At 38.0% G+C, this 72,089-nt stretch overlaps 2 protein-coding genes across 2 annotated transcripts; one reads left to right on the top strand and one right to left on the bottom strand.

The window, feature by feature from the left end:
• Nucleotides 1-8,133: 8,133 nt before the first annotated feature.
• Nucleotides 8,134-8,739, bottom strand: LOC149375532 (uncharacterized). The gene has a single exon (XM_089598721.1). It carries the CDS (start codon nt 8,737-8,739, stop codon nt 8,134-8,136), a length of 606 nt encoding a protein of 201 aa, XP_089454847.1.
• A 16,782-nt stretch (nt 8,740-25,521) lies between these two features.
• On the top strand, nt 25,522-28,626 carry LOC149375533 (uncharacterized). The gene is made up of 2 exons (XM_089598722.1): nt 25,522-27,820; nt 27,887-28,626. The coding sequence occupies exons 1-2, from the start codon at nt 25,522-25,524 to the stop codon at nt 28,624-28,626; spliced, it is 3,039 nt and encodes a 1,012-aa protein (XP_089454848.1).
• Nucleotides 28,627-72,089: the final 43,463 nt, after the last annotated feature.

The raw sequence follows: 72,089 nt of genomic DNA on the forward strand, positions 1-72,089 counted from the left end.
ATTATTATAAAAGGTAAGTTAAATAATTAATTATAAGCAACTGAACACAATATAAAATCACTGTATTCCACTAATAAACTGATAAAGGGATTTATCAACTATTAATACTTCATTTAAAGTCAATCGTATTTCTCAATATTTAATAAATATTTCTTTAAAATGAAAGTACATTAATAATAGTTATTAAGTATTGATTAAAAGCTAACTAATATTTATATCACAATCATTTATAGTTAATGAATAAATATTTTATTAAGTGACTTTGTTTCACTTGCAATGTCATATGAAGTTAATATTGCTTATAAACAAAAATCATCTAGATAAATTATTTATATTTATATTGTTTAACAATTAAATACGTTCATTTTTTTGTGAATTAAATAACTTTCATGTATTACAGCTATAGAGTTATAAACCAGTAGATAGTGGGTGCTTGGGTTCCCAAGTAAGAAGTCATACTTCTATAAAATAAAATGGCAAATAAAATAATTATAAATATAAGTATACCTCGTATGAAACGATATTATGTACAAAGGTGGTGCAATTATTGTTGGAATGAGTATACCTACATTATTTAAGTAAGGTTTTAATAGATATTTTAACATCTAATAAGAGAACAATTATAAACCATACCTTATGATACAATACAATACAATATATAAACAATATGTCAGCTGGCCAGTACAAGAATGTGCTTTTTCATCGAATTTTCTGATAGTTTCTAAACAATTTTCTAAGAAAATAAGTACAGTTCAACTTGTAACTTTATAGAAAAATCACTTTAAATTGGATTTATAAGATCTATGCAAAGCTCCCTTTTTTGTTTGCATGAAAGATCACTATTAGATGAACCTGTTCTTTTTCAAATAGATCTTTTATTTTTTAATTGTTTTTTTTTTTTAAACTCAAAGAAGGGGTGAAGTGTGCGTAAGTGTATGTAAGCACATCGATATGTGAAAAATAATTCCCAGTGTTGCAGCATATGTTTGAGCTCCTCTCACCTCTCTGAATTTTGTTCTTAATTACAAAGGAAAAAGTGTGAAAAAAGAAAATGTAATAAAAATTCATTGTTGTATTTATACAGTACAAAAATATTTTTTTTTCATTTATGAAAATTCTGAGAAAATGTGATAAAATCGTATGATCAATAATTTACTTATTTCAAAAGTAACCCATTAATAATAAATAAATAAGTGTTCCAAATATTTGAAAAAACCATGTACGTAAGAAATATATTTTATTAAATAACTTATTTATTTAATGTAAAATTAAACCAAATGAATAAACCCACAACAAATAATAATTTACATTAAATAAGTTACGAACTGTAAGATAAAATGAAGTAATCAGATACCCACTGACAGGCCCGCTGATAGAAAAGTGGATAAGGGGTTTGCTCAGTGTGTAAGAGGACGTTCAAATTTTTTTGGAAACTGTTTTTTTGTTTTTTTTTTTTAAATGTTGGATGTTGGATGGTGTACTGATATTATGACCGGACTTTTCCGGAGTATGGTCTTACTGTTTTTTTTAAGTGCCATTCGTGGGGTTCTTAGAATTCAGCTTGTGAGCTTAATTTGTATTTTTTTTTATTAAATAATAATCTTTATTCAAATAATATGGATAATTCATGTATTTCTTTACTAAAGCAATTTAATAATAATTTGTTCTTTTGAATACAATTTCATCGGATCACTTTAACCACTTTAACAAGATTCAGAGTTAATTTTATTACTGATTAATAACTTACATCTATCACTGATAGTTGTTACTGCTGCTTCAGAGTTCTCTAATGCTTCATGCTGTAACCGTCAGTGTTTCCTTAAACTACACGAATGAGTTCGTGGCCAGTAGGATGTTACAATTTCTGCTTTCTCTGCTATCACTGGAATCACTTTCGGCGGGTCTCCTTTGCTGTACCTCGCTCTTTAGCGTAGTCCAATACTATTGATGTTCTCGATACGCACTCGAGTTGCCTCATCCAACACGTTATGCTTTACGTGTATAAGGTACTCACGAGTCACGAGAGTCAAGAGTTGACTTAAACTTTAGAGGACAGGTGACAGACGTAAAGAGAGCGATTTTTCTTCTTGACGGTGCATTTTTATAGCATCAGAGCGAGTAAAAGAGGCCTTTGGTTGAATTAGGTCAACCAATGAGCGATGTTCTTGCAGACTGCGTTGACAGTTGCACGATGTTGTTACGTGTTATGATTTTACATATAAAGAAATAACAATACAACAGTACCAATTGCATTTTCTGACAAGTGCGATTGAGTTTTTGGGTCAGTGATAAAAGCTCGTATCAGTAATATTAGATAGCCAAATACAAGTTCAATTGTGACAGTAAGTTTAAAAATTTCGAAATTAATTCTTCTGAGGATTTTACAATCAATTTTAATTATACACACACACGCACACGTAAACGACGTACGAGCTCCTCTTTTCATATGAGCTTGTTTCATATTAAAAATACGTCTTATCTGAATTTTCACGGACGGATAGTTTTTAGTTACAATATAATTTGTATCAACTAGAGATGTAACACCAGGACCGGAAGTACGTCAAGAGGGGCAGGGTAAAGGGGGAGAATCGAGCAAAATCTACTTCTGTTACACTTTTTCGCAAGGTCACCAATCTAAAATCGTTGATTTACACTATAGGGCAGAACGCACTTATAAAAGTATAACTTTAAAAGTGTCAAAAAAAATTGCTATTTTAAATTTATAATAAACTAGCTAGTACCCACGATTTACCTGCTTTTTAAAAGGGATTTTGTTTAAGATTAGTCTAACAATATGATTATTTTCCAGTCATGCAAATAGTATTGCATAAAGTATGAAATAAAATATCTTAAACGGTTTTATACCAGTTTATTTTAACACTTAATTTTAACAAAGCTTTTTTACTTTATTAAATTAGATAAGATAATAAGAAAAATGATACTGCAAAACATATCTACAGACAATATTTTCTGACTTTTTGTCATGAGCGTGGATGTAAAGGGTGTTGGCTGTTGACACCTACGAGCAGCCCACGTATAATTGCCCGCGAGAGAAGCAGGGGCTACCTAGGTGTATGCTGGCTACTTTAAGAGTTTAATCCTGGCTTCTCTTGATGGTAATGGCAAATGCCAGCTTCAAAGGGAACTGTAATCTTTTGAATCAGACAAATTTATCGGAATCATGGGTATCCTGGGTATCAAGACCATCTCATCCTTGGCCTCATTAGAGGATGGTGGCCTGTACAATGTAGCACCTCAGCTTTTTAACGCATAACCTGGTACCATGACACAGTCTAGGCACGTTCTAGTAGTAATTCGTCAATTGTCAATACTGTATCTAATGACATGTAACTACTTATTCCACCCAGAACTGCGTCTGTTATGTTGTTGTTGATTTATCCCACCAATTTATTCATCTCCCATCAATTTTTGGGCGCCAAAATGGTCATCTTGCACAACCAATTCTGGCCAGGTTTTGTTGTAAGTTCGAAAATATTTTATTAATGAGGACATCTACCGAGCTTACAATATTTCCTAGTCCATTTGTACCAGTTGTTAGGCCATTGACGTCCACCGGAGTTTGCGAAGACTTCAGACTCCTGGTCATTAAAAATCTGAACTCTTATGTTGATCTTCAGCTGTAACCGCTCCACCTTACTTTACAACGGTAACGCCTTGAGGCAGGCGTTAATCTCGTATGAAGCAGTACCACGCTATATAACTGTCAGCATCTGCCGAAAATCACCTGCGAGCAAAACAACTACTCGAATTATTAACGTCCCATTGGATATCTTGCAAGCTGCGATCCAGTGCTTCTACCACTCGCTTGTGTGACATAGTGCATTCGTTCCACACGATCCGTTTGCACCATTGTAGTAAAGTATCTTGACTATTGCTTTTGCTCATGTTGCGAGTGGGCGTTTCTTCACTTGCAAGGTTCAGCGGGAGTATAAATACTGAATGTGCGATTCTGCCACCACTCAGCAAGGTGACTGCCAGAACAACCTGTCTGGCTTTGCTCTCCTGTGCAAGCTGTAAGCTTAGGAGGTAAGTTTTTCTGGTACCTCCAGGTGCATACAAAAAAAAACAGGCCATCTCCTCCACTGGCTTTGCGGCCAGTAATAAATTAAAAATTTGCCATTGCACCTGTAATAACACGGGCTTTGTTTGGGCAACATGGGCCCCTAAAGCAAAAGTATCCATTAAAATCCATTAGCATTTTGCCAACCATCGCAATAACTTTGTCTTTGATGAGTTTTAGCGCTTCGGTAAAAACTAACTCATCGTAAGCTGAATTAGTCCCTTGGTATAGCGAGAAATATCTTCTAATAAAGCAACCTCATACTTATCCCATAATTGTCTAGGGTTGGAGAGTTTGCAGGTGCTTTTCATAATCGAGAAGAGTTCTCGCAGCTTAGTCGGTGACGGGCATAATATGGCGTCCTCAATCGTTACCTCCCATTGGCTGTCATCTTCTAACAATCCCATCACCTCAATCGCTTTTCTGAAAGTGGCCTTTTCTTATCCATCTACAGTTCTTAGAGCTTGAAAACTGTTAGGACCTCGTTATCTAATTAGCAACAACCGTACATAAAAACACTCTAAAATTATTATGTGTACGGTGTTAAGTCTGCTCAAAGCATCTGAGAACTTCACTTCAGGCTATCCATCGACAGGTGTTCCCTGCACTCAATCCTTCCACTCCTTACACGATGCTTTCTACGTGCAATACCGTGGCACTTCTGCGTAGAGTAAGGTCTGAGCAAACTCGTCGTCCTGGCATAGGCGGAAATATGCGATAAGAGCTGCAAAACCCTACATTCATGTGGGCGTCAGACATCTTGAACAAAAGTGGTGAATTAGGAACAACCCAGCTGTTGTCCACAGTTATGTTTTGTCCGGCACCTCTGACGTGACTTTAAACCGTACGTCTATCATCCACGGGCGCTCTAAGCCTGTATAATGGGTAATCATATTTATTGGTGTGCGTATCTTTAATGAGCGATTAAGGATATTTTTTACTGCATTTCTCATTCTTTGTGCAACAGGCCGCACTGTGTAGATCATGCTTCTAGTGACGGTGTCGTATAACTTTTTGTCTTCAATTGTGTCGGAAAACTTAGCAGAAACAACTGCATCTGTTTGTTTGGGAAGTAATTTTTCTTTAAGCCATAGCAATAAATGGATATATGGAGGATCGCGTTTCTGCCATTCAATAGAGTACAGAAAGCACTGCATCTTACCGTACATGTTGCCCTTAACAAGAAGGGCCACCAATTTTTTGTATGCTGCACAGTAGCAAATTCAAATTAAATTCATGGACTATTATATAAAATGCGTGAAAGTTCATGCAAAACCTTTTTTTTAATTCAGATGGTTTGAGGAATATTGAAGTAATAACCCTTTTCTTCCTTTCAGTATATTACTAAATACTGCACAGCATCGTAGTACTGATGGGTATCAGCGATTCTAGTGAGCAAGGCATCGTCCTTGCGCAGGACGATGTCTCTGGAAGCGGTGGTGTCAGCGACTACGACCGCGGCCGCCACCTTGACCGCCATCGGCAAGTTTTGATTTACAATGGCCCGCTCAACACTTTGGATTACTCCACAACGATGGTCTGTCTTCATCTCATCATCCCCCACAAAATATATTTGTAAAAATTTTGGCTGTCCATTAGGTGGAGGCAACAGTGAATCTATTTTGTGGTGTATTTGACCTTACACCGTAAACGTTGAAGAAAATCCAGAAATGATTAGGATTTTGTCCGCACCGAAGAAAACATGCATTATATTTTTTTAACAGTTAAGAAACCATCTAGACTTATCCAATGCACCTGTAAACAATGTTTTTAATGGCTTCACAGGCTCTTCTAAAATGGGAATGGTGACTTTACCCCGCGAGCAACACATTTCCGCCCTTTCCTCATTCCATTCTTAAGCCCCATAATGATCACAAACATTATCCATCTAGCAAATTTTAATGAACATGTCGTCACTATGGTCTAACGTCGCATCATACTGACACGCACAGTTATCAAACATCCTCCACGAGTTTCTTGTAAACGTTTGCCAGCGCACAGCTTGACGCTGAGTGACTACAAGACCGCAAGCATTTGCCTCATCTGCTGTTTCAGACATACGCTAAAAAGCAGTACGCTCAGCATTTTCTTGGCACCAAAAAAAAAGCTTCTTAGAGTGTCTCAGGAGCATGTTGAGAGGCTATGTATACAGCATTTTGCTGGCAGCGTTCATCAGCTCGATCTAATGTTTCCCCAGCTCTAAATTCAGCCTGGCAGGCTGATTCCTTACTTTTACGTTAATAAGCAATGTGACGTGGTAGCAAAATCTATCACGTCACTGTGTACCTGTGTTTGGAGCAAGTCATTGGTGGCTACCGAGTCCTATAATGATGTACATGTATTTCAATCTATAATGCTTTATAACACATTATATTGTATGTGTTCTCGGTCCCATGGACTACGAGCCAAGGGGAGAGAGAAGGACCGAAAACAAGGAGAGATGTTGAATGTGTGAGAGGTATGGCTCAGTGAGTGTGTGTATAAGACGGAGGAGGGAGAGGAATAAGCTCACGACGCGATGGGGGCAAACCAAGGGCCAGATGGCCGCGACGGAGACTGAGTTTTTAAAATCTCTAACAATTTACCGGTTTTTAGGAGTGTTAGAGATTTTTAGGATGTCAAGGAAGGAACGCGCGCACCTACGCCAGCAGACCGCTTTGTATAGGCAGTATTGGGTAGAGTAGCATCGAGGACAGACCGTATCGGGATACATAGGAACAGTGACGGGCGAGAGGTGAGAAGAATGTTAGCAGGGATTATAGAGGAGAATTATTAGTGGAGTAAAATTAGGAATTAAAGGAGAGAAACCAGAAACAAAAAAGCGGACCTTGGAGAAGAGCTGTGGAAAAGACGAAGGAGGGTAGCCGCAGAGTGCCCTGTCGACAGCCAACCGTACAGCCAGATCACCGCGACGATCAGGACGAGCTTCAGGTAGCAACAGGTGGTTGCGAGAATAGTGAGAAGGTAGGTGTACTTTACGCTAGGTGGTACACCAAGACCGGCTGCCAACAGCCAGGCCCAAAGACGAGTTCGGTGGAGAGAACGACCAGGAGGTGTTTGAACTAAGACGTTGGCCCCGATATCAGTGTGCCAATATATATATATATATTGGCATGCAAATTGTAATCAGTACCTTCACGAAATTAGGCACACCATAAATATGGTGACCCAATCTAAAATGAAGGTTTTCCGGTCTATTTCAATTACGGCTGGCACCCCAGACTGGTGAAAAGTTTCCGGAGAGAGGTTCAGACCACCAAGACTATGAAGAAGATAGGACCTGAGGCTCAGGTGGACAGGATGAAAAGTTTGGATACGTTGCTGACCTAGTAGCTAAGCATATAAATACGGCGAGGGAAACCCAGGTGGAGCGATTTAATAGGAATAAGAAAGACGTAAGTTTTCCGATAGGAACCCTAGTACTGCGAAGGACCCACCCTTTATTCGATGCGTCAAAAAAGTTCTTGGCGAAACATGCACCTAAATTTGGAGGACCCTATGAAATAATTGAGGTTAAGTCGCCGACGGTCGATGTGTTAGGAGAAGGGGATGGGAAAAGTCGCCGTCTCAACAAAGCTCACGTATGGGAACTTAAACGACACGTGCTGAAGAGAGGACAAAAGTAAATTAGGTAGGACAGGAAGAGGATGACTAAGTTTTTATTTATTTTGTTTGTTCAGGTATACAGAGTCTAGTTGAGAGTTAGAAACATCGAAATGGAAGGTACTCAGCTTTTGTCTTCGAACCGGTTGGAGAATGCCCAAGAGATAGGGCCGGAGAGAGAATTTGAATTTGAATTTGAATTTATTTTGGACTAAGGACTCCAACGGTCCTACATAGTCCTGCACAGTCGGCAGTTTACACAATCATAACAATATTAATTGTAAATCAATATTCACACAAAGTCTGTACAGTCAAATTATAAAATACATACAAAAATAAGATTAATTAGAATAACGAAAGATAAAATGAATAAAAATAAAAACACAAGAACACAAAGAAAATAAAAAAAAATAATAAAGTACAAATTTCATGAAATTTCACAAGCACAGTTAACTTGTCCGCTCACTACACTGGACCCGAAGGAGATGGTCCAAGAGTCGCTTCCTGAATCCAGGCCGTCCACAAAAAGAACGAATATCCACCAGAAGACTATTCCAAAGCGTGGCAGCTTTAATACGGAAAGAGCATTTAAAGAACTCCGTCCTAGCCCAGGGTATCTCCAGGTCCAGTGCACAACGTCTCCTAGAGCCCCCAATGGTGCTTTTCCGATAGTGAAACTTATCAAACAGATACTGTGGCTCCTCATGTTGTAGTACGGAGCACAGTAAGCAGATACCAACGTAATCCAAACGAAGACTGTACTTAAGAATGGCAAGTTCGATGTACATCGGACTTATGTGCTCAAACTTTTTAATGCCCGTGGCATATCTGACTGCTGCATTTTTACTTCTCTGGGCCTTCATTTGCAGTTCTGCAGACATACCGAAAAACAGGCTCCCACAGTACTCATAATACGGGAAGATAAGTGACTTAATAAGCATTAAGCGCGTGCCTCGAGGTATCGAGTCACCACACTTTCGAAGTCGGGAAAGGGTAGCATAGCTCCTCCGCGTTGTTTCAATCAGCTGCGGCGCCCACGTGAGTGTGCTATCCATGATGACACCAAGTATCTTTACTGCGCTGCAGTACACGAGAAGGGCCGGAGAGAGAAAGAGAGAGAGAGAGAGAGAGAGAGAGAGATAGTATCTGGAATCCGATCCAGAGGGAGAGGGAGTTGAAATCAAATTAGCGGGAAGAAAGAAGAGAGGTAGATTAGAGAAGGTAAAGGAAGAAAAAGACGGGCCAGGAAAAGGAGGGAGAAGGCAGCAAGAAAAAGGAACAAATATATTGGACGAGGAGGCCTATGGACTGGTGGAGTTATTCGACGAAGGGCTGAAAGAGGAGTTGGACTGATTGTTGTGGAAGGTTGGAGGGGTATCCCTCCTAAAGAAAGTTTGGAACAAGCCCCTTCATAATTCGGACGAAGAGGACGATACCGACTCCGATTCTCTCCTCCGTTTTAAATTGTGGCCCTTGGGATTTTCCGTGGGACCCCCTCGGCCCCCCGTCATGGAGAGGCAATTTGAGAGCCTGGTGAGCCAGATGGGATTGTGGAAAACCCAGACCACCTCCACTACCACGGTATCGAAGCCCTCATGTGGTTGGTTGTCTCCACCGGGACTAATGGCAATTACTGGTAGCCCCCAGAGACCTCCAGAAGAACCAGGACGTTGTTCCCGCAGAGTTTTCCCAAGAGCCCCAACCACTCTGCCAAGACCGGTACCGAGGAGAAGGGAACCACTTGGACGTATGTTTCCATCGAACCTCATGGACGATTTCTCACTGAAAGGGTGGAGAGTTGGGACATGTTCTCCTCTGTTCCCCCGAGACCAGAAGCATCTCGAGGATTAAAAGCCATTCTGGAAGAACCCCCGGGGAAAAAGGGACCTACAATCAAGGTGGTCCAAATCTTCCACCCTCCAAATCGAGAGAGGGGTTGGTCGCCTACAAGACCATCAAGGCAGTAAGTACCATATTTGGCAGCCTACTACCTATTCCGATCGACCCATCCTTAGATCCTCCCCCCTTCTGATGCTTCAACTGTTGGCAGCTGTGCCAAATTTTCATAAAGTGTCTCAGACCATCCGTGACGCATTGTCGGGACTGTGGGCGCCGGGAGGTAGGGATAGAGGATTGACCCCGGTGTGGCTCTGAGAAGAAGCGCCGACGGGGAGAACGGAAGAGGGGAGTAGCGGAATTGTCGGTACACCCTGGCGAGGTCATCAACTTAGTGACCCGCCTAGATCTAACCAAGGAAGGGAAGCCATGACCCCCTTTCACCATACAGAGTACCCTTGCCGATTCCAAGACCGCTGTCAAGAACATCAGACCAAGGAGACGGCAAGGGGAGCAAGGAAGACTGAGAATCCAGCGAGTGGTTATGGATCGACCACTGGTACCCCAGACCTCCGAGGTCAGCTGGAGGATTTACGGGCCAAGAAAAGGAAGATGGTGATGTATTACAAGAGGATCGAGGAGGAGTGAGAAAAGAGGAAGGCCCATATCCAAAAAGAAGAGCGAAAGAAACAAGATAGACGGCAAGTAGAAATATCGAGGAAACAAAGAGAGGAAGAACTTAGAAAAAAGAAGAAAGAAAAGAAATAGCAAGAGAGAAAGTGAGAGGAAGAACAAAAGAGAAAAAAGGAAGAGCGAGAGAAGAGATGGGTGGAACAACAAAGGAAGAGAAAAGAAGAGGAGCGAGAAAGAGAAAAGAAATAAAGGGAAATACAAGAGAGGAGACGGATAAAGCCGCGGAGAACGGAAGGAGGACGGGGAAAAGAAAGGAAGGGAACGACAAGAGAGAAGACGGATAAAGCCACGAAGAACGGAAAGAGGAGGGGGAGAATAAAGGAAACGAAAAGGGGAGAAGAAGGGAAAGGGGAAGGGGAGAATCAAGGAATAGAATAGACTGAACTGTGGGATAAAATAATGGTGGACTGAGACCGAAAGAAGAAAAAAGAGATGGAAGCTCAAGAGAACAATAGGAAGAGAGAGAGAGAGAGAGAGAGAAAGAAGAGGAGGAGAGGAAGAAGCACGAAAAGTGGAAGAACGTGGATAGATACCAGAAGGAATTAAGGAGAGGATTGAAGAAAAGTGGCTGGAGAACATCAGGAGGAGAAAGGAAGAGGAGCGAGAGCTTCGTCAAAGAAGGAAGAAAAAGGCGAACGAAGACAGGAGAAAAAGGAAGAGACAAAAACGAAGAAGTCTCGTAGACAGCATAAATCAGAGAAATGTCGTTTATCGGGATCAAAAGGGAGCCCACATATGAGGTATCGGAGCCACCGATCCCGCTCAAGAAGGCATAGCCTTCACTCCCGTAGTGGTCGATTGGAAGCGGCCCTCCGGCTGGTGGAACGCATCGACGACTTGCCATCCATCACCAGGTAACAGGTGTTGGACGGCACCTTCCAGAAGTTGTCCTTACCACCCTAGAGTTGGAAGCCACCAGATCAGTAAAGATGGAGCCAAATAAGGCAGACAGTAGGATAGGATGCAAGGAAGCCGTGGGCAAGAGTCGTGGAAGGAGGGAGTTAAGAAGAGAAAAAGAGAAGATCAAGAGAGAAAGAGAAAAGCAAAAGGAAAAAAAAAGATTATCGAAGTCAGAACGGGTAGGGGCCGAAGAAGAGAGAGAGGGATCTTTATTTTTCAGAAACTCAAACAAGGAAGATGCGAGGAAAAAAGGGTAACAACAAAAGTAAACCCTGAGCCAGATTAATAATTATTAATTTCAAAAAACCAAAAGGACCCACGAGATAAGGGACAACGACTATTAGGGGAGAGACCCGAGGTCAGTGCTGTTTCATTAATAACGTAAGGTAGTCGCCAATAATAGACGACTTTAGACATTCTGGGGCATTTCTTGCCTAGGAGGGGGGCTTGTGACGTGGTAGCAAAATCTATCACGTAGTGTGTACCTGTGCTTGGAGCGAGTCATCAGTGGCTACCAAGTCCTATAATGACGTACATATATTTCGATCTCTAATGCTTTATAACACATTATATTGTATGTGTTCTCGGTCCCGTAGACTACGAGCCAAGGGGAGGAGAAGGACCGAAAACAAGGAGAGATGTTGAATGTGTGAGAGGTATGGCTCAGTGAGTGTGTGTATAAGACGGAGGAGGGAGAGGAATAAGCTCACGGCGCGATGGGGGCAAACCAAGGGCCAGATGAGTTTTTAAAATCTCAAACAATTTACCGGTTTTTAGGAGTGTTAGAGATTTTCAGGATGTCAAGGAAGGAACGCGCGCACCTACGCCAGCAGACCGCTTTGTATAGGCAGTATTGGGTAGAGTAGCATCGAGGACAGACCGTATCGGGATACATAGGAACAGTGACGGGCGAGAGGTGAGAAGAATGTTAGCAGGGATTATAGAGGAGAATTATTAGTGGAGTAAAATTAGGAATTAAAGGAGAGAAACCAGAAACAAAAAAGCGGACCTTGGAGAAGAGCTGTGGAAAAGACGAAGGAGGGTAGCTGCAGAGTGCCCTGTCGACAGCCAACCATACAGCCAGATCACCGCGACGATCAGGACGAGCTTTAGGTAGCAACAGGTGGTTGCGAGAATAGTGAGAAGGTAGGTGTACTGTACACTAGGTGGTACACCAAGACCGGCTGCCAACAGCCAGGCCCAAAGACGAGTTCGGCGGAGAGAACGACCAGGAGGTATTCGAACTAAGACGTTGGCCCCGATATCAGTGTGCCCATATATATGTAGAGAGAGAGAATCTACAGAATTTTGAGAGTTGGTGGAGGTGAATAAATAGCGTGGGCGCGCTGTAATGGTTATACAAGTGATTGTGTTCATCCGTAATTAGTGCCCCCATTTTCCCCTTTTTTATTTCTGTTCTGTTCTGGAATGTTTGGCATTTTTGAGCCAGACACCGGTGGTGGACCTTCTGAAAGGGAGGAATCCAGTGGTAGGAATTTAGTTTGTGACGTACGTGAAAGAGTTTTTCACAGGATCTGAGCGGAAGTTGATCGGCAAGAAAAATCCTCGCTACAGCAATATCAGTTGATTCTTGCTTTCTAACAATTTGCATAGCTTGAGCTCTTTAAGATCTCCTAAAAAAATTCCTTTTTTGTTTGTAAAACATAATATCAATAACAATACCTAACCTAAACCTTAACATAACAACCATTAATAAACAATGCAAATTGTGGTGCATACAAAATATAAACGAAAAACTTACACTATTAATATAAAATATAAGAAAAAATATCAATTTCCTTTAAACCATAGTAATTCGTGTACGTCTGTCTGCAGCGTCTGGCATCATACGTGTCTGCCCGTCCGGGTCCAGGTAAATATAGTCTGTAATGTGACAGGTGGCGGTGTTGCCTGCCCAGTAAAGCGCTACACTGCCATACAGGCTCTATTCGAAAATGATACGTTGGTTAAGTTTTTGGTGGGTACTTACACCCACCCCGGCTTAACCGACCACGTGTTAACACGTGTAAACAAAGATTAATCAGCTGATCATGTTTTGGCGTAATTTGAGCGCTTTCAAGTTCTCTTTAACCACCTAAAAACGTACACTCGCCAAACACGTAGATGCACGTTGCGACTACTATAATCTCAATTCGCCTTTTGCCAGGCGTATCGTAAACGAGCTGCACGCTGTGTTTAATGAGCACAATGAATTATCAAAGTGATTCAAATCACACATGCACAAGCTAGGTAGTGACAATCACGCTATTGTGATAGAACACAAGCTGGCGAGCATATATGTAGATTCAACGCACCTGTTATTGATGACGTTGCTGGAACCATGGTTGGCAACCGTACAGTTACGCGACGAATTGTGACTCAAAGAAGAAATAATGATCTTCAGTTCATCAGCGATACCCACCGTTTATATGATGCTCTCCAATATCCACTAGTTTTCTAGAAGGGACAAGACGGATATTGCGCATCCCGTGACAGGTAATTCATTCATTATTAAGAACATAATTAATATATTATTAAAGAATAATTATTCAATTAATTATTATTACAGGAGCTATAAAGAATAAGAACGTTAGCTCAAAGGACTTTTATTCGTATTGTTTGATAATTACATGTGGACGAGATAATATCATTTTACGATGTCGTGAGCTTTGCCAACAATTTATGGTTGACATGTATGTGAAGATATAGAGTGAACGACTACGATATTAGCGATACGATCAACATAAGCTGCGCGTGGAATAATATACATTCACTTGCGAGATGCTATTGCAAACAACGCTGACACTGCTGAAATTGGTAACTCTGTTATCTTACATCATCATACATAAGTAGTCCCTGCACGTACAAGGATAAGTGCAGGATGCTATGACTTTTGTGCGTAAATATAGACGACCGTGTCTTTTCATTACTTTAACATGTAATCCAAAAAGGCAGGAAATTACATCGTTGGTATTACCAGGACAAAATTTAATACATCGTCATGACATTATAGCACGTGTGTTTAAACAAAAATAAAGTCATTAATCAGCTTTACTACAAAATTACATGTATTTCGCTCCATACGTTGTTGGATATATTCGGTTAAGTAGCAAAAGCGTGGATTACCTCATGCTCATATTTTAATTTGGTTCGTCGACAAAATACGTGCTGAAGACATCGACAGTTTAATTTGTGCAGAGATTATAGAACTGTCTACTGATCAATTACTAATTGATATTGTTACTATAAACATAGTTCATGGTCTGTTCAAAAATCTGAATCGTTTATTACCTTGCATGGTAGATAGAAAATGTACAAAGCGTCTTCCTAAAGATTTCACTAACGGTACAGTCACACACGTTGAGGAATATCCAATATATCAACGATGAAGTACCGAAAATGGCGGACAATCGTTTATTAATACTATCAGTAATGCAAATATTGGTATTGACAATCGTTGGGGGGTATCATATTCACCTATGCTGAGTAAAACATTCAATGCTCGTAATAATGTTGAGTCATGCCGTTTGGTTAAGAGTATCAAATATATTTGCAAGTATGTAAATAAAGGAAGTGATGTAGCTGTATTTAGAATTGAAAATACTAATGTAAATACTCCTCCGTTGAATAAAAATGATGAAAATTACGAATTACCAAATTGGCCGGTATATACGTTCCAATGAAGCTATCTGGCGTACTTCCAGTTTTTCAATTCATGAACGGGATCCAGCAGTTATCCATTTAACTATTCATCTTGAAAACTGCCAGCACGTACATTTTACGACCCGATCGGAAATTCTTACTAGGCTGCCTAGTTGGCAAGGTAGGGCCTAGGTAAGCATGAAAGGGGGCGTGAGGCTCGCACTAGCTAGTGGCTAGCTAGGTTATTTATGTACAGATATATTATCCTCTTCCTACTGCTTACACACACATAAGTATGAAAGTATGTATAATATGTATATATGTAGAGCGCGCGGTGGCTCAGTCGGCTAGGTCGTGGATTGGCACGCGGGGAGACCGTGGTTCGATTCCCGGCCAGTGCGACTTTACGGGCAAGTACCTCTGTGATTTTTTACATGTGCTTTTTCACCACGCAATGCTCCTCGAGGAGGGTTTAGGCGACCTCCTCGCAGCAAAAATTGCCTAATTTCCCCCTACCCCCCTTCCAGTAATGGGAGGCCTCCCACCCCTCTTCCCCTCCTTTTCCAAAGTGCTAAGTGCCCATAGTAGTGCCCTTATTAAAGGAGCCGGACGTAGAGCACTCTAATATAAAAAAAAAAAAAAAAAAAATGTATATATGTACACATGTGTATAGATATGCATATGCGTACGTTGATGCGTTCTGCTGTACTGCATTTTTTGAGTTCAGTACTCATATTCTCATGTATTCTAAAATCGGTATTTTTATTAATACATGTAATATAACCTTCCTGCATTATGTTTAGCTGAAAATAGCTGAACTAATTAGTTGAAGGATTGTTGAGAAATTATTGCAAGCACTCTTTATAACTTACAAAAAAAAGGATCCATTAGTACAAAATTTCAGATTTTTTTATTTCCATACATAACAGCAAGTTGCTGTCAGCAACACTCCAAAAGAGAAACATGTTACATCTGAAGAAGATGTTTCAAGTAGTCTTGAAGTTTTAGCTATATGTATTTTATAACACTAAGTCATTTTTGCTCTGATAAAATAATTTCCTAATATAAAAAATGACCTAACGAGGGTACCTACATAGGGCCTACCTAGCGCCCCGTTACACGGCGCCATCTAACACTGTACATTGGTCTCGCTAGTACCTCGCTAGATTAACTAGGCTGCCTATAAGGTAGGGCCTACCTATCGCCAACTTACGATTTACGATCGGGGAACGATGCAGTGCATGATCGTGCCATAAATCTACCAAAAACCACGCTCACCAATATTTTTGAACTGTGCAATTGTGCGGATGCTTCTGGTGCCTTTGCACAAACACTGTTCTATTATGAAGTCCCTCAATATTGTAGGTGGGCTCAATCGAAAAAAATGGATGACCTGCAAGCAAAGGACACTAGTTGATACGTGCCCCAGTTTATTAAAATTAAATAATTTGGGTCATGTATACTGTTATGTAACAAGCTTTAGGGATTCTCGTGTAGATGGGGAGGAAGTAATTCCGATTTATTGAAGTTATACTTCTATAGGCGCGTTCTGACCTACGGATCAAATCAACCGTTTCAAATTGGTGACCTTGAGAAAAAGTGTAACGGAAGTGGATTTTGCTTGATTCTCCCCCTTCACCCCGCCCCTCTTGACGTACTTCCAATCTCTCTACACTACCCAACATCTAACATCATTTTTGCACCACACTAAACAACATCATCTCACCGTACCACACCACATATTTTGAATTTTACTATTTTTCTTCTTTCAACCAATTTCTATAAAAAAAAAAACCAGTTTTCACAGAGATTCGAACTCCATCGACGGCCCAGACGAAGAAAAGCTTAGCTCATATTTCTCAATGTTATTCTAAAAGGCAAAATCTGAGCTAAGCTTTTCTTCGTCTGGGCCGTCGTACTGTCCTTTTGCATACTGAGCAAACCCTTTACCCTTTCTGCTATGAGCAAGCCCAACATAGGAAAACCGATTACTTCACTTTCTCTTACAGATCGTAACTTATTTTCAATGTAAATTCTCATTTAATGTGGATTCATTCATTTGGTTTCATTTTACATTACATAAACAAGTTATTTAATGAAATATATTTTTTTGGTACATGACTTTTTTAAAAAGAAGCACTCATTTATTTATCATTAATTTTTAACTTTCAAAATAAATAAATTATTGTTGATACAATTTTTTCACATTCATGAAAAGAACTTTAATTAATGAAAAAAAAAAATTTCCGTACTGTATAAATACAATAATTTATTTTTACCGCGTTTTCTTCTTTCACGATTTTTCTTAGGTAATTGAGAACAAAATTCAGAGAGGTGAGAGGAGCGCAAACATATGCTGCAACGCTGGGAATTATTTTTCTCATAAGAATGAACTTACATACACGCTTTTACGCATACTTGGCCCCTTTTTTTTGTGTTAATGAAAAAAAAAAAAAAAAAAAATTATAGATCTATTTTAAAATGAAACAGGTTTATCTAATAGTAATCTTTCTTACAAACAAAAAATGAGAGCTTTATATAGATCTTGTAAATCTAATTTGAAGTGATTTTTCCATAAGATTACATTTTAAATTGATAATATTTTAAATTAAACATGTGAAAAAAGGTATGGTTGAAAGATTTGCTATTTCATTTGGGTGTTTCTTATTTTCTTAGGAAGTTGTTTTGAAATCATTGGAAGATTCGATAAAAAACACAGTCTTGTACTCACCAGCTGCCATATTGTTTATATTGTATTGTACCATAAGGTATGGTTTATAATTGTTCTCTTATTAGATGTTAAAATATCTATTAAAACCTCACTTAAATAATGTAGGTATACTCATTCCAACAATAGTTGCACCACCTTTGTACATAACATTGTTTAATGCGAGGTATACTTATATTTATGATTATAGTATTTGCCATATTATTTTATAGAAGTATCACTTCTTACTTGGGTACTCAAGTACCCACTATCTACTGGTTAAATAAATGGATTAAAGAGTCCGGAATATTGTAGTGGAATGCTTCGCCAAAAAGGCAGAATAGTGGTTCTGTTGGCATGTACGACTTTTCAATAGGCTGTATATATAGTGTGTGAGACAGCGCCACAGGCAAGGTGATACTTGCGGGCCCTGTAGTTAGTACAGTGTAAGCCACCGTGCCTTCCACACCTCTCGTCGTTTCTAGATTCATTGTCTTTGTCTGATAAGTCGGTTGTAAGTCTGTAAAGTCTGTGAATTGTATCTGTTGTGTTCTACGTCGGTCGGCAGTTTTTATTAAATAAACTTTTTGTTTATCTTGTAATACTAGTTTTTATTATTTCGCGCACCCCCTTTACTCACACCTCTTCAGGTTACGGGCCCCAGACTCGCTTCCACCGCGCGTGATCTTTGTTTTGTGTGGGCGAGAGTGATAAAAGGGAGGATGGCGGAAAGGGCTGAAACAGCAAGAGATGGACGGGAGAGTCCGATCGAGGAAGCGGCCGAGAGAGTGACCCCTGGTGACCAGACCGAGTCCGTTGTCGACCAGGCGTTGTCGACGCCGGTCGAGGAAAGGGGAGCAAATTTGGACGCCGGAACCGAGATCAGCGGTAGGTCAGCACTTTGTCTTTTTCTTGAGTGATGCCTAGGTTGGACGCTACGACGTCAGGTAAAAAGGGGATTTCTTGTGCATTCTGAGAAATGCGCGGGATTCCAAGAAACACGTGGCGTCGGTAGCGCGACACGCACATGCAAGAGCGGGGCGGATTGAGAGGGGCACAACATATTGCGGCTGAGGAGAGAGTTGGGTCTCTCTCTCTCCCTCTCGTGATGACGCGAGGCTTTTTGACTGAAAACATATTACGAGGCCGTTTGTGTTTTGTTTTCGTGCTTTCTCGCGTCTCTTGTTCTTGTCGCCTCGACTGTTGTGTGCGCGTTACAATATAAATGTCTGAACTAGGAAAGTTTGAACGTGTGTCAGCAGAAAATTATATATGTCCTTTCCCGGTGTTTTTAATTATTTGAACTCTAGGCAATAAATATTCAAGGCGGTTTTCAGATTTAGTCAGAATAGGCTGATATTTTAAAAGTTTACATTTTCTTTTAGACGAGCAAACTATCGATGCTCTGTCGAGAATATGTCGGGGAATTTCATCCCAAGTCAAGTCAGAGGGGCGACAACAAGCTGCTATCTTGTTGGTGGATAAAAGGGGAATAATGGCATGTGTCGGGCAAAGGGATATTCCCGCCAAAGGTGTGTAAACGAAATTATTTTCCGTGTGACTCGCACAGTCACGTTAGACTTGTGTTCGGTCGCGCGCAGCTGTGTGAGTGCCCAGCGTGCAATCGTGCTTTGTGTTCGAGCACGAGAACACGCTTCGGGCCACGTTGACTAGATTCGGCTTGCGTTCGGTCGATTTCTAGTTGACTCCCTGAAAACAATGTCCGTCTTTTGTTTTAGATTACCTGATCGGTGACGATTACAAATACATCGTTGAATTCCTTTGTAAAAAGGGAGGCAAAGTGACGTTGCCAGAAAATCTATTCAGGGAAGACGGGGAATGCGAGGAACCTGCTCTTGATAAACCCGGGTTATTTGAAAAGTCGGTCGATGTGTTTAAAATGTCAGATGAGAAAAAGTCCGAAATGTCAGAAGTCCGAAACTTTGATGAGATAAATGTAGACAGTGAAAATCTTTGGCAGAAATTAGGCGGAAATGAGTCTGTACACGAAGCACCCCCCTCTTCCCCGTCGCGCACACCGGAAAATACCCAACTTAAAATAAAGAAAGTGCAAACCATTGAAAACAAATATAAATGGATAAACGTCAGCAAAACGAAGTTGCATATGGCAGATAAACAGAAAAATAAAAATTTTTCAGAAAACACCATGCTGGCAAGTTTCGACTCAATGTTGGCCGCGATTAGTCAGATGATCGAAAGGCAGGAGAAAGCAAACGAAGAGGCAAGGAAGGCAGAGGAAGAACGGGCAAGGAAGGCAGAGGAAGAAAGGCAGGAGGCTGAGAGAACAAGGGAGGAGATATTTATGGTCATGCGCAATTTTGACCAGAGGTTGTCCCGGTTGGGCGAGCGGGTGAACGGGGTCGAGTCATCCGAGGCCCAATCGTCAACCAGGGCACCCCTGCAGTCATCAACTCCTCGCAACGACAGAAGACGGGTGAGTCTGCAAGACAAATTAAAAATGTTCTTGAATGACACAAAAAATGAAAATTTGTCAAAAGGCAGAGCGGAACTTCTCGCGACAACCATCAGTCAAATACATAAATTCGGCCGTGATACTCAACACATATACAATTACCATCTGTCTAAAGATATGAAGTTCGAAGTTTTTCTCGATAAATTTAAGTCTGAACTCCGGTCTAAAGGATTATTATATGTCATTGATTCTTCGATTAAAAATACGGAATTTACTAACGAAGACATGATCAAAGAAGACAAATTAAAAGTCAGAGATATTTTATTAAGTAGAGTAACAGAAAAATATCATTTAAGAACTTTTTATCTGCAAGATCCGGTTGTAATATTAGAAAGTCTGAAAGAACTTAAAAAGGGGGAGACGCCCCTTACAACGGCCGCGATTCGTAAAAAATTGCATGAAATTAAATTCTACAAAGGGAAAGAATCGGTTGCTAAATTCATAGAAAAATTTGAGGAACTGGTCAGAAATTATGAGACTATAAGTACGTCTGGTCCCTTTTCTGAAGAAGAAAAGCGAGATGCCTTTTATACTGCCGTAATCGGAGCGGTACCTAGCGTGCAGGTGACAGACTTCACGCTTAAAATGCAAAGCAGAGATGGAAAGGGTATGACAAATGAAAACCTCATGTCATACATGTTAAAGGTCGAGTCAGAAGGCCTAGCAGAAGCCACTGGAGGTCGCCCCACGAGGGCAGCTTTGACTGCCTCTTGGCCCCAGGACCGTCTCCGTTGCTTCAACTGTGATGACTGGGACCACATGGCTGACAAGTGTCCGAAGGCAGGTACCGGACTCAAGAAGTGTTACACGTGTGGCACGTTCGTGTATGACATCCCAGCTCACAAGAGAAGCAGCCCGAGATGTGGTGAACAAAATAAGTCTGATTCATGGGATTTTAAAAGGCAGGGCTGTAGAAGTCGAGGGAATCGAGGTGGCCGCGGCGGTGGCCGTAGCAGTGGCCGAGGCCGCTCCAATTCCCGAAACTTTGGGCAGAAAAGGGACTCTAGCAACGTCAAGGACGAAAAAGATCCCAAAAGGCAGAAAGTTTCTGACCAGGGCCGGGAGACGAAGGGAAAACGAGATGCTTCAGGGTCAAATAAAGGTGAGTCTCTGACGTTGATCGAGCCCCCCAATACTCTGTTTTCAAACTCTGCAGGTTGGGTAAATAATTCAGAATCGGATGGAGAAAATAAAATTAAATTTATCGCTGATTCGGGAGCTACTGATCATTTTGCGAAGTCAGAAAAATTATTTACAAATATTGACAGAAACAAAATTGGTAAAATAAAATGTGCAAACTCAGACTCATCCGCAGACTTGAAAACGGAGGGAGTGGGAAATTTGCTGCTTAAAAATTGGAATAACGACGTTGAGTTGCAGGGAGTGGTGTGTGCTCGCGACTTGATCGGGAATTTATTGTCGCTTCGGAAATTTGCTGATATGGGCTTGTCAATCTATTTAGATGACAAGAAGATTAGTATTTTCGATCCTAATTCTGAAAATGTCTGGATATCGGAAATATATGAAAAACCCTATTGGAAGGTTGAATATGTTAAGTCGGACAACAAAAGAATGAAAGTCTTGACGGCTGAGTCAAAAGCACACACTATTCCTGAAAATTCAACTGCAGATATAAAATTAAATAATAAGTCGAAAAATTCAGAGAGCTCGGTCGGTAAGTTAAATAATGACAGTTTTGAAGATGTATTTTTAATAAATGACAGAAAATTTTATGAAGTCGGAACAGTCCTGACCGAAGAAATAAAAGACATTCAAAGTCCGTTTAGCGAAAATTATAAAAAATTCAAAGATAACAACGGGGCCATGCTGTGGCATGTCAGACTGGGCCATGCTTCGTTGGGGTATCTAAGGGAACTGCAGAAAAACTATCCGGAAGTAAAAAGTCTGAAAGAAGCCATATTTGATGATGTGATTAAGACTTGTGATGTGTGTTTAAGAACAAAATCCCAAAAACTGCCTTTCCCTTCGGTACGCGAACGAGCATCCCAACCTCTACAAATAATTCATTCAGATACAATGGGAATCATTAGTCCACCCTCTTACTCAAAAAGATACAGATTTATTTCGGTATTTATTGATGATTATTCCAAATTTGCAATCGCTTACCCGATGAAAAACAAAAGTGATACGGGTGAATGTTTAGATAATTTTGTTAAAGGCTGTAGAAATCTTCTTGGGTTTGAAGCTAAAGTGTGTTATCTGAGGTCTGATCAGGGTACCGAGTACACGGGAGGCTCCGTGCAAAAAATATTAAATGACCTTGGAGCTGAACTCCAACTGAGTTGTCCGGATACCCCTTGTTCGGGTTTTCTTACCGACCAAGCGGGGACCCACACCCTGCCATGCAACGTCGGTCGCTGCGCTCTCTCCCGGCCTCCCACCTCGTGCGTCACCGCGCTCGGCAGGTGGCACTCACTTGTGTACGAGGGCTCAGCGAGGACAGTCGCACGCCTCGCCAGAGAAGGAGAGAGGAAGAAGACGACGATTACACGCCGAAGCGACTATCCTTTGTGCCTTTCTTTTATTTAAAGCGTTGAAAGCATTTTGTAATCCCCTGCGAAACAAATAAAGCAGTAAAAACATTCATTTGGTCCTTCGAGCCGGATCCCGAGGAGAAGAGCAGCCAACGCCGCAGCTAGGGTGGTCACAGTCTGCGATTCGACTTACACAGCGTAATGTAAGTACAGTTTAAAGAAATGTTGTGTAATGGAGGTCGTCGTGGTCGACACAGTTCCCACGATTCGACACAGGTGTTGGCCGCGACGAAGTCGTGCCGCCATTAACGCTTGCCTTGCAGGCACTCGCGTTATCAACAGCGTGCACACGGTGGCTACCGCGGTCGCCACAGAGCCCGCGGTCCAGCAGCTGTGCTCAGCCACGGCAGAGATAAGGCCGTACGGTTGTCGATGCGACGTTTTGTTCGACGCCATTCGAACGTCGGAAAGCGAGGCTTTCGCGGCCGCCATTGTTAGCCGCGATCAAGCGCTTGCGGTGTTCTCATCGGCCGCGGCCGCCATGTTGGCCTCGTGTCGCGCGCGTCCGCCTCGCGCGGCGGAGCTGTTGCGCTTCGCTGGCGCGGGGGGTCGACGCCGAGGGACAGGCTTCGAAGCTTGTGTAGCTTGCGTGCGCGTTGGCACGCGCGTGGTCTACGCACGTCCCTTTTGGCATCCTCGCCCTTTCGTGTTCTCTCTCACACTCTTTCTCTTTCACTCTCCTTCTATCTGTTTTGTCTGCCGTCGATGCACCGCGCGTCGACAGCTGTGTCGAGTCTGACGATGACATGGCCCCGCCGCTCGTGGCCCGGAGGCAAGACATGCTTCGTGCAAACGTCAAGCTAGTGATCGTTTTTTCAGGTCGAACGACGACTGGGCGAGCTTGCTCGGCTCCCAGAGCGCCCTCGCCGGCGTCATCAGCCGGTTCGCACGGGACGTCGAGAAGATCGACCCCCCGAACTGGAGCCTGGGTCTCGTGGAAGTAAGGCTCGAGCTGCTGGACGGCTACTGGAACACTTTCCAGGCCAATCACGTGAGTCTCCTGGAGTCACCGCCGCCCGAGAAGCTGGAGTCTCTTGACCAGATGTACTCGACGGCAGAGTCGGACTATATCGCCTCTCGATCACGCCTTTACAACGCAAGAAACACCCTCACGCCTCTCCCTGGCCCGGGCAGCGCCGACCTGGACCGTCATAACTCGAGACACGGAGCCCGCTTGCCCAAGATCAGCATCCCTTCCTTCTCGGGGAAGCGAGAGGATTGGGAAAGTTTTCGGGACCTCTTCCGCGCGCTCGTCCACGACGATAAACAGCTCACCGACGTGGAGAGGCTGTTTTATTTGAAATCCTTGGTGGACGGAGACGCCAAGGCAGCTCTCGACACCGTTCAGACCATCGGTGCCAATTACCCAACGGCTTGGGCCTTACTCGAAGCACGTTCCGAGCACCGCCGTCTTCTCATTCATGATCATATCACGGCGCTCCGTAACATCAAGTCTCTGAAGGAAGAGTCAGCTCGAGGGCTTCAGGGTCTCCTCGACACCCTGGGAAAACATCGAGATCAGCTGGAAGCTCTGGGTCGTCCTGTGTCTCAGTGGGACGACTGGATTGTCTCCTGCGCGATGACTGGCATGGATCCGACGACCCGGCGCGCGTGGGAGGACGAGATCGAGCGACTGGAGAGCGCTGGCACGGACACCACGGCGGATGTTGCCACTTTTGCTGCCTTGACGACTTTCCTTCGTCGACAGTGCCGCGCGCTCAGCTCCGTCGAGGCCTCTCGCCCTGCTCGACCAGCCAACACGGCCAGCATGCGCTCTTCGGCCCCCCCGTTTCCTGAACGAAACTTTAGAGCCCTTGCCACCAGTAGCTCGCTGCCGCCATGCCCGTCGTGCAGAGAGTCGCACTACCTGGGTCACTGCGCGCAATTTCAAGGCCTTGACGCGCAGGCCCGGCGACGCATGGTCTATCAAGGGCAGTTATGTTTTAACTGCCTGAGACCAGGTCACGCAGTAAAGTTCTGCTCTTCACGGTCCGTCTGCCAGCAGTGCAGGGAGCCCCACCACAGTCTGCTGCACGAGAGCAACCATCGGCGCAAGCCTGAATCGGATCAGCGTCCCTCTTCTCCCAAGAAGCCAAAAGTCGACCCCGCGGGCCCGTCCGCCACCGACTCACAGCATCAGGGGCCTCCATCGTCCTGACTAGCCGTACTTCCGACCGCTCTTGTCCAGCTAACCGGTCCCACCGGCCGACGTGTCGCTGGTCGAGCTCTCCTTGATGCGTGCTCTAAGGTTACACTCATCTCCATCCGGTTGGCCCAGCAGCTCGGCGCAGCGCTAGAAGTCAACGAGGCGAGCATTCATGGGGTTGGGGGAGGGTTGACCATCCCTTCGAGAACCCGAGCGCATCTACGCCTTGAAACTGGAGAGCATGCACCGCCAATCCACCTGACAGCGCTCTGTTTACCGCGGCTCGGGCTCACCTCTCCGTCTGCCCCCTTGCACCCAGCCGTGATGAGACAGTGGCTCGATCTTGAGCCTCTGGCCGATCCAGCGTTTGGCACACCTCGCCGTGTAGACATTCTGCTCGGAGTCGACGTTTACCACCGCCTCATCGAACCAGGTTACGTTCAGCGTGACGAGCTCGTCGGACAGCGCACGGCTCTTGGCTGGACTCTCGTCGGCCGGGCCCCTGGCCTGGGCTCGAACGCCCTCATCACAGGCACAACTCTGCACACGAACACTCAGTCGCCCTGGGATCAAGAGCTGGCTGCGCAGCTCCAGCGATTCTGGGAGATCGAGGAGGTGCCACATGTCAGCCGCCGAGCGCCTGAGGATGTGGAATGCGAGCGAATCTTTGCCGATTATCATCGCGCTGACGACGGGCGTTACATTGTGCGACTTCCGCTGAAACATGACGCTGTGCGCCTCCTTGGTGACATTCTGCAGGGCGCCACCGCGGGTTTGCGCTCGTTGCATCGTCGGCTGCAGCGGACTCCTGAGATGGCTTCTGAGTACGCCCGGTTCATGGCAGAGTACATTGCCCTCGGTCATATGAACCCCCTTACTGATGACCAACTCGCTGCATCGCACCGTCCAGTGCACTATATCCAATATCACGGCATTTGGCAGCACGGCGACCAAGGTCGCAAACTGCGCGTTGTTTTCAACGCGTCGAGCCCGACTTCCAGTGGCTATAGCCTAAACGACGTGCTCCATGCTGGTCCTCGGCTCCAGACGGCTCTTCCCAGTGTGCTCCTGCGTTGGCGTCGTCACCGGATTGCGTCCTGTACTGACGTTCGCATGATGTTCCGCCAGATCCTGATTGATGAACGCGATGTCGACCTGCAGCGCATTCTGTGGAGCTCCGACCCAAAGCAGCCACCTACGCACTACCAACTGCTCACCGTTACCTACGGTGCCTCGTGCTCCCCGTACCTGTCACTACGGGTCGTACAGCAGCTGTGTGAGGATGACGGCCGCCGCTGGCCCGAGGCCGTCCCAGTGGTGATGAACGATCGCTACGTTGATGACATCCTCTCCGGCGCTGATGACATCGGCTCGTCCAAGCGTCTGCGCGACCAGCTGATCGGACTTCTTCAAGCGGGCGGTTTCCCTCTGCGAAAGTGGGTTGCCAGCACGCCCGAGCTTCTTGAAGACCTTCCCGAAGACGTCCGCCTCCGTCCTACTTGGGATCAGCTCAGTGTTGAAGGCCTCGTCAGCGAACTGGGCGTAGGCTGGGACCCGCCCTCGGATTTCTTCCATTTGACGCCGCCCGTTGTCGAATCTCAAACCACAAAGAGATCCATGCTCGCCGCGCTCGCAGGCTTGTTCGATCCGTGCGGCTGGCTTGCCCCGATCGTGTTGAATGCCAAGCTTTTACTGCAAGACCTGTGGCGCGCGCGCTTGGACTGGGACGAGAACGTACCGTCCTCCATGACTCGCCGCTGGACCGCTTTCACCGCCGAGCTGCAGGCCATTTCCGGGTTTTCTCTGCCTCGTTGGATTGGTATGTCTCCGTCGTCGAATGTCCAGCTGCACGTGTTTTCTGACTCCAGTCGCCGTGCTATGGCCGCTGTTGTATATTCGCGGCTGCAGTCCTCAGATGGGCCCGCTCTCTGCCACATGCTTCTCGCTCGTACTAAGCTTGCGCCCATCCGCGCGCTCAAGCCGATGACCGAGCCCGCCGCTCGCATGACCATCCCACGTCTAGAATTGCGAGCGGCCCTCATCGCCGCCAAGCTTCTTCGCTCAGCAGCCAGCGAGTTGGGAGTCGCGATCGAGCACTGCCACGCTTGGTGCGACTCTCAAATTGTGCTCCACTGGATACGCTCTGATCAGCCGGCCAACAACGTGCTCGTCGACAACTACGTCGCTCAGATCCAGGAGGTCCTGCCACCCAGTGCCTGGCGATACGTGCCGTCGCAATCGAATCCGGCCGACCTAGCCACCAGAAGTGCCGACATGAGTGGTCTCCGACAGCAGCCCCTGTGGTGGAGAGGCCCCACGTGGCTGGCCCAGGACGACGAGTCTTGGCCCCAGGAGACACTGCCTCCACCCACGCCCACGCTCTCACTTTGCTGCGCCTTCCGCGCGCCTGAATCGGACCTGCTGCAGCTCTTCTCGAGCTTGCGCGCTGTATTGGGCCTCCTCGTGCGCGTTCGTCGATGGGTGCGACACCGCTTGCGGCGCATGCCCACCCGTTCTGTGCTTTCGCCGTTGACGCCGTCTGAGATTCAGGACGCTTTTCTGGCCTGCGTTCGGTTGAGTCAATCGATGACGTTTGGGGATGAGTTGGCACTCCTGCGGAAGCGTGAACGTCTTCCGAAACGGAGCCCTTTGACCTCTCTTGCCGCCTTCCTCGATGCCGACGGAGTTCTGCGTGTTGGCGGGCGGCTCGATCACTCATCGCTGTCTTACGAAGAGAAGCACCCTCCCATCCTCAGCGGAACATCGCCGCTCGCTCGACTCGTGGTCTCTTGGGCTCACGCACGCGCCCTCCACGGTGGATATCGCGTTACCAGCGCATACGTCTCCAGGCGTGCCTGGATTCTCGGCGGGCCACGCAGAATCAAGGCTCACATTAGAGGGTGCGTCATCTGTGCCCGGTTACAGGCGCGCTCTTCAAGCCAGTTGATGGCTCCGCTGCCCGCGTCTCGCGTCACGCCGTCTCGCGCTTTTGGTCGCACCGGAGTCGATTACGCCGGGCCCTTCTCCGTGCTTACATCGAAGGGACGGGGGATCCGGACCACAAAGGGCTACATCGCTGTCTTCGTGTGCATGACCACCAAAGCCGTGCATCTGGAGCTTGTCGGCGACCTTTCCGCGGCCACCTTCTTGGGTGCTCTCACCCGTTTCACCGGTCGTCGAGGCTGACCATCCGAGCTTTGGAGCGACAACGCCACCTGCTTCCGTCGAGCTGATTTGGAGCTCCGCGAGGCGTTGCAGGGCGCAGAATTTGACTGGGACCTAGTCGCCGGGACTCTTGCCTCCCAGGGGGTTTCCTGGCAGTTCATTCCTCCTGGTGCGCCACATTTTGGAGGACTCTGGGAGGCCGCGGTCAAGTCGACCAAGAGCCATCTACGCCGTGTGCTCGGCTCTCGTCATCTAACGTATGAAGAGTTCTCTACGGTTCTCGTTGGAATTGAGGCCGTGTTGAATAGCCGCCCGTTGACGCCCTTGTCTGGCGATCCCTCTGACCTCGAAGTGCTCACGCCTGGACATTTCCTCATCGGGGCTCCCGTCGACTCCATCATCGAAGCTACCCCCGCTGCAGAGAATTTGGACCCGCTCACGCACTGGGAGCTCGTTAAGGCCGTTCGCGCCCAATTCTGGACGCGCTGGGGCCGTGAGTATCTAAATACTATCCAACAGAGACCGAAATGGAGCGCTGTCCGTCGGAACTTCGCGGTGGGGGACTTGGTGGTTCTTCTTGACCCTACGCTGCTACAGTCCAGCGGACGCTGGCCTCTGGGCCGTATCACCCGCATACACCCTGGATCCGATGGACTAGTCCGGGCTGCTGCCGTCAAGACAGCCACCAGCGAATACGTGCGGCCCATTGTCAAGCTTGCGCGTCTCCCTGTGGCATCTGCGGACTCTAGCCTCCCTGCGACGGACGATCGAGGGACTCCCCCCGCTTCGGCGGGCGGTGACTAGGGTTTCGCTCTTGGATCGAGGCGGGCGGGATGTTCGGGTTTTCTTACCGACCAAGCGGGGACCCACACCCTGCCATGCAACGTCGGTCGCTGCGCTCTCTCCCGGCCTCCCACCTCGTGCGTCACCACGCTCGGCAGGTGGCACTCACTCGTGTACGAGGGCTCAGCGAGGACAGTCGCACGCCTCGCCAGAGAAGGAGAGAGGAAGAAGACGACGATTACACGCCGAAGCGACTATCCTTTGTGCCTTTCTTTTATTTAAAGCGTTGAAAGCATTTTGTAATCCCCTGCGAAACAAATAAAGCAGTAAAAACATTCACCCCTGAACATAATGGCACGTCAGAAAGGCTGAACAAAACAATTCAAATGAAAGTCCGAGCTCTGATATGTGATTGGGGGCTCCCGGAAAACATGTGGGACTTGGCACTAAACGCAGCTGTATTTGCGTACAATCGTACTCCACATCGCTCAAATAACATGGAAATCCCTTTAATGAAGCTGGCTCCAAATAAAAGGACAGACCTTAGTCAGATGAAAAGATTCGGCTGCATCGCGTATTTGAGAGTTCAGAGAAACACTGAAACTAAATTCCATGCAAAAGGGAAACGAGCAGTTATGGTAGGATACACGCCGACAGGGTATCGTCTGCTTTGTCCGGACGAAGGAAAGTTTTATGAAAGTCGGGACGTCAGATTTAAGGAGCGTTTTGTGTATGGAGACGTTTTTGGTAAAAATTCAATTAAAAACTGGGAAAATGTGACTGTAGATATTAAATTAGACGAGTGGTTTTTAAAATTCGAAAAGGAAAGAGAAGAGACAGTGTCATCGGAGGAAGCGCCCCCGGTGGTACAACGGAAAAGAGGAAGGCCGAAAAGGCTGATAGAAACAATGGAGGCCAACTTGGTCCAAGAAAGTCGTGTAAAGGACGTCAGCTTTGCGGGCTTAGCTCTCGGGGAAGAATTAACAAAAGACCTAATTTTTAAGAACGGTGATACTGAAACGTCAGGAAATAATGCCATTTATGCGGAAGATCTAGTTTACCACTCTTTGCTGGCAGAAATAAATAAAGATCCAGCTTCATATAAAGAAGCAATGAAGGCTGTGGATAAAGAAGGCTGGAATCAAGCCATCCAAGAAGAACTTGACTCAATGGCAAAGAATCAAGTCTGGAAGTTGGTAAACAGACCTGCAGGACTGGTAAATGGTAAACGTCCGAATATCATCGATTCTCGATGGGTTCTTAAGAAAAAGGTAAATGCTCAAGGATGTGAGAAACACTAAGCACGGCTGGTAATACGGGGTTTTAAAGATAAAAATGAGTATGATCTTACGGAGACTTACGCCCCGGTGTCAAGACTGACTTTAATAAGGACTGCTTTGGCTGTAATCAATAAATTAAATTCAGATACATGTCAGCTTGACGTTAAAACGGCATTTTTAAATGGTACTCTTGACGACGACATATATATGGAGTTACCAGAAGGTTTGGTCTGTTCCGATCTGGAAAAACAAAGCAAGGTATGCAAGCTTCAGAGAGCCCTCTACGGCCTTAAAGTCAGTCCGAAAAAATGGCATGAAAGATTCTCTGAGGCAGCAACGAAAATAGGTCTGAGATCTCATATCTTGGAACCTTGCCTGTTTACTTGGCATGAGGCAGATAAAATCCTGATATTGGTTCTCTATGTTGATGACATGCTTATAGCAAGTAATGATTCTGGCAAATTGAAGTCTGTGAAGGAAAGACTGCAAAGTGAGTTTGAAATGACTGACCTAGGAGAAGTTAAATCGTTTTTAGGCATTGAAGTCAGAAGAGACAGAGAAAACCAAGTTCTAACTTTAACCCAGACCAATTACATAAATAAGATACTTTAAAAAGTTTTGGTTTGATGATTCTAAGCCAGTGAAAACTCCTATGGTCACAGGACACGTGTTAAATCAACAAAGAAAACAAAGAGAGCAATCAGAAAGGCAGATTGACTTGAATGAGTCCAGATCGACTGAAAGCGTTTTCTACCGGGAGGCTGTTGGGAGCTTATTATATGCTACCAATACTGTACGTCCGGATATAAGCTATGCAGTGAATGTGCTGAGTAGGCATCAAATAAGTCCGACTAACGAAGACTGGAATATGGTTAAAAGAGTGTTTCGGTATCTGGCAGGGACCAAATCTTATGGTCTAAGATACTGTGGAAGGCAGCAAGGGCTGGAAGCATTCTCCGATGCCAGTTTTGGCGACTGCAAAGGGTCTCTAACCACAAGCGGTTACGTAATTAAAATCTTTGGAGACTCAGTGGCATGGAGAACTCACAAACAAACGTATGTGTCTTTGTCAACATGTCAGGCAGAGTATGTGTCACTGAGTGAAGCATGTAGAGAACTGATGGCAGTTGATAATTCGATTAAAATCATACTGAATAATACTTTGTGTCCGGCAGATCTATGGTGCGACAATAAGGCAGCTGAGCAAAATGCTAAAATTACAGGCAGTGGTAAATTAAGACATATGACAGAAATTCATGAGCATTATGTTAAAGAATGTGTAAATTATGGTAGAGTAAACGTCAGATGGCTGAATACTAAAGAACAGATGGCCGATATATTCACAAAACCTCTACCGATCGAGCTCCATGAAAAATTTGCTAGCAGAATCGCGAACAGCTTTTGCGACTCTGACTGGTAACTAATAAGTTGTCTCTGTTTCAGATAGGCGATAAAGGAGCCATGGATTACTTGGGTGCATTCCCAGAGCCGTGGAGCCGAGTCAAGAACACACATTTATTTATCTATTTATCCATTTTAAATTACAATTTTTGTCTAATATACTTAGCTATCTTAAGTCGGGAGGAAGTGTTGGCATGTACGACTTTTCAATAGGCTGTATATATAGTGTGTGAGACAGCGCCACAGGCAAGGTGATACTTGCGGGCCCTGTAGTTAGTACAGTGTAAGCCACCGTGCCTTCCACACCTCTCGTCGTTTCTAGATTCATTGTCTTTGTCTGATAAGTCGGTTGTAAGTCTGTAAGGTCTGTGAATTGTATCTGTTGTGTTCTACGTCGGTCGGCAGTTTTTATTAAATAAACTTTTTGTTTATCTTGTAATACTAGTTTTTATTATTTCGCGCACCCCCTTTACTCACACCTCTTCAGGTTCAAACCTGTCAACTAAGGATTCACGAAACTTTACGATGACCGTTCAGCCACGACCGCCACCAAGAGCGACTGTATTCATTGCACTTTTTAGAGGCTCTATAGTATGGTGTTGTCCATTGTAAAAAATTATCTGCTTTAATATTTTGATTTCAGAACTTTGCAAAGCTTAGGATTTATTAAAATACAAAAATATTATGTATTTAACTAAAAAATAATTAAGTGATTCAGTTTCAATGTTTGTTGACTAAGTAATCATTTTTCTTATTTAATTGATTACACATGTATAGACTGTATATTATACATGTTGTTACAAAGATGCACAGGTATGTTTACTTCCTGAATAATCATTACTCTGAAAAGTCAACGAAAGGTGATATCGTTAAACATGTTTTCTACAAAACTTAAAAAAAAAAAGAAGTATTTTAATATATAAAATACTTATTTAGTAATAATATGATATACTTAATTTTTAGAAGCTGTGTCGGATCAGTGGTTAGTGTACTTAACACTGATACACCTTTTTAGGGGATGTGGTTTCAATTACTGGTAAATGAAGATTTTTTTTTAAATTCTGTTTTCATTAAAAAAATTTTTTTTTTCAACCCCATCTGTTTTAAGTGGGTTTTTTCGTAGATTTCTTTCGGTGTGGTTTCAGGATTTTTTTTTTTACTTGACAGATCTTAAGGCCAGAGTAAATGTAAAAAAGTCATGGCTTTAAGTGGAGATTAGCGTATCCAATGCAAGGTGCTGGGCAGAGAGCACAAACCTTACCGACAGGGAGTAATATCTGAAACATGGAGTCTTCTCCTGGGAAAAGCTACGTAGTGAGTATTTAACAGAAGAATATAAAAAAATATTTTGTTAAATGTTATTACAGTAAAAACTGTTATGCCAAGTTTTGGCAATAAACTTCATTAATTTAAAGATACGTTGATTTAAAGTTATAAAATTATATTATTTGTGATGTGCAATAGTTAAGATAAGCACGAAGAATTGATAGAAAGTTAAAAAATAAAACGAATATTTTTCTAATATTAACTATTTGTTTTGTCAATTTCTCTAAGAGTACGTCAAAACACAAACTTACGACACTATATGTAATGAATAATCCTAGTAAACTGTTGAGACGCCGCAAATTTATTATGAAAGATATTTACAGCATTATCCCTTTTTTTTAATTCCAACATATTTTAGTGGAAAATGTCATTTATTGATTTCCAATGCAATGAACAACTGGTGTGCTTGGCAACATCAAATTGTTAATCAATAAAAGATTATAATTGGGATCATAAGTATTTTATTGAGTGCAGGAAATCGCACATTCTAGCAGTATTAACGATTAAATATCTAGTTTATAAAACTAGAAGGCACAAGGCTTATGTTTTCATAGATATAGATGTATAAGTCACTGCTGTTTATGGTTTCATTTATTACCGTTTCTTGCGCACAGTATAGAAAAATTTTACTTTTTAGTATTCGTACTTTTTTTTAAGAACAGGGATTTAAATAATACTGGAAAGAGAAGGAATAAGTATAATCAGAAAACTATTATCAGATAGAACTACTCACTAAGGGCGCCAATTTAATTGGAGCGGTCCCAGTCTTCCTCATCATCGAAAGAAACTGCATTTTGTGTTGCTATAGGTGCAAATCCTCCCACTCGGTAGTCCACTCCTTCAGAGTCGAAGTCTGCTTCGTCTGCAGAGTCCGACTCACTTTCTTCTATGTAGCGTCCCCTTTCTTAAAATCGAAGAAAAAAAAGTATTATATGTAATAATGACATATAAAAACATACATGTATAAATTTGTACATAATGATGTAAAAACTATGATTCTGAAGAAAACATATTGAAATTTTTGTGAACATAAATAACGTAAGAACTAAATTGTTAACAATTTACAAAATAAAGCTTCTTCTTTCAACTATACGAATTAAGTTCTGCAAGAGTGTAATGAGGCAAGTTTGTAAAGCAGATGAAGATTTGTGCAACTACTTGCACTCTTCGGTTTCAAAGTAATAAGAGAAACATTTTTTTTATCGATTTTGTTTTTTTTAATTTTCCTTTAAGTATTTCGAAGCCATTTCGACAAATAGTACGTTTAAAGACTCTACATTGCTGTGTTTTTGTGCATGGTACATGCTGTGATCATTGGCACGTTGAAAAACTGCCTTAGCTTTATTGAAAAACAATCACAGAGAACTCAGAAATCAACACTAATTAGTTGCCATTAAATTACCTACCCGGTACAATGCTTTTCAAGTGTGACCATTACTTTTAAGTGACATTGATTCATGAATTATCTAATTGTTTTCGTTTTTAAATTATAGTTGACCAGCCAGTCATTGATATTTTTCCTATCTGTAAATACTCAGTTTAAAATATTCAAGAATGATATATATATATATATTATATATATGATAAATATATATCTATGTATATATATTTACACCTATATTATATACGTATTAATCTATTTATTTATCTGTTTACAACTGCTACAAATGTTTTTTTCTTAATTAAATATTAAATAATTACCTTCATATAAAAGAAATTGAGCCGGTTTTGCTCGCTTGTGGGCTCCATTAAAGATTTGAGGCGGCTCACTAAAAGTCACCTCTTTATCCTCTACGTCCATGTCTAAACAAACAAAAAAACATCAACTGGATTAGTCATAAAATATAAAACAAAATTAAATTTACTAGCCTACTGCATCGATGTAAGGTAAATTTGTTATCCTTTAACTGGCAGTCTAATAATATTTCCATTAAAAATGTCAAATTATACTGTAGAAATGAAAGCTCATATGTAAATTGTTTGGTTTTCTTATGTCAGTGATATTGTATATATAAACTTATTTGTTTTTTCAGATTAAAGCGTGTAAGCTAACGTTTTAAATGTAAACAATATAGTTCGATTCTCAATTGATGCTATCTATAGCTGTAAAAATTTTGTAAATTCTATGGGTTCATCAAATTCAAAAGCGTATTGCGTTGACATTATTTCTGTTTTCTATTACGGTAGTAGTGTAGAACGGTTTTTATTGTAGATGCCTATGAAAAATGGAAGGATTTTTAAAACTATTGTGACAATTTTTTCCAATGTTTTAGCAATATTCCTTAAAAACACGATCACTTAAGAAATGTAATTGTTATACAAAAAGGGTGGCGTCACAAGTACCGAACCGCAGGAGGGAGTACTTTTAAATTTAATAAATATGTTTAAATTAACAGAGAAAGCAATAGTTTGTGGGTGTTCAAGTGAGAGGCTGCAAGTATCTGATATACTGGGACAGTGAGAAAATTAAATTTCAACACAAAATCAAATAATTTTTCTGTAAAAATGTTTTCTGATGTTTGTTTCAGAAAATAACTAGTTCTTGCACTGTGGCTAAAAAGATAATAAATTGTGACAAGCACATTTACATAATGCTCAAAGAAAATAAAAAATTTTATAGGACTTTCAGATACATGCACACACATGTAAGTAGTTATGTTTGGTAAATCTTTTTTCCACCAGTGATGTTATATTTTTAGATTATACTTATGGTTTTTTTTAAGAAAAAAAAGGAAAATATATCCTTTACATTTCCAATGATTTGGCAGATAAGTATTTTTTTTTTTTCAAAGTTTTTCTTCTTCAATGTATAAAGAAACTAGCGCCCCCCCCGCCGTGATAATACGTTAAACTGGGTTTGACTTTGCCTCATTCCCGGTTGCGTACTTCTAGTTTCCTCTACACCACACAACGCCACCACACCACACCACATAAATTAAATTAATTTGTTTGCTTTAACCAATTAAAAAAAAAAAAATTTTTAAATAATTAAAACGAAATAAAATCAGTTTCTTCAGAGATTTAAAATCCTGACATCTTTCCACCCTGGCCACGATCCTTACCCACTCCAATATGAGCGGTCCCGATAAAGTATCTTTGATTACTCCATCTCATCATACAGTTTTTTACTTATTTTTTACGTAAATTTTAATTTAATATATATGGATCCATTTTGTTTACAAAATAAAGCTTCTTCTTTCAACTATACGAATTAAGTTCTGCAAGAGTGCAATGAGGCAAGTTTGTAAAGCAGATGAAGGTTTGTGCAACTACTTCTCTATTTGATCGAAAATTGCACTCTTCGGTTTCAAAGTAATAAGAGAAACATTTTTTTTATCGATTTTGTTTTTTTTAATTTTCCTTTAAGTATTTCGAAGCCATTTCGACAAATAGTACGTTTAACGACTCTACATTGCTGTGTTTTTGTGCATGGTACATGCTGTGATCATTGGCACGTTGAAAAACTGCCTTAGCTTTATTGAAAAACAATCAAAGAGAACTCAGAAATCAACACTAATTAGTTGCCATTAAATTACCTACCCGGTACAATGCTTTTCAAGTGTAACCATTACTTTTAAGTGACATTGATTCATGAATTATCTAATTGTTTTCGTTTTTAAATTATAGTTGACCAGCTACTCATTGATATTTTTCCTATCTGTAAATACTCAGTTTAAAATATTTAAGAATGATATATATATATATTATATATATGATAAATATATATCTATGTATATATATTTACACCTATATTATATACGTATTAATCTATTTATTTATCTGTTTACAACTGTTACAAATGTTTTTTTCTTAATTAAATATTAAATAATTACCTTCATATGAAAGAAATTCAGCCGGTTTTGCTCGCTTGTGGGCTCCATTAAAGATTTGAGGCGGCTCACTGAGAGTCACCTCTTTATCCTCTACGTCCATGGCTAAACAAACAAAAAAACATCAACTGGATTAGTCATAAAATATAAAACAAAATTAAATTTACTAGCCTACTGCATCGATGTAAGGTAAATTTGTTATCCTTCAACTTGCAGTCTAATAATATTTCCATTAAAAATGTCAAATTATACTGTAGAAATGAAAGCTCATATGTAAATTGTTTGGTTTTCTTATGTCAGTGATATTGTATATATAAATTTATTTGTTTTTTCAGATTAAAGCGTGTAAGCTAACGTTTTAAATGTAAACAATATAGTTCGATTCTCAATTGATGCTATCTATAGCTGTAAAAATTTTGTAAATTCTATGGGTTCATCAAATTCAAAAGCGTATTGCGTTGACATTATTTCTGTTTTCTATTACGGTAGTAGTGTAGAACGGTTTTTATTGTAGTTGCCTATGAAAAATGGAAGGATTCTTAAAACTATTGTGACAATTTTTTTCAATGTTTTAGCAATATTCCTTAAAAACACGATCACTTAAGAAATGTAATTGTTATACAAAAAGGGTGGCGTCACAAGTACCGAACCGCAGGAGGGAGTACTTTTAAATTTAATAAATATGTATAAATTAACAGAGAAAGCAATAGTTTGTGGGTGTTCAAGTGAGAGGCTGCAAGTATCTGATATATTGGGACAGTGAGAAAATTAAATTTCAACACAAAATCAAATAATTTTTCTGTAAAAATGTTTTCTGATGTTTGTTTCAGAAAATAACTAGTTCTTGCACTGTGGCTAAAAAGATAATGTATTGTGACAAGCACATTTACATAATGCTCAAAGAAAATGAAAAATTTTATAGGACTTTCAGATACATGCACACACATGTAAGTAGTTATGTTTGGTAAATCTTTTTTCCACCAGTGATGTTAAATTTTTAGATTATACTTATGGTTTTTTTTAAGAAAAAAAAGGAAAATATATCCTTTACATTTCCAATGATTTGGCAGATAAGTATTTTTTTTTTTTCAAAGTTTTTCTTCTTCAATGTATAAAGAAACTAGCGCCCCCCCCGCCGTGATAATACGTTAAACTGGGTTTGACTTTGCCTCATTCCCGGTTGCGTACTTCTGGTTTCCTCTACACCACACAACGCCACCACACCACACCACATAAATTAAATTAATTTGTTTGCTTTAACCAATTAAAAAAAAAAAATTTTTGAATAATTAAAACGAAATAAAATCAGTTTCTTCAGAGATTTAAAATCCTGACATCTTTCCACACTGGCCACGATCCTTACCCACTCCAATATGAGCGGTCCCGATAAAGTATCTTTGATTACTCCATCTCATCATACAGTTTTTTACTTACTTTTTACGTAAATTTTAATTTAATACATATGGATCCATTTTGTTTGATTGTAAATAAAGTTAATTTATAATTTATTCAATAAAATAACTTTTTTTATTAAATGTTTCTTAGAAATCTTGGCAATTAGTAAACTCTAGCAGAGCAGCTTTTTAATGAAATATTAAATAGTTATTTTGATGTTACTAACTTGTCACTTTAACTAGAAATAAATAAATATTCATACAATTTTTATAGTTTTCTAAAACTCTGAAAAGTTAAAAAATTTTTTTTTGCACTGTACTAATACAATTATTGACGCTTATTGTGTTTTATTCTTTTAACATTTTTTTATTTGTGATTTAAATGTTTTTTGACTTGTATAGACTCACATACATTATTTTACGAATACTGGCTTTCCTCCTTTTAAATTTATTTAAAAACCAACTTTTCGATTCATTTGAAAATTTAATTAGTTTACCTGAAAGTAATTTTTCGTACCCAAAAAATTGGGAGATGTTTACAGATCAAATAAACGCAGTTTTTCGCGATTTTTTCATAAAATTACATGTTAGATTGCAATTTTTAAAAATTGAACATGTATCAAATAATGGAATTAATTTTTAATATACGTTTGACATTTGAATAATATCCATCAAAGAACCTACGTGTGATTGACGTCCTGAAAGGACATTCACCGGCATGTAATATCCTATTGAAGAAAGCGATACTACAGGATGGTTTTCTTAATTTTCTAGATAAATACAGTTATGCTTGGGGAAATAAATACGCAGTAGAAATAAGTGTGGGAGTATACGTCATAGACGTGAGCGTGACGTTACAGATGTAATCCGTAACCTTAGGTGGGAAGTCTTTTTTAAACCATTGGGAGATTCGATGAGAGTATAGTCTAGTACTGGCCAACCTATATACTACTTTTATCAAATTATGGTATAATATACAACTTATAATTGTTAACCTATTAAATATTATTTAAAACATACCGAATCAACGTAGGTATACTCATTTCCACGAAAATGGCACCACCTTCGTACACAATATTTTTTTATAGAAGGTAGCAATATACTCAAAAAAACATTGTTTGCTGTATAATTTTATAAATGTATAACTTCACACTTGAGTACCTAAGCACCTACTGTTCACTGTTTTTTTCCATAATTTTCCTGCTTCATTTATAAAGGCATATCGAAAATATCGAGGTTTGATGTTTTGTTTCTACAAAACTCAGTGCCTCTCTTTTTGTGTGCCACAATGTTGTTAATTCCAGTGTGATCTTCGTATAACTTAATATTTTTGCTCTACCTTGCTTTTTTTTTTTGAGAGTACGGCGTATTGTTCGATATTTCGGTGTTATGTCACGTTAAAAAAATCGTTTGAAGAAATTCGGTCGGTAAACAAATTATCAATAAAAATTGAATGAAAATTTGTTTATAAATAAATAAAGTCACAACAATAACACTGTTAAAATTTGAAGGACCGAAGGTTCCTAGGAGGCAAGTTGTTCATATTCATATTCAGCTAGTTTTGACGTGTAGGCTTATGGGCTGTTGTCTTTTTAAGCGATTGTATTGCATTAACCTTGCTTATTAACAATGAACTGTAGATGAAAATTTTATCAATATTGAAAAAATATCCAATGATCGTATTTTGTTTTATTGTAAATTTTGAGGGTACAAGTGAAAGGAAAAATTAATTAATAAACAAGGTCAAAACTCCATAAGGTTATGTTGTCACAGGAAAGTGAGAAAGACAGATAACATACCAAACTTTAGTGAGCGTTTTATACGCTATAGTGAAGAATTTAAACTCTTTAATTAATACTTTTGTCTGCATCAATCTGCCGTACCCCTAAGAAAAGTATCTACGTGGGATCATATGTGTGTTCCTCTGTCGGACCCACGTGAATTTCTACCCACGTTGGTTTCCACGTAGGATTTTACGTGGTAACCTTCGAAGATTATGTTTGTTACCTTGAAAAAAAAATTCAAATGGAAAATATACATTACATCTTATAAGACAAATAGTTTCGAAGTTAGCCTTATGTTCGTTATCTGAATGGCTAGATATAATCATGTGACCTTCGTTGAAACAAACGGATGGACCTTAGAAACTATGACCTAATGAATAAAGACTAGACAATAATTATTTTCGAAATAAAAAGTAGAATCAAATGACTATGCAATTGATGCTTATTTATGGTTTCAAATATAACTAATAGTAAATATGACTGGTGGTAATAATATTGTTATAAAGTAGGTATAAAAAGTTATTAAAAAAAAAAAAAAACATTTAAAAGCAGATGTAATTAATTAAGTAGGTTCAATATAATATCTCAGAGGGGCGGCGAAGTAGGGTCCGGGGTTTGAGAAGCTCATGGCATTACCAACAGAACGTTCAAAAGCTTATTTCTATGGCATGCATGCATCGAACGTTTTTTTAAAATATTGTTTTCTATAAAATGTAAAGAGTTTTTTCATTTACACAATTTAGTACTGGCCATTTGTCTCAAATATTTGTTAACTAATCTTTTAGTAACTCTTGTGTTTAGTCAAAGTTGATATCAAAACTGTTGTACTGTACACAAATCCTTAATGTTTTTAATCACGAATAAGTTCTGTAAAGAGGTAAATCTGGCTTCCAGGCTCATGCTGCTCTCGCTAACGTAACGAGTATGACATCACACTGGCAAAGGCTTACCTTCTCGTAATTGTTTTCTGTTTTGCCTTCCGGGGAAAAGGAAAAGAGGACGATGCGACGCGGGGTACAGCAGCAACAGCGGCGAAGGAATACGATTGAGCGTGTACAGTACTGTTCGGGTCACGGCGGTGGCCCTTGGGTATAAGAGAGAGAGAGAAAGAGAGAGAGAGAGAGAGAGAGAGAGAGAAAAGGCGCCGAGATGTACGCGCGGGACGGGCTGGCTCATAAAGCATAATTACAATCAAAAGCATGAAATTGAATGTGAGTACATAGGTTATCGAACAAGCATAACCCGTGTAAACAAGAGCAATCACAGATCACCATAGAAAACAAGTCATCCATTTACACAAATAAGAATTAACCTACAATTTACCTGATATATTCGGTCTTAATACATAAGTATGAGCAAAGGTTAAGTCCCTAGTTATCTGGACGTGACGAAAGCAGGTACCTGTGCAAAGCCACTTTAAATGACGCAACGTTATCTTTTAAGCGTATAGGAGTTGGAATGGTTTTCCAAAATCTCATCGACTTTTGGGAAAATGAAGAAGCATATGACGAAAGGACCGTGGGCGCTATAATTAGGCCAGTCTGCACTCAACGTGCCGACCGGCGAAGCTCATCAGAAATTTTTAGAAATAAGTTGTACAGGTATCGAGGTATCTGCGTAGATAAAATCTTGTACCTCGCTACTCCAAGAAAATAGTCCTGCCTTTTACTCGGGCGGAAACAACCCAACCGTGTGTAATAAGGCGACATGGCTGCATTAAGAAGAAAGTTAAAGATATATTACCACACCGTATTGCACAGGCGATCCAACTTGATGGGAAGATAACCAGAAAGACCCATGTACACCAAACACGCATAATCGAAGTGTGGCCTAATAAGAGACGACGCCAGCATCGATTTAATTCGGACAGACAGGAAATGATCGTTATACAGCAACATGTACAAACTACCATGAACTCGAGCGCAGATAGCAGAGATATGAGCATTCCAAGATAAGTCGTTTGAGATCAACACGCCAAGGTCCTTAACCCTGCCAAGCAGTGGGGTTACACCTCCATCGACCAATACAGGGGGCAAAAGTGACTCATCCAAGCGTATCGGCTGCTGGCATGTACCGATAAAAATCGCCAAAATCTTACCATGGTGCAGTGCCAGATCGTGAACCAGGACACGATACGCGCGATATCTTCATTAAACACACCAATCGTCTGAGGAAGATTCAAGGGTTTGCACTTTATGTAAATTTGCAAATCGTCAGCAAAAAGCACACCCGTACTATGGCAGAGAATGGAAAGTATTGATTTCATAAAAAATAAAAATATAACTAGGCCCAGGGATGTGTCCTTAGGCACCCCAGAGCTGATCGGCATGAAAAACGTGTGACCTCTATCAGGCTTCAGCACCGCCTGAGAGCGACCCGTTAGGTACGAATGAAACCATTTAAGAGTATCTGCAGAGAACCCCATGCAACCCATTTTCTGCAGAAGTAGCTTATGGCTGATAAAGTCAAAAGCCTTTCGGAAATCGAACAGGACCGAAAGGGTGACCTTGCCATGTTCTATACCCAGGCAAATATCCCCTGTGATCTTTAGCATTGCCACACGTTCGCAATTTTTTGTATAAATATCGTAAATCTTGAGATTGGATAAAGATATTTCAATAATTTTTTTTATCTTACAGATAATTAGACTAGGTATTTAGGAAAACTATAGGCAATCACGTAATACTGTTATAAACAATTTGAATTTATTATAAACATGTGAAAAACTATTACAAAAAAATTAAATTCCTTATAAAATAACTGTTTTCTAAAAAATTTCCTTGAAATTTACCGCAGCAGGGTTTATGGGGTCACTGACCTTTATTCTGCGGTAAGTTTTTGTGAATTTAAAATGGCTGATCTAATATGGTGGCAAAAAATTAGAAATATTATAAATATTTGGATTTAATTGTTGAAGTTGTTATTGTAGAATTTTTGCAATCCCTGATTACGAATCTTAGGTAAGTTTCTTTGTAATTCTAAAATGGCTGATCCAATATGCCGGCAAAAAACCAGGAATATTATAAAAATTTAAATTTAATTGTTAGAGTTGTTATTGTTAGGTTTTTAGGGTCTCTGTATATGAACTTGGGGTTAGGTTTTTTGTAAATTCAAAGTGGTTGATCCAATATGGTAGACAAATATAGGAAATATTATTTAATTGTAGGATTTTTTATTGTTTGTGATACTTTTACCAAAATTAAGATAAGACTAGTAACGAAAAAAATGGTTAATTTAATTTGGCCGACAAAATTATGCATTTTTCTGCATTGAAATAAATTAATTTTTTTATTAATAAACGTACGTGATAAGTTATATTTACATGCTATAATCTTCTTCATAGGTATGTACGTATAGTCTAAGCTAGGGCTTGCGTAACATATGTTGTATGCAGGAAATTCAAAATGTCCAATCCAATATGGCGGACGAAAATGTCTACATAAAATGTCTAAATATATAATCGGTTTGTAACAACAATCAAAGTTTCTTTTTCAATTGCTTATAGCGAATTTGAGGTCTGATCCATGTGTTACCATATATACGATTTATTATAGCCAAAACAATCGTAACATTGTTTGAATTTTAATACAAAATTTCAGGATAAAGAAATGGAAGAATTACAGATTGCTAGCAAACTTTTATCTGTGTGAATTTAGAATAGAACTCAGGATCGGATATTCGATAACTTTAATTAATAACTGCTTTTCTTATTTTGCAGGCAAAATCAAAACATCTAAATTTATGATAGAACATCAGTAAATTGACTTATTTTTCTTACTTTGATTACAGATGTAACATTCATTTTTAAAATTAAGTGTTGCATGACCATGAAAATCTACTAACTACTATATTATCATGTATAACATACGAATAATAGCATGAAGCGGAGTTTCAAAAATGATGAGAGCTTCTTAATGATTTTGTAAAATTTTGCTTGAGGCTAATAATAAGGTAATTGATTAAGAATCTAATAACTAGAATACATAATCACTGTAATCGATTTAATCATATATATTTTAATAAGTGTTTCGAACATGGGATAATAGTGAGTGTTATATAATCTTTAGAAACATTCAATAATCTTATTCAGCTTCACTCTGTGAGTCGGTCATATCATCACTATATCTTTTATCATAACTTTTGTCATCGTCAACTTTCTCACTAAAACAAGAACTAATTAATATGTGATGAATTTAACGATCTTATTGTTTTAACTTACCTGTCTGCAAGAAATTTTCTGATATCCAAAGCTGCACAACTATTTTTCGATTTTCTCATTCTTTCGTCAATCAATATTAAAGAAATTAATGGATCGCTACAGTAAATTGCTCGATTAAAAATATCTAATAATTTTGCTTCCCTGGATATTTGTTCTGCGTGTAAGGTCTAGTTCTTACGATACAACCTGTGCCACGACTCGATCGCGTCTTTGGAATAAAAAAGCACGGATAGTGGAAATTGGCTTGCAATGTCACAGCCATGCTTTAATAATTTCTGAACAGTAGGACTTATTTTTGCAAACGGATACGTTTTGTAGAATAAGTTATACGTTTCGTGTAAAAATTGTATATGCTCAATTTATCGTTCAGCATTTAATAAAATTCTACTAGCGTGGTGGCAGTTTATGTTCATGGTTGTTGGAGAAAAGTATCTTTTCTCTATAAATTTGAATCATGCATATTGGGATGCCCGGATCATTGTGCATGAAACAATTAGTAGAGAAAAAATTCATATGACTATGCATAAGGCAAACGAATTTAAAAAAAAAATTTGTTTTTTAACAACTACGTACCTAAACTGCCACCATGCTAATAGAATCTTATTAAATGCTGAATTAAAAAATCAGCATATGCTTGTAACGAATGTAAGTGATAGTAAAAATTTGCTGCTATTCTAAAAAGAGTAAGATAACTTTTAAGTAAGTAGGAATAAGCAAGTCTTACTGTGACATTTTGTGTTTCTTATTTTACTTGCACCAAATATGTAATCTTACGTGATGAGCTTGCATTGCGTTTTGATTTGGGAACAGAATATTCTTACAATAAATAAGATTATATTAGGACGAAAAATAAATTAAATAATATTCACCAAGGTCTGCATTAAATATTGGTAAGTTCGAATTTTATTAATATATCTTCAATTAAATCTAAAAACTCTTTATAAATAAAATATGCATTACTACTAGTTTCTACTTTCAAAAGTAAATTTTTCCGTTTTTTTTTTTTTAAATGCTGTTTTAAACTGGAAGGCTCTCTGCTTTTGCAATAGTTTGAACTGTAAAAAGATATGAAACTTATAACATCGACTTAGGCTTTCAGATTCTAAAATATTATGTACGATTTTTGCTTAGATGAATACAAATGCATATATTTTGGGTATTCGTACAGGCCTATAGTTAGTCTTATTGTCAATAAACATTACAATAGACAATAAGCTCAAATGTTAAAGAAGGCTGGCCTCGAAAAAAATAAAAAATTAGCATTAATAATGGTCTAAAACAGAGAAGCAACGAAGGTGCGTCTCGAATGACTGGACATCGACGTGCATTGAAAATTGCAACGTCAGCTGAGAATAACATATCAGTGTTAGAGTTAGCTTCAAAACAAGCTTCAAAACATAATAATGATAATTTATCTGAAGATGAATGAAACATTCTTTCCGATACAAAAAGAGACGACATGCACTCAAACGAATCTGCATTGGCTTTTTACATCGAACATGATTACAGCAAAACAAAATATCTTGCATTAGTGAAGGACGTTAAAGAGCATGGCAGCCAAATTTACCCAAGTTACGATAAATTAAGCATTGCTATGAAAGCATGCAAACCTAATGAATGCAGTATTTCTGAAGTAAAAATATGTACACCGTTGCAGAGCATATTGAATAAAACTGGAGAGCGTTTATGTAACTCCGTGGCTTTGGATTGGTCAAAAGATGCTTTGAAGAACTTGGAGCTTCGTGTAACTCTGAGTTTTAATAGCTCCCCTGGTTACAACAACAGTCATCAAAGATTTGAAAATAAATCCAATGAGAACTTACAAGCTCAGTATTCTCTTTTTTTAAGCAGCTGTCTTATTGTACAGCTAAAATGTACAACTAATTCAGGTATTTCTGAGCTTTGAAACTGTATTAATTTAGACGAATATAATGTTTTCATATACAAAACCATAAATCATAACATTATTGACAATTCTATTTCCGATAAAGTTACTGGTTAAACCATGAATAATGTAAAATAGTAGTAAAATTAATAATATTTTAAAATATCGTAAGTTCACTTCTACAATTACAATCTTTTGAGACAAAAATAAAGTTTGACAAGATCTTGATATTATTTTCTTTACTTTTTAAGTTTAACACATTTTTTATCGTCTGAATATTGTCTTTTTATTGTCTATTCTTCATCTTGTTTCGAGAATTATATACAAAAGCGAGCAAACTAAAACTTTATCCAAGTGCAAGCTATTTAGTAAATTATGTGTATTATAGATTAAGTTTGATTTTACTTCTTGATGTTTACATCTAGAGATTTTTTGGTGAAACCCGACCCCACAAAGTTACAGATTTTGCAGACCATTAGGATTGGCGATCAAAAAAGAAGATGATGAAACATCGGTTCAGGAATATTGTCGACTGAAGAATGAGATACAGATACTTCAACAACACATCTTTCTATTGACAAATGGGAAAGCAGTTAAAATGACATATATTATCTTCAAAACCATGTTTGATGGTTAAGCTTTCAACTCAATAGTCGGCAATAAGTCATTATCATCCTGCCTAATGTGTTTAATCAGTAGCTATGGATTTAAAAGCTTAGATGACAATTGTACTCCAACAGAATCGTTACTGAAATATGGTTCAAGCTTACTTCACTGCGAAATACGATCCTTAGAGCATTTAATTAGATTGGCTGAACGGATACAGTTGAACCTGTCACTGTGGGACATTCCAAAAAGCAAAAAAGGTATAACGACTACTTAACAGCTTATATTTTATCTCTAAGTCCACAATTAAGGTGCAAGACCAAAAAATATTGTCAAAAGAATTGTAACAATAGATTAGGTATTTTTCTACTTTCTCATAATAAACCTTGTTTTTGTTCTATAATATCTTTTTATCACCTAATTATTACGAAGACCTTAGATGATTATTAAAAATTTCATGTGACACATATATAATAAAGAGCATCTTTAAATGAATTTTTATAATAATGTTAATTTAAGTTAATTAAATTTCAATCATTATGCCTTTCTTAAGATAAAATTAAAATTATTTTGCAATCCATAAGTTTTAATGTGTGCTCATCATAGTGCAGACAATTTGAAAAAAGAAAGTATCATCATTAAAGAAAAAATCTATGAAGAATTTTATGTTCGCACAGATCAAATTTTTCAAGGTCGTGAGACTTCGAATACTGGTAATATCACAAGGCGATGCTTTTAATATCTACAAATGTTTGCAGAATGCCTAGGAATTTTTCAGAAAATACTAATTAATATCGCTCTAATATTATCGGCCTCTAAATGCTGTAAAAGTTTAAATTTGGAAGAACTGGAACAGTTTTCACACGAAACGTATAACTTATACTACAAAACTTATCCGGTTGCAAGAATGAGTCCTACTGTTCAGAAATTATTAAAGCATGGCTGTGCCATTGCAAGCCAATTTCCACTATCCATGCTTTTTTATTCCAAAGACGCGATCAAGTCGTGGCACAGGTTGTATCGTAAGAACTAGACCTTACACGTACGACAAACATCCAGGGAAGCAAAATTATTAGATATTTTTAATCGAGCCCTATACTGTAGCAATCCATTCATTTCTTTAATATTGATCGACGAAAGAATGAGAAAATCAATAAATGGTTGTGCAGCTTTGGATATCAGAAAATTTCTTGCAGACAGGTAAGTTAAAACAATAAGATCGTTGAATTCATCACATATTAATAAGTTCTTGTTTAAGTGAGAAAGTTGACGATGACAAAAGTTATGATGAAAGATATAGTGATGATATGACCGACTCACAGAGTGAAGCTGAATAAGATTATTGAATGTTTCTAAAGATTATATAACACTCACTATTATCCCATGTTCGAAACACTTATTAAAATATATATGATTAAATCGATTACAGCGATTATGTATTCTAGTTATTAGATTCTTAATCAATTACCTTATTATTAGCCTCAAGCAAAATTTTACAAAATCATTAAGAAGCTCTCATCATTTTTGAAACTCCGCTTCATGCTATTATTCGTATGTTATACATGATAATATATAAGTTAGTAGATTTTTATGGACGTGCAACATTTAATTTTAAAAAGGATTGTTACATCAGTAACCAAAAAAAAAAATAAGTCAATTTACTGATGTTCTATCATATATTTAAATGTTTTGTTATATCTGCAAGATAAGAAAAGCAGTTATTGATTTAAGTTATTGAATATCCGACCCTGAGTTCCTATCTGAATCCACATGGTTAAAAGTTTTCTAGCAAACTGTCATTCTTCCATTTCTTTAACCTGATATTTTGTATTAAAATTCAAACAATGTTACGATTGTTTTGGCCATAATAAATCGTATATATGGTAACAGATGGATCAGACCTTAAATTCGCTATAAGCAATTTAAAAAGAACTTTGATTGTAGTTACAAACCAATTATATATTCAGACATTTTATATAGACTTTTTCGTCTGCCATATTGGATTGGACATTTTAAATTTCCTGCATACAACATATGTTACGCTAGCCCTAGCTTAGACAATAATTATATACCTAAATAGGAGATTATAGCATGTGAATATAGCTCATCACGTACGTTTATTAATAAAAAAATTAATTTATTTCAATCTAGAAAAATGCATGATTTTGTCGGCCAAATAAAATCAACAATTTTTTTTCATTACTAGTCTTACCTTGAATTTTGTATAAGTAACATGAACAATAAAAAATTCAACAATTAAATAATATTCCCGATTTTGTCTACCATGTTGGATCAGCCACTCTGAATTTACAAAAAATCTAAACTCCGGTTCGTAATCAGAGACCCCAAAAGCCTAACAATAACAACTCTAACAATCAAATTCAAATCTTTACAATATTCCTGGTTTTTTGCCACCATATTGGATCGGCCATTTTAAAATTACATAAAAACTAACCTGAGATTCGTAATCAGGGATTTTAAAAATTTAACAACAACTTTAACAATTAAAACCAAATATTTATAATATTACCAATTTTTTGCTGCCATATTAGATCAGCCTTTTTAAATTTACAAAAACTAACCTCAGAATCAAGGTCAGCGACCCTAAAAACCCTGCTGCGGTAAATTCCGAGAAAATTTTATAGGAAACAGTAATTTTATAAAGAATTTAATTTTTTTATAATAATTTTTCCAATGTTTATAATAAGTTATAACTGTTCGTAACAGTATACCGTGATTGCCTATAGTTTTCTTGTATACCTTGTCCAATTACCTGTAAGATAAAAAAAATTATAGAGATATCTTTTTCCTATATCGAGATTTACGATTTTTATACAAAAAAATGCGCACGTGCGGCGTTGCTGAAGATCACAGGGGATATTCGCCTGGGTATCGAGCATTGTATGGTCACCCTTTTAGTCCTGTTCGATTTCCGAAAGGCTTTTGACTCTATTAGCCATAAGCTACTTCTGCAGAAAATGGGTTGCATGGGGTTCTCGGTAGATACTCTTAAATGGTTTTATTCGTACCTAACGGGTCGCTCTCAGGCGGTGCTGAAGCCTGATAGAGGTCACACGTTATTCATGCTGATTACCTCTGAGGTGCCTTAAAGCACATCGCTGGGCCTGGTTGTATTTTTAATTTTTATGAATTAAATACTTTCCGTTCTCTGCCATAGTATGGGTGTGCCCTTTGCTGACAATTTGCAAATTTATCATACAATGTTGCAGATTTATTTTTCAATGTGTCGGCACACTTGAGATCTTAAGCTGGCAGGAAGTCGTGAGATTCCTCTGCACCTCTACCATGCGCTGAAATGTGTTCCTGAGCTGGACATTTTCGTCACGCAAACGGCCAAGCTCGTCCATGTTAGTGCTAACCTGAGTCTTAATACAGTGTAATCGCAGACTAGTCTCAGCACTCGATCTCATGATGGCTCTAAAGAGCATAGCCATATGTTCATCCAGTGACTGCAAATACCATCCCACAGGCAACCCATCAGGTCCAATCTCAATGTCCATCGGCAGACTAGCGTTGAATGCAACGGGCCTAGTTGATTCACCCTTATTTCCGCTGAGCATCGTATTCACTGAATCCACCCACAACTCGGAAACCCACAACGAATGCCCACCAGAAACCAAGTCAACTCCACGAACGCTGTCAAACAAGCGCGCACGCGATTTCAACTGTGATTGCAACTGCGGCTGCGAAGAACCACGCGAAGGTACGTCCCTAGACCGACTAAGAGTGTCACTAAATGAACGCGCACAGCAACTATTACTTGAAATTGCCGTCAAAAGTCGCAATACGCACTGGTTATGGAACTACTTCTGGCAGGTAGAGCAGGTCTTGCGTATATGAATTATAGGCCTTGTGCACTTGCTACAGGTACTCTGTGTATTGCTCATTGAATTTCATAGCAGAGAGACAAAATGTATTACGCCGCACAGATTACTATAGACAGCATTCGGGTCAAACTTTAAAATAGACAATGAAAGTACATTAACATAATGCAATTACAAACGAGTTCAATAATCAAATGAATCTTACTATATTATCATATCTGTAGACGACGGATTTAACTGTGTATACGTAGACAGAATCAAGCAATATATAAGTCAAACGCACCTAATATATGCAACAAAATTATGGATATTCACTGTTTGCATAAAAGCTATATACAAAAATAAACATACACAGACAGGCAATTACAAAACTAATAATTCTTCTCCAGGAGAAATTCGCATAACAGAAAGAAATGATGTCCTAAATGCAGCCCGCAGTAAGACAAGGATGTTTAACTATTTATCTGAGACGATCGGTTAAGCAGGAATGGCACTAAGACTCTATTACCCTATTACCATCTACAGATGGAGGTACCGAAACTAAATCCAACAGTCGGTAACTATAGTTATCCAACCTCAAAAAATCGGCAAGAAAGGACTTGGCCCAGCCCAACTGAAACAGCCCCAGAAGTCGACCCAGGAGAAGAATTATCTCCGGTCCCAGATGATCACAGGTGATCAGAGTGATCAGGGCTTCACGAAGAGTCCCAGGACACACAGCCAGCCAACAAAGCATAGTGTAGCTTACCAATCTCAAGAAGCAGTGAAAACTCATTCTCATCCAATCCAATTACTCATGCACTTGCCTCCCAGCAACAATGTCAGGGCAGCCACACGTCGAGGTCGATCACAGCCACCAAGCCACACGATTGAGACAGCTCGCCCGACGTCAAAGTCAACGAATCGTTACCGAAAGACAGTGAGAGTACGAGAGAGAGAAAGAGAGAGAGAGAGAGAAAGTGCGAAGAAAATTTTAACCGGTCGAAAAGGAAAATGCAGTAATAGAAGAGAGTAAGATTGTGTGTTTGGCAGGGAAAGGACAAGGGCCAGAGGTTGCGTATGAGGGCGTGCGCGAGTGTGCGCGTGTGCGTGCGTGACGTGACCAGGATCACGTTAGGGCAGTGTTGTTCTCACTTTTTACCTACTACATAGTAATATTATTTCCATCAGTCATATTTCACGATAAGTTTTATTTAAAATCACAAATAAGCATGAGCTGGATCGTCATTTCTTATTCTCATTTATCAGAAATATTATTGTATAGTCTTGATTCATAAGGTATTAATTTCTAATATTCTCGCGTTTTGTTTTCATAAGGCTTTCTTCGTTACTATTTGTCTTATAAGATAGAATGTATATTTTTCATGTAGTTTTTTTTTCATAGTTTTTCACTCATCAAACGCGTAAACTTTTATAGTTCCATCAATGATTTAGTAATTCATACTAAACACTATACATAAACACTGTACTTAGTCATACACTACGACATGACAATAGAAGTAGAGAAAATACTACTTGCTGATCATATATATGTAGAAGAATCTGAAGGCAAACGATGAGACTCAAGTTCCACCAAGTTTAAGTATACGTATGTATGTACATAGGTAATTACGAACGATTCTAACATTTTGATTCTCAACCAAAGAGTGCCTAAAGACTCACTTCTCATTTCAAAAAATTTTACAGCAGACCACGTATCAAACTTTCAGAGCAATATAATCTGTAATATCAATAATAATTTTAATAAAAAATACATGTTTAGGACAAATGATTATTTATTACTTTTATTGTTAAATACAATAAATAAATGAAATAGGAACTCATCTCATTCAGCCAACGTATTATTTGACATTATTCTTTGAGACAAACAAAATATTCATTAGACACTTATCGTCTTGAACAAATTGATTATTCTACTATATTCGTGTAAATGATAACTAATTGATTCTTCCTGGACTTTTCTGCTTTGAATAATTGTTGGTTTCATTATAAATATTAAAAAACATGATTGTTGAAATATTTTAAGAAACTTAACTTAATTACGTTTAACTTTTTGAAACGCAGCACCTGTACAGTGTCTACATCAAGTAAAGGCACCTGGGAATGCAGTTGAGTGTCTAAACGTAAAAATATGTAAAACTCCTTGTAGCGAACCTACTTAACATGAAGACTAGCACCTCCCCCCGTCTCAAATTCACCCGAGACTCACTAAATAGAGCACCATCGTGTGTTGACATGTCATGTAATATCTTTAAGTTGTTGCCGTCTGGGGTATTGTTTTATCAATTATTAATTTTTTAAATAATTTTTATATTATTTAAATTCTTTAAATCAAATTGTTTTACATAAATTTGATTTTTAAACATTGCGCGCAGCTTTGATTTCAAGACTTTGCGTTTTACAGTACCACCTACCACCCACTTGTTGGCAACTACTAGTTTCTGTCAAACATTGCAAGTTAGGAAGTTGCTTGTAGTACATAAGAAAGGCTGCGCGTTTTCTCGTAATCATGCTTCCAGATCATTCGATCTGAGCCAAAGCTAGCTCCTTGCTCACTCAACGAGACCTACATTACGGCAGTAGTTAGATCACTAATTAATCTAAATGAAATACCTATGATTAATTCCACGTTAAACTCAGTGCAATGACTGTTACTCTGCCCACTCTCGCCATCACTATCCGCACTACGAGGCACTGTTGTCCAACTACTCAAAGAATTTGACATAGAATTGAGGCTCTTCTAAGCTAGTTATTGCATCTCATATAAGATACTGGCTACGGGTTCTTATTGACTGCTGCGGGTCTCTGCCCAACCACCTACCAACAGCACCAGTTCTAGCGGTGACATTGGATTTCAGTAGAATTGTTCTACCTTTTTACGCCTAGAGTCTCTAGCACTGGATGCTCATTGCTGCTCTATCTAAACGACTGATCGATACCATCGAAGACGACTCTGGCCACTCCCAGCTTACCCTCTCTGTTGAAAGCCGCCTACCCCAAAAAGGCCGTTGGTAACAATTTGGCGCTTGACGTGGGGCCATATTTAAAGAACTCTCTGTTGCTTTAAAAAGGTATCTACGAGCCAGAGAGTTTATCATCACTACTGACTGACGTACACCTAACTCGCAACCAACAATACTCTTTCTAAGTGGTAGAAATACCTAGTTTGCGCTTGACAAATCTAACCTACACGAACTCAGCAACAAGCATGAGATATATATGAACCTGAAGAACCAGCCTTTAAAACTTGTGAACACCAGCTACACAGCAGGTTTTTGCACTTTTCAAAGAGCCTTTAAAGAAAATGGAAGTGGGTATCAGCTTCTGCAATAATCACCGGTAACATAGCCACTTAAGTCTCTCGGACCCCGCTACTGTTAAAAAGCAACTTGTTTACTTAAGAAACAAAGAGTCAGCAGCTGTCATTGTCATCCTTCAAGAAATATGCAGAGGCCTTCATCAACCTAGATTAACCATCTCGTCAGGCATTTTGGTCTACAGGTTGTAGTGCCTGAAACTACAGTGCCATCGCCTAAGCTCGCGCGTACTGAGAAGACTAACGCTCCAATTTCATTTTGGACTACGCATCACCTAAGCGCGCCCAAACAGAGGAAACAAATCGCTGTCCACACACGAACCCCGTTTCGAAACACCAGCATCAGTACATAACATCACGCTAATACTCCTCTTCAGACCCTACGCTCCAACTCCACGTCTGACACCCGAACTGAGGGGACTGATCGCCGTCCATGCTCGAACACTCGTTTTGACAAACTGGCATCAGTACTTCGCATTACGCTGATAATCCTCTTCGGGACTCACGCTCTGACTACACGTTTGACGTAAGACTACCTAGGCGCGCCCACATAGAAGAGACTGACTGCCATCTATGCTCAAACAGCCGCTTTGATATACCAGCATTAGCTCAGAACTCTCGCAGTATTGCCACATTAAATAACGCAATGCTCGAAACTCGCTCAAACAGAGGAGACCTGATCGCTGTCCACGCTCGTTCACCCAGTTTAACACACCGGAATCAGAGCTTCATATCACGCCCATGCTCTTCTTCGAGGCTCACATTCCAATTTTACGTTGGACGACATACCAACACGAACTCGCCTGCACAGAGGAGACTAATCGCCATCCACAATCTACCACCCTTTTCGACGCACCGGCGTCAGTTCAAATCTCTCGCAGCAGTTCCACGTCAGATAACGTACCACCCCAAACTCGTCCGCATAGAGGAGACCGATCGTTGATCATGCTCAAACACCTGCTTTGACACACCAGCGTCAGAGCTTCACATTACGCCGATGATTCTCTTCGGGACTGATGCTTCAATTCCATCTCGGATGACGCACCACCTAAGCACGCCCAAACAGAGAAGACTGATCAGCGTTCACGCCCGAACCCCAATTTGACACACCGAAATCAGTACATAACATTACGCCAATACTTCTTTTCGGGCCCTACGGTCCAACACCACGTCGGACACCATAACCAAGGGGACTGATCGCCGTCGCGCTCGAACATTAGCTTTGACAAACTGGCATTAGTACTTCACATAACGCCGATAATCCTCTTCATAATTTAAGCTCTCACTTGACGTCGTACATCACACCACCTAAGATCGCCCACACAAAGGAGATTAGTTGCCATCCACACTCAAACACCCGCTTCGACACACTAGCATCAGTGCTTGGCATTGCACTGATGTTCTTCTCCAGGACTATTGCAGCAACTCCACGTCAGATGACGTACCACCCCAAACTTGCCTGAACAGAGGAGACTAAACTAAAGACTACCCCCCCAAAAAGGCCGCTGGTAACAAACTGAAAACGTTAAATCTGTCCCTGACACTACAAAGTCTGAAGCGTTGAAGCTACTTGTAGAACTCTTTATTAATATTTTCTGGTGTTATATCAGCGACATCTTTTTTTTCACACAATTCAGTCGTTTTTGCCATCCAAGGTGAGGAGATTGGTTTGTAATGCTTGTCTATTGAATACTATCTCGTTTTCTTATAGTGGCTTGGACGATTTTTATGGGCTTCATTAAGACCTCTGAAATTCTGGACTTATATAACAAAACGCATGCCAAATTTATTTGTGATAACAAATACTGGTGTCGACTTAATTTTTTCGCAAATTGCTACTAAAAATTTACCAATTCAACACCTACTCGTAGTACGGACAGTGGTCAGAAAATCGACTATGTCTTTGAAAATCTTTGATCAACTTCAAAAGTTTAAAATATTTCTTATGTATTTTTTTACAAAGAATATAAGAATTTCTTAAAAATAAAAGATTAACGACCTAACTTCAGAGAAAATCAGGGGAAAAGTAAAAAATATTAATCTGACTTGCCTTGCAACATCTCCTAATTTTCACAGTTATAATTTCACGGTACTTTTCTGGCAACTTCTTGATCTTGTACTTTGATTTTATTGAAATAACTATATTTATTAAAAAATAGCAGTTTAAAAACGTTGATTTTTAGGGGCCCTTATAGCACCACACTATAGGTGCAGTGAAGGCCGTTTAATTCGTTGAGCGGAAAGTATAGAATTCACTAATGGAAGAGGTTACATGATCGATTCGATTCAGCCAATGGAAATTTAATGTATGAATTCCCCACTCAACGATTTAAACAACCTCCACTGTACAGCTTTACTGATAGGTTCAGCCAGCGCAGATCTTGGCTAGAGTCAGTGATTCCTGGTTAAATGCTCAGAATCAAGTGAGTAGTACTATAGAGAAGTATAGGTGTCCAGGGTTCTCAGCCTTGCAACGAACAACTCCGCTTGTGACGTCTGCTAGTGAATGATTGACTAAATGCAATAATGACTGACTTAATATAAAATTTGTAAGTTGACCAATTGTTGCCAGAAATAGTAGTAAAAATGTATTTGCTGGTAAAATAGTTTAATATTAGATGGCTCTCAAAATAACCGATAAGATCTGTGATGGTTGTAAGACCAGGTGCGAGAGAGAGAGTCCAAGTCCCAGTACATCCTATCTCTATTGCACACGCTTCTAAAACATTTTTGTCGCTTCCACTTCAGCTCTATATTACTTCATATATATATGAGTTTTGAGCGACCAATTACGAAGCATGAACAAGAGAGACAGGATGTACAGGAACTTGTACTCTCTCTCTCTCACACACCTGGTCTTGCAACCGGTATATACGATGCTGCCTCCAAATATATATGTGTATGCTGTAAGGTAATTCCTTATTATTATTTTTATTATAATTCTTGATGATGGAGTGCCAGCAGCGAGTAGCTTGACTTTTACCCTCAGAGTCTCTGTCTACAGAAACCATGTACATTGGAAGAACGGTGCTGGCCGAAGAATATCTCATTTTTAAATCGTTCTCCGGATAAAGATCCGTTCACCGTTGATCGGGAAAGTGGGCTAAAAGAACACCTTCTCTGATTTTTGTTGTAGCAAAATATGCCCTGGTAACACCAGGTTTGTCAGAAGAACTTTTAAATATTAGAGCAGATTTTGCTCTGGCTGGAAGTTTCTTGGTATTACGCTTGAGACGATGGCGTTTAGAACGCCTATTGTTCTAGGTACTCGTTAAACTAGTACATAATGGAATTTGACGTAAAGACTCGTTCGATTAAAGTGCTCCAAGCGCTTCGAGCTATTCAAGAGTCATTAAGGCGTGTATATATATTTTTAGTTTTTGCCATAAATACAGATGTATGCCGTAATTACTCTTGGATTGCTTGGACTTCTCGGAGCACTTCAATCGAACAATTCTCAACTCGCTTGTTCAGAGCAAAAGAATATTGTCGGTCGCCAGGATACTCAACTGCATGACTCACAACTGTATTTACGATATACTGCTGGTGAACAACTTTGGTAGTCGGTAATTTACTCGGGGATATTATTCGCTATGTGCATTACATTGGGACAGCACCCTTATAGGAGCTACACGATGTATTGACATTAGTATATCTATATATTCAACTGATGTATATAGGCATGTATATATATATAGATACAATAATATCAAGCACAGTCTATCGATTAGTCCCGATAAGGCCGCTATTCTTATATTATGTACATATCGAATAACCAGGCCCACTTACTTCTATTGCAGGTAGCTCCAATTTGACTTCTAGCTATCTATCGGATCCTAATGAACTAAAGTAAAAAGCTAGTGAGTTTTTTAAAAAATTTGAAATTGTTTACTCACATTGTTATTTAGGGGTTGGCGAAACCACTATGGTCGGTGTGGTGCAACCTCAGCTGAATTTAGAGAATGTACGGAATTCTGTACCCAAAAATTATACTAATTATACTTTTATTGAAATTAATTTTAAAGGTTAAATTGTAAGTTCTGTATCATTAGTTTTCTTTATTCACTTTTAATGTACGTCATTGTAACGAGGCAAAATGGCCTTCATGTTTCAAAATGCTCTCGCTGATGCAACATGTATACAAAAAGCAGAAAGTCGAAGCCGAAATTCAAAGTTTCTCCAAACTTGTTTGTTTTTTGGGAGCTGTAGACACAGCAGCGTTAGCGGAAAAGGACAAGGTAGAAGCAAACGCGACTACCAAGATACAGCAGCTGGTATGTGGAGAGTGATTACGAGAGGAGATCCGCCGCAGCAGCGGTGGCGGCCATTAATCAAGCGAGAGATCGTGAGTAGAGTTTCAAGTGAGAGCTTCGGTGACTCTACGGTTTTTCGTGGCGAGAGTTTAAAAAGAGAGTGAGAGAGAGAGTTGAGCAAGTTTTCAGGAAAGGTGCGTAGAGTGTTGAGAGAAGAGAGAGGAGTTTGCGTGCGAGTCTAGAAGCTGCTGTGTTCTTCCAGGACAAGGAGATCTCCAGGTGGAGGATTGCGGCCGCTGAGAGAATAAGAAGAGGGTAAGAGAGAGAAAGAAAGAGGGAAGAGAAAGGGTCAAAGCCGCAAGTCAAACGACGGAATGACCTGCTCGAAGACACTGGATGACATCGCGCTGGGTTGGACTCGCAGACGTTTGACTAGGAGGTGAGGCTAGAGAAAAAGAGAAGTAATTTGTAGTATAGACAGTGCGACACAGAGAGAGAGAGAGAGAGAGAGAGAGAAAGAGAGATAGAGATTGTAGTACAGACAGTGCGAGAGAGAGAGAGAGTATAGTAGTGTGTGAGATTGGGGACGGAGTGTGAGTGTGTGCATAGTAGTGTAGCTCTAGGACAAGCAGGAGCCTCTCCTGGTCCAGTACGAGCCTGGTAAACGTGCGCTCACGGCTCGTGTGGTGCGAGGCGGAGTCGCGGCGGCGCAGTCCAGAGGACGAGGTGAAGCGTTGTGTCGTGTACTGTAAAGAGAAATACTGTGTATCAGTGTTAAGTATTTTAAATAAAAGAAATAGTAAAAGGTATTTGTTTGTGCGTTAATTATTAGTTCTCTCCGTAAAACGGGAGAACTCCCGCGCCAATCCCCCCTTTTCAGGAGCAGAAACCCAAGAGGTGAGAGGAACAAAGGTGACCAACGTGATCGAAATTTGGCAATGCTGCATCAGTTTCTCTTTTTATTTCAGATCAAGAAGTAGTGTTACATCATATATTATATTTATTTTCATTAACATAAATCTTTATTTGCTACCTTGGAAATTTATTTGTGTATATAATGAACACGTATTAATTAAATAACAACACTTATTTAAATGATTCGTAAGACTGTCAGCTCCCATTGGCTGCAGGTAATCAGCACTCTGGGCGCAGTCATATGAAGTTTAATATACTTAAAAATAAAGGAATTTTAATTTCGACAGACAAATTTGCAATCAGGCGCATGCGTATACTTGTCTCTCCTCTCGACTCTCTCGAGTTCGAGTTTATCAAATATAGCTATTGCATATTTAAGGGTACCATCCCGATCAGAAATCTTAATGGGGCGCTCGTTAGTACCTTGCGAGGTTACCCCATTTACCACTGGAGGGCCTAGCAAGGCAGTATCACCACTAACCAAAAAAACAAACGTTTAAGATTATTGTCAGTACTTCAGTATTTCAGCTCTAGAGGAATATTAAGTGAAAAATAAAGGAACCGAAGAAATTAAGATTTTAAACAATTATTTCATTATAATGTAGTTTTTTTGCTACTAAAGATTCTTGTTTGAATTTATCAATAGTTTTATTAAAATTTTTACTATTATTTATGTCACTATTTGTCAATAAATCTTGTCGTTTGCGTTCAAGTTAATCAACATCTATAAAATAATGTAGAAGAGGATAAACTACTCTAATGTCATCTTGCATGGAAATATCTATAAGGTCGAAGCTATAGAATCACACTATTATTATAAAGTTGAATACACTTTGCGTCACGATATTCCTTAGCACTTTGTTTATTTAAGTTTAAAGACTTTTTTATTTTATTACTCATTTTTAGAAAAAAATTCTCATTTACTACTGTAATATTCTGGACGCGTTCAAAAATTACCGTTTGTCGGTAATTTTCAAACGCATCGTTTCTATTTGACTGCTCCAAAAAATATATTTACATGTGATAAAATTAGGTTATTAAGGTAAACTTGCAAGAGCCTCCAATGCACCCCATGATGCGCCTTTTGAGGCACTACTAAGGCAGCCTAGCGAGGCCCTCTTGGACTCTTGAGGTAGCCCCTCTAGATATCTGATCGGGATATGGGTTATTCACTGTACATACATTATCTAGCTTTACCTCTCATAGTTACTTTGTATATTTATATGTGTATCATTTTCATCTTTTGATAGTATTAGTATACTTACATAAGTGTGGTTAGTGTGTAAGTAGAGAGAAAAAAAGACGATAAAGTATAAAGAGAAAGAGAGATAGATAAGTGGCTTGTGAGAGAGGAGAAAGATTCAACAGCAGCGCAAGGACGTTTGACTACTGAACTATCAAATATTCGCTTTGAGCGCAATTCCGAAATCGCGCCCTTACTGGGCACTTTGAAAACGATTGGTCGTCATTAGAAAAGGATAGTACTATGCATTAAATTCCACATGCTTGTAGAAAAGCGATATTTAAGGTTTGGCCACCTGGTGAATGGAGCCGGATGCTCAATTTCATAATAATTACCTTTTGTAATGACGACCAATCGTTCTCAAAGTCTCCAGTGGGGGCGCGATTTCGGAATTGCGCTCAAAGCAAATACCTGATGCAATGCTTGCTGTTGAAATAGGATCACAATCTTCGGAACCGTGCGGTAGTTTAGTTACAGATGCAGATGATTCATGATCCTTGATAATATGACTTTTTTTTAACAGATATGGTCTTTATTTACAAGACAATTGTAATATTCATAACTTTTAATGAGTAAAATACTTTTTTAAGCAATACCAAAGAGTCTAGAATCTTGAAAAAATCGATTTTATTGGGTTATTTATCATGAAGCAAAAAACGAAATCATCTGTTCTGTCTGCTCTAAAGCTATTAAAAAGAAACTACTGATGTCTGCTGATAAATCTATCAACGTTTCTAAAAAGGCTTTTGTTGACTATGGGTCTTGCACATATAAGAATGCGACCTTGTGATTTTCAGCTAGCGAAAAAAGTGCACTCCATCGGGCATGTTTATCTTAATTGCTCTCGTTAAAGAAACAAAGTGTAGTTGAGCACTTAAGTTCTGCTAAACAAAAAGAAATTATGGATAGTCTTATAGCACTAAAAACCATTTTTACATCTATCCAGTATTTGACAAGGCAAGGTCTCTCTTTGCGTGGCCATGACGAAGAAAATTTTAATCTGCACCAGCTTTTAGCATTAAGAAGTGTATATATTCCTTAATTGAGAGTTTGGTTAAACCGAAATAACTATAACTGGCTGCACCATTCTGTTATTAATGAAATTGTAGCTTTGTTAGTTGATGAGGTAAACAAAAAATCGTACACGAAATTTCGTTGGCTCAACATTATGCAATAATAATAGACGAGACTTTAGACACCAGGAAACTTGAACAAATCTCTGTTTGTTTACAGATGGTTGATAATAATTTAACGATTAACGAGTTTTTTTTTAATTTCATCTATACACTGAATACGAAGTTTGAAACTTTGCTTGGCTTAGTTTTGAAGTTTTCAACAGACAATAACTTTGATATAACAAATCCAAGAGGACAATTTTACGATGAAGCAAGCAATGTAAGTGGACGAATTAGTGGTTTCCGAACTTATATTCACGAAGTAGAGCCACGTGCATTGTTTGTTCGTTGTCCAGCGTATACATAAAACCTATGTATTCAAAACTCGCTGGAAGGAATCGTGGATGTCAGAAATGTTATATCAATTATAAAAGATGTCATTAATTTTACAAGGGACTCACCTAAAAGAGTGCAAGAGTTTAAAATTATAAAGCCCGAAGGAACGCCATCGTTATCACCATTTTTTCGACCAGGTATGCGTATGATATAAATAAAACCAATTATTTTCAAAGTATTGATAAACAAAGTGGACATTTGAATAATGCATACAAAAGATTGAACTATGATGACTTCGATGTTAATAATTATTATGCTTATTTTTGGTGAACAATGAGCATAAAATCTTTAAAGTCTATATTTGGTGGAAATTGTAGGGCTACTATAAATTATTTAGAGAATAAGGCCTGTGATCGTAAAATTGATGCGACTATACGTGCAAAATTTCAAGGCTACGTCATGAGACTTTAATCTTTTGATTTTTATTTAACGTTATCAATAATTATAATTATCTTTGATCAGATTGAAATTATAAATATTCAACTTTAAAAGAAAGAATTTTGTATTAAGGAAGCACACGCGATAGTGCTAAATATTGAAGATAATATCCAAACAATGGGAAATGATAAAATTTTTTCGAAAATTTAGGATAGAATAAAAACAGCAAGGACAAATTTAAAAATAAAGAAGCCATCTCAGCCATATGCCAAACGTGAAAAAAATGAACCTAAACGCTTAGAACAATATTTACAGTCTGAAAGTCATGTTTTTGCTAGTCAAGAGGAGCGTTATAAAAAATTATATTTTAGAATAAATAATGAATACTATGATCCAGTCATTAACAAATACGTTTGATAGTAATACAATAAATTTACTAAACAAAGTTGAAAATTTCATCATCGGAAAAGAAGATGACGATTCTATAATTTTAAATTTGTATGTCATGGATAGCAAAGAGTTAAATGGTAGTAAATTAAAATTTGAAAGAGATTTATTTCTAAGTGCTATAAATAATGATCAGAACTTTGAAAAGTTACTTACTGACTGGAAAATAAAACAAAATCTCGAGGTTTCCAAGGTTTCCGAAGGAAAGACTGATGCAGATTAAAGATTCCTTCAACCAAAAGTCAGCCGAGAAATAAAAATGAGTTTAAAACCAATTATTGCTTATTTAAAAAACACGCCACAGATAATAAGGCCAATATTTCCTGATTTCACAAAATTGATATAACTTTTAATGACAGTGCCAGCATCATCGTGTACTATCGAACGCTCTTTTTCTGCTCTAAAGCGTTTGAAATCATACCTGCGATCAACGATGTTACAAGAAAGGCTAAATAATTAAAGTATTCTTAATATACATAAAGTAATTTTAGAGGGTCTCAGAGTTAAAGTATTACTAAATAAGTTAATTGCTTAAAATAATACAAGATGTCAAACGTTTGCTATAATTCAATAAAGTTTTTTTTACAAAGTAAAACCATTTATTTTTCATGACAAAGTTGTAAGGCAACTATCTATAAAAATTTATTTCACTGATCAGTTCTATTTTACAAATTAAAAAAAATTTCTTAGTCATGAATGAAAACTATGTTATTTCAAAATAAGGGGGGGGGGGTTCATGGAGACTCCGTACCTAAAAAAAATGTAACTTGCCGCCGCTGTTGTTATTAATTTTTAAAGATAAAAACTATACAACACGCATCTAGAAGGTGTCAAGAACCAGTATGCAAAATTTCAGCATGATCGGTTAAGCAGTTTTTGCGTTATTGCATTTTTGCAGTTTAAGCGATAACAACGATTTTTGTGACTTTGTTTTATATATTAATAAAAAATAATATAAGATTTAGTGTTAATTACGCTCATGTTTTTTTCAGCTTACTTGATATGGCATCAGTTTTAGAATCCAGCGGGCTGAGTTCAAATATTTGATAAGACAAGTTCATCTTACACTTATCATAATAAATAATTATTAACTGGTGAATTTTCCATAATTTACGTGAACTTAAGGTACTTTGAGTCATATTCTGACACTCAAGAAAATTACAATTTTGAATATTTCGTTTATATTCAATTTTTTATCCCTATTATAAATGTTTTATTCTATATGACTTTTGTTTAGCTATACGAAATTTTTCCTACGAGTATTTTATTGAAACACAACGTTACAAATACTAATTGAAATAAGTAGAGACCTCATAAAATTTTATATTACTTATTAAAATTAAAGGATTACCTTCAAAAACGTTCCTTTTCAAAATCCTCTTGCTTACAAGGACCCAGCGTTCTGTAAAGCAATTATATGAAAAGGTCAATAAGATTTTTATGTACTATAAATATGCTTAAAAATACAATTATATTATTATTGCATACATTTTTCTATTTGAACAAAAAAAGCAGTCTTACAGTTAATATGCGTTAGAGATTCAAGACAACTAACTCTTAACTTAGTCATGCTGTGTGCTCCTTTCTGTCGTTGCATTGGCATGAAAAGTATTATGTAATTTACTCGCAAATGATAGTTCTCATTTTTCCTTGATATACGAAAATTTCTAACACTACTCTTAATACAATAGTGTTAAGATTACTTTTTAATGTGGTCCTTAATAACACGCTAAACTTGAATCCATTAGAAAATTTGCTTTCGAATGACGGTGAATGTTGTGAATTGCGCAATTGTGTTAGCGGCCAAGTATTACAACAGGTTTTGATCCTGGCCAAGCACTGGTTTACCTTATAGTAATTTAAATATTTTGGTCACATTAATTTTTCTGCAGAATAATGCAACTTAATTGTTGTAAGCGATTTTTCTCACATTTAAAAAATATGTTATCACGTAGGTTATTCAATAATGATTTATATAATTTTTATTTGAGGTATCAAAAGCTTTTCTTAATTAAGATAAACGAAAGAAAAATTATTGCAGTCAATCATAAACTGTTGAATAAGTTATGAAGCTGATAACTGCATCGATTTAAGCTATTTTCTTTAATATTTACAAAAAATTATGTCCGCTAATAAAACTTTTACTTTGTTTCAACACATTGTTTCCACTTTGTCTGAAAAAAAGTTATTTAGTTGTTTTGGTATTGGACCAGCCAATTGAATTGCAATTTAAAAACGTTAGTGACGAAGTTTAAAAGACAGAGATTTTTTACATTTTATTACTTATTTTATTTTATTGGCACCGACATACAACAACCATACTTTTTGGGTGCTTTTGTTGGTACTTAGTGCCGTAGTAACATAATGAACGATTTTTTAAAATCTATTAATAAATAAAGAAATTTATAAGATATTTTTTTGTAAGTTATGCACATTCTAATTGATTTTCAAAATCAAATTGAGTATATCCTGTTAAAAAATTCAAATCCAAACAATCGTGAAATAGCCTGCCAGTGGAAAAGACATAAATCAAATGTGTGTTAATTTTAAAGCAATCGGCAGCACTCTTTTCCTTTATTGAGTATTTTTATCATTATTTCACATACGCTCAGAGTATATAAGTATTTTTGTTTTTACCTACAAGACATAGTTCAGAAACAACTTTCTCTAAGAATATATCAGGTTAAATTTTATGTAAACTAACGGAAACATTATTCTTTAATGGTTTTACATCAATTATCTTTATTAGTTTATTTATTTGGTAATACTTGTTAAACACAATTTTTCGTCATTCCAAAAGATTTGATGTTTTAAATAATTTCTATCACTAATAAAATATTCAATAACCTGTCTTAAAATTTTTTAAAATTTTTCTAAGCCTTGTAAAAGTGAAAGAAATTGCAAAAATCGAACACAATTGACAGTTTTTTATAAACCATTAAATAAATATATAAAACCAATTAGTATCAGATTTACCAAGTTTTGTAACATCTTAAAGGATTATGTCCAATACCAAAATATCACGGATTTTTTTAACTAAGTTCATTAAAGAAGTCATCAAGCTTAGAAACCTAACTAACAAAGAAAATTTGATTAAAAGAAAAAGTCAACAAAGTTTTAAATTAAGATGACATTTGTACATTAATGCTAATATTTGGAAAAATGTATGCTATTACAGTACACATCACAGTTTTTATGTTTGTGAAATTATTTATTAAAAACAAGAAATGGAAAAAAAAAAATAAAAATTAAAAGAAACAGACCAGAGGGTATGAATGGGTGACAAAATAACAATACAGAAAATAAAATTTAAAAAATTGAATAAACCGAAATGCATTAAAAAAACAACAAGAAACAAAGATAAAAACTCATTAATAATTACAATGGAATGACAAAAAAAAAATTAAATAGAAAATGGCCTACAAAAAAAAAGATTAAATAGAAAAAAACAAAAGAAAAAAATATAAAAAAGTATATACAAAAGAATTTTTTAAACGTGATAAAATGAAATATTAAGAAATAACGAAATAAAACGAAATGAAATATGAATTAAATAAAAAAACTAACAAATTAAAACATGAAAAAAAAAAATTAAATTAAAAATAAAAAAACAAAAAATGGAAAAAAATAAAATGAAATAAAACAAGAAATAAAAGAAAAAAAAAAAAAATAATAAAAAAGAAACAAACCAGGGAGTATAAATGGGTCATGGGACCCATGGTAAGAATAAAGTTCTTTAAACATCATATGAGTATAAAGACACACAATTTCAAGGGTAACAAGGGGGTCACGAGGCCCATAGAAAAAACAAAGCTCTATGAAAATAAGTACTGCATTCATGTAGTTTACTGAAACAAAAACTTGAAAAACGAATAAAAAAAATTTTAAAAATCATGTTTAGTACTCACGATGGTTGAACTCCGTAGATTAGTCATGCATGAATACAGAACTCACGGAGTTCAACCATCGTGAGTACTAAACTCGATTTTTAAAAATTTTTTTATTTGTTCTTCAAGTTTTTGTTTCAGTGAACTACATAAATGCAGTACTAATTTTCATAGAGCTTCATTCTTCCTATGGGTCTCGCGACCCCCTTGTTACCTGAGAAATTGTGTGTCTTTATACTCATGTGATTTTTAAAGAACTTTATTTTTACCGTGGGTCCCATGACCCATTTATACCACTCGGTTTCTTTTTTGTTAATTTTTTTTTTCTTTTTTCTTGTTTTATTTATTAATTTTTTTTATTTATTGTTTTTCCATATTTAATTTAATTTTTTTTTTTTATATTTCATTCCGTTGGTTTTTTATATTCAATTCATATTTCATTTCGTTTTGTTTTATTATTTTTTAATATTTCATTTTATTACTTCTTAAGAAATTTTTTTGTATTTCTTTTTTTACCCTTCTTTTTGTATTTTTCTATTTACTCTTTTTTTTTGTTGGCCATTTTTTATTTAATTTATTTTTTCTCATTCCATTGTATTTTTTTATGTGTTTTCATCTTTATTCCTTGTTGTTTTCATAATGCACTTCGTTTTATTCAATTTTTCAAATTTTATCTTCTGTATTTTTATTTTATATCCTCTTTCATTTTTTTTTGTTGCATTTTATTATTTAATGTCTTTTCGGATTTCATTCCTTTTTTTTGATTTTATTTTTTTTATTATTTTTCATATTATTTTCCATTTTATTTTTTTGATCATTTCATATTTATTTATTTAATTTTTTTTTCATTTTACTTTTTTATTTTAATTTAATAACTTTTTTTCTATTTTTATTTTAAATTGCTTATTACCGTATTTTGTTTAAATTTTTTTTCAAATCATTTTTATATTTGTACATATATGTGACATTGTAAAATAATTTGTTTGTCAAATTCGAAATAGGCACCCTTAAAAACCATGGGATGTTCTGCAACTCTATTGTATATTTTTATTTAGATAATTTATTTATAACAGTCATTATTAGCATTATTTTAATACCAAAAAAACATCAGGTTTAAAAAAAATCGGTCGGAATTTTATGCATCAAACGCATAAAATACAAACATTTAATGCGTAACAACGTAAAGTATCCGATTCATATGCAGGAGGTCGAGGGTTTAAATCTCTAAACTGGAAAGAGGTTTTTTTTTTTTTTCAAGATTGTAAAATAAAAAAATTCAAAGTAAAATATAAATTATTGTGGGAAAATAAAAAATAAAAATGAAAAAAAATAAAACAAACCAGGGCGGATAAATTGGTAATAAACGAGGTCAAGGGTTTAAATCTCTTTATTGGAAAATGTTTTTTTTTTTTTTTTTTTTTTTTTAGAATTGCGAAAGAAGAAAATTCAAAGTCAAAGGAGAACAAAATTTAAATTTGTTAAAAAATTAATTTCTTGGGAGTGTGAGGGGGAATGGTGAGTAAAGGTGTGTAGAAGAGTAACACGGCATGGTTGGCAGATATACATATATAGTGGGGAGAGGAGAAGTGTATGGAGAACAGTTGGTGAGGGGGACGGGGCAAGGGGGGAAACTTGGGAGGAAGAGACTCTGGGTAAACGACTTTTGTATCAAAAAAAAAAAAAAAATCTGTCGATTTCAAAATTCCAGCCCCCCGAGTAACGCGACATACAGAACTTCGTTCTAATTAAAATTCGTTTAAAAATTAATTTCTTAAAAGTGTGAATGAAAATGGTGGGCAAAGGTGTGTAGGAGAGTAGCGTGGCACGGTTGGCAGATATATGGTGAAGTGAAGGGAAGTGCGTAGGGAACTGTTGATAAGGGGGACGGGGCAAGGGGGGAATCTTGAGAGGAAGAGACTTCCGGTAAGCCACTTCCGTTTCATCAAATCTGTCGGTTTTAAAATTTCAGCCTCCCGAGTACGCGACATAAAGAACTTCGTTCTAATAAATCAATCGTGACATTCATTTGATTTTTAGAACGAAGTTTCTTATGTCGCATTACTCGGGTGGCTGGAATTTTAAAACCGACAGATTTTTTTTTTTAAACGAAAGTCGTTTACCGAAAGTCTCTTCCTCTCAAGTCTCCCCCATTACCCCGTCCCCCTCACCAACTGTTCTCCATACACTTCCCCTCTCCCCACTATATTTGTATATCTGCCAACCATGCCGTGTTACTCTTCTACACGCCTTTACCTACCATTCCCCCTCACACTCCCAAGCAATCAATTTTTTAAATAATTTCAACTTCAGTCTCCCACAATAATTTTTTTTGACTTTGAATTTTTTTCTTTTACAATTGAAAAAAAGAAAAAAAAAAAAAAAAAAATATTTTCCAATAAAGAGATTTGAACCCTTGACCTCCTGCATATGAGTCCAGTACCTTACTCACTCTGCTACGAGCGCTGCCGACTATGTAAACTCGGTTTCTTGTACTTAGGGTGTGGTTCGTAACTATAACATTTCATTTTTAAATATATTCACTGATAAAATGTTCAACTATGTATTTGCATTATAAATTGTGTATTTGTTTTCTAAATAATACATCTAAAACAAAACAAAATTAAAATAAAAAAATGTGAAAAAAAATTTTAATTGTCATAAATATGGTTATGTAGATTAAACATAATAAGGCGCATTATTACGCATTAAATATTTGTATTTTATGCATTTGATGCATAAAAAACCGATCGATTTTTACTAAACCTGAAGTTTTTTTTGGCATAACAGTAATGCTACTGATTACTGATATAAATGAATTATTTTATAAATAAATAAATTATTGAGATGAAGAAAATACAAAAGAATGAAAAAAAAAGTAATGAAATTGAATATGAAAAAAAAGGTATGATATGTAAAAAAAAGGGAACGAAAAAAAAAAAAAATAAATATAAAAATAAGAAAGAAATAAAATAAAGGAAATACAAAAAAATGAAAAAATATTTAATTAAATGAATTATGAAAAAAAATGAAACAAGAAATGAAAAAAAAAAAAAAAAATAAAACAAGAAATATAGAAAAAAATAGATGAAAAATGTAATTAAATAAAATATAAAAAAAAAAATTCAAAAGAAATATAAAAAAATAAAACAAGAAATGAAGAAAAAAAAAAAGAAAAAAAAAAGAAAAATATGAAAAAAAAAAAAAAGAAATATTAAAAAATAAAACAAGAAATAAAGAAAAAAAGAAAAAATAAAAAAATAAAAAAAAAACCAGGAGGGATAAATGGGTCATGGGACCAACGAGAAAAACGAAGTTCTTTAAACATGAGATGAGTATGGACACAATTTCTTAGGTAACAAGGGGGTCGCCAGACCCACAGAAAGAACAAAGCTCTGTAAACGTTAGTACTGCATTTATGTTGTTTACTAAAACAAATACTTGAAAATTAAAAAAAAAAAAAAAATATATTTTACTACTCACGATGATTGAACTTCGTGAGAACGTCGTGCATAAATACAGTACTCACGAAGTTCAACCATCCTGAGTAGTAAAATATTTTTTTTTTTTTTTTTTTGTTTTTTAAGTTTTTGTTTTAGTAAACATTATGAATGCAGTACTTCCGTTAATAGAGCTTCGTTATTCCTGTGGGTCTGGCGACCCTCTTGTTACCTAAAAAATTGTGTCCATATTTATCTCATGTTTAAAGAACTTCGTTTTTACCGTGGGTCCCATGACCCATTTATCCCCCCTGATTTTTTTTTTCTTTATAAAAATAAAAGTATTACCTTCATGCCAAAGTACGTCCATGCCATTCTTGGACTCTACGACTGCTACCTCCTGCAGAATTGGTCTTATTATCTGGGGATAGAACCATTGTTCTGCAAAACAAATGTTAACAAAGATCAATAAGATTTTTTTTTAATATAAATACACTTAAAAAATTTATTTCTATTATTAGGTGGAAGTATTACTACTCTATTATCTTTTTTGTACAGTGAGTTTCTTTGTATAGTACAGTCTTCATTCGTTGACTGGTAAAAATCTTTTTAAAACGGCTAAAAGCTCATGAAACTCATATGACAACATGTTACTTTTCTACATTATATTTAGAGGTAAAATTTTAAACAATTGTAAATCTTACAAAAGTACACATTAGTGTGATTAACCATTTTTTAAGTTATTCTTTTGTAGTTGCATTATGCGTGAAAGTAAATAAACAATTTCACAATTGTAACCTCCAAAAAATTTGTGATGGAAGTAGATATTGCATGTTAATTCTCCTCTGCCCCCTTTTTTTGCCATTCTACACCACTTCAGCCCGCTACACACCATGATACAACAGCACAATACATATTCTAGATTTCATTAAATTTTATTTCACACTCTTGTATTCAGTTATATTTACTAAAAAAAATAAAAAATAAAATAAAAACCAGTGGACAGTAATTCTAGGGTACTTAAGTATGAAGTTTAACTTCTATAAAATTGTATGGAAAACAATATAAGTCTGAGTATAAAAAGTATAAAAATACCTTATAAGAAATAATATTGTGTACAAAGGTCGTGCACCCATCGTTAGAATAAGTATATGTGTACATTAATTAGGTCTGCTTTTAATTATTATTTTAATATTCACTAAATTAATAATTATATATAACGTAAATAAAAAAAGTTTCCATTGCAGATATGGCAACACGTACAAACTACATTTCTTACGTTGTGCTCACATCTGACACATACACTCATACACTCATTCTTAGTCTATATTAAATGCCCAAAATACAATTGTGTCTAAGAAATTTTAAAAAACCATCCTCTAATTCCGGTTTTTTCAATAGCACAATATTCCATGTCAGTGGATGTCCTTTAGAGACGGTCATTACACGTAGGACTTTTTGATAGATACTATTTGAGCGTTAAAAGTATACTCAAAATAGCATACGAAATACCTAAAACAATAATTTCATATAGTTCAAGTGTACGTTTTTCGACATGTTTAATAAAAAAAAACAATTTAACATGTTACCTAATGGAAAAATCACTTTAAATGGCTTTTCTAAGACCTGTACGAATCTTTTAATTTATTTGGTATAAAATATTACTTATAGATAAATTTATCAAATTTTTAAATAGATAAACAAGTTTGTTATTAAATAAAAAAAAAGGGGATTAAGTATGCACAACGGCTCGCATGTAAGTATATCCACATGAGGAAAATAATTTTCTGTGTTAATGCACATATTTGTACTTCTTTCACTTCTCTGAACTGTTCTCCCGGTAACAATGTAAAATAGTTCCTTAAGCCTGAAAACAGCAAATCACTTAAATTACAAAAAAAAAAAAAATTTTAAAGAATAGAACACAATACAAATCAATCTTTGTATTATACACTATAAAAAATGTTTATTTTAATTTTTGAAAGTTTTGAAGAAATATGAAAAAATCTTATTAACAATCATTTATTAGTTATAACATAAAAAAATTTATTATGATGTGAAATAATACGTTGAATAGTAGTACTGTCGAAATTATTTATTATTTAACTTAAAGTCAAATTTGACTGTCAAAATAAAAAATTTTGTATTTTCAATGTATTGTTTTCAATCAAGTCACGCGGAAGCACGACGAGGTAAGTTTGAGAAAGCAGACGAAGCCTCAGCGACCACGTTACTTTTTACTTCAGATTTGTGTACTCGAATTTTCAAATACTGAAAAATAAGTATTTTTGCTGGTCTGCCTGATGTTTTTTGGTTTAATTAAGTCTCTTTTATCCTAGTCCGCAGCTTCACCAAAAAATATAGGTCAAAAAGTCGTGAGAACAACGAAAACGAGACATGTGTATCTCGAAATGGTCAAAACAAGATTTTTAAAAGCTCAGTGTCTGAGAAATGGTCTTATGATGAGGTTAGCTGCAAGCCAAATTTTTCCTGTGTACAGTTGAAGTAGGCGTGTTCTTAAAATCAA

This window comes from Copidosoma floridanum, unplaced genomic scaffold (assembly GCF_036245765.1).
Source record: "Copidosoma floridanum isolate Cflo_tuat_1 unplaced genomic scaffold, Cflo_Japanese_pri ptg000006l, whole genome shotgun sequence".
NCBI classification, from domain to species: domain Eukaryota; kingdom Metazoa; phylum Arthropoda; class Insecta; order Hymenoptera; family Encyrtidae; genus Copidosoma; species Copidosoma floridanum.

Excerpts from the sequence above, each read along its gene's own strand:
- LOC149375533 (XM_089598722.1), top strand. The coding sequence starts at position 25,522 with ATGAACCCCCTTACTGATGACCAACTCGCTGCATCGCACCGTCCAGTG. Across the intron at positions 27,821-27,886 it reads CTTCTTGGGTGCTCTCACCC|CTGATTTGGAGCTCCGCGAG; the intron begins GTTTCACCGGTC and ends GCTTCCGTCGAG.
- LOC149375532 (XM_089598721.1), bottom strand. The coding sequence starts at position 8,739 with ATGGATAGCACACTCACGTGGGCGCCGCAGCTGATTGAAACAACGCGG.